At 44.4% G+C, this 72089-nt stretch overlaps 1 protein-coding gene and 2 long non-coding RNA genes across 4 annotated transcripts; all 3 read right to left on the reverse strand.

The window, feature by feature from the left end:
- Positions 1–804: 804 nt before the first annotated feature.
- Positions 805–21619, reverse strand: LOC121587224 (prostaglandin reductase 1). 2 transcript variants are annotated; one of them, XM_041904143.2, is made up of 9 exons: positions 21387–21619; positions 16559–16712; positions 15594–15697; positions 8440–8607; positions 5494–5611; positions 5181–5336; positions 4949–5054; positions 1894–2012; positions 805–1324 (listed from the first exon to the last, which is right to left on the reverse strand). In XM_041904143.2, the coding sequence occupies exons 2-9, from the start codon at positions 16664–16666 to the stop codon at positions 1214–1216; spliced, it is 990 nt and encodes a 329-aa protein (XP_041760077.1). In that variant the 5' UTR covers positions 16667–16712; positions 21387–21619; the 3' UTR covers positions 805–1213. The 2 variants fall into 2 exon arrangements, with proteins under 2 accessions (XP_041760077.1, XP_041760076.1); XM_041904142.2 differs by having other exon boundaries at positions 16559–16745.
- Positions 21620–30986: 9367 nt separating this feature from the next.
- Positions 30987–36405, reverse strand: LOC121587225. Its single transcript, XR_006004012.1, has 3 exons — positions 36304–36405; positions 31669–31793; positions 30987–31478 (listed from the first exon to the last, which is right to left on the reverse strand). It is a non-coding gene; the product is annotated as an uncharacterized LOC121587225 (long non-coding RNA).
- A 1891-nt stretch (positions 36406–38296) lies between these two features.
- Positions 38297–39376, reverse strand: LOC121587226. The gene is made up of 4 exons (XR_006004013.1): positions 39285–39376; positions 38923–39016; positions 38670–38771; positions 38297–38433 (listed from the first exon to the last, which is right to left on the reverse strand). It is a non-coding gene; the product is annotated as an uncharacterized LOC121587226 (long non-coding RNA).
- Positions 39377–72089: the final 32713 nt, after the last annotated feature.

Below are 72089 nucleotides of genomic sequence, written 5' to 3' on the forward strand. Positions count from 1 at the left end.
TTATCAGTTATTCAATGTAATTTTAAACAACTTATTTGGCATGAAGGACTGTGCTATGGTGACCCAAAGGTCATCAGATCCATTGAAGAGCTGGAACAATGTAGGGTGCATTATGAAAATCAACTGTGTCTGTCAGAACCAGACATACATCCATGTTGAACATTAGTTGTAATGATTATGGGTCCATGGTTAAAGAAAGAGAAGTCTGGGATTGTCCAAGTGGCAGGGTGCTGGCCGCTTTGTTGTTTGAATCCCAGATTGCCCCTTTATTAAGTATATTTGATGGAGTTGTGTTGGATATCCATGTGAAGTTTTAAGCAGGTTTAGTGTTGGGTTAAGGTCACTACAGTATAAACTCAGTATAGACCAGGTTATGATGTTGCTAGGTGTTGGGTTAAGGTCACTACAGTATAAACTCAGTATAGACCAGGTTATGAGGTTGCTAGGTGTTGGGTTAAGGTCACTACAGTATAAACTCAGTATAGACCAGGTTATGAGGTTGCGAGGTGTTGGGTTAAGGTCACTACAGTATAAACTCAGAATATACCAGGTTATGAGGTTGCTAGGTGTTGGGTTGAGGTCACTACAGTATTACCTCAGTATAGACCAGGTTATGATGTTGCTAGGTGTTGGGTTAAGGTCACTACAGTATAAACTCAGTATAGACCAGGTTATGGTGTTGCTAGGTGTTGGGTTAAGGTCACTACAGTATAAACTCAGTATAGACCAGGTTATGGGGACTGTCTGGTAATTAGTCAAATCTTATGTTATTGGTATAGAAAAAGTAATGATCAGTAGGCTTGATATATTATAAACATTGTATTGTGAAGACATGTTTATTTAGTTAATAGCATCACACTGGAACAAAGCCTGTCTGTCTGTTGAATTACACTGGACCAAAACCTGTCTAGCTGTCTGTTGAATTACACTGGACCTAAACCTGTCTAGCTGTCTGTTGAATTACACTGGACCAACACCTGTCTAGCTGTCTGTTGAATTACACTGGACCTAAACCTGTCTTGCTGTCTGTTGAACGTGTCTATGGATAAACATGGACCAGAACATTAGAGTGTGGTATTCAGGAAGGATTCTGGAATGTTGAGTACAAACAGATTCCGGATCTAGAACCTGGAGTGTGTATGAAGTTGAGTGTTCTGGAATGCTTTAGCCAGATGTTCTGGAGGAGTGTAATGTTGTTGTGATTGTGACATCTTCACACCTTGACCACAGCCTTGCCGATGTTGTCTCCCTGTAGCATGCCCATGAAGGCAGCAGGCATGTTGTTGAAACCACTGGTGATGTGTTCATTGCATCGCAGCTTGCCCTGAAGGATCAACACAAACATTTTATTCTCTTCCTCGTCATCAGCGTCATCATTACTGTCATCACCATCATCATCCTCGTCATCATCATCATCACCGCCGTCATCACTGTCATATTCTTCCTCATCATCATCATCAGGCTTACACAGTGTTTGGCAACAGTTTTCATGGATTCACATGACTCAACAAAACTACCTTCAGAAGGAATCTTTACTGGATGGGTTTCTATTGTATCCTGAACGTCCATAACACTGGTAATAGAACACTGGTAATAGAACACTGGTAATAGAACACTGGTAATATAACACTGGTAATAGAACACTGGTAATAGAACACTGGTAATAGAACACTGGTAATAGAACATTGGTAGTAGAACACTGGTAATACAACACTGGTAATAGAACACAGGTAATATAACACTGGTAATAGAACACTGGTAATAGAACACTGGTAATAGAACACTGGTAATAGAACACTGGTAATAGAACACTGGTAATAGAACACTGGTAATAGAACCCTGGTAATAGAACAAAAGTAGTAGAACCCTGCTAGTAGAACCCTCTCCCAGTACCTCAGTCATCCAGGCCATCAGCCTCCTCAGTGACTGCTGGTGTTTGTGTTTCCAGCGACCACACAGGAAGCCCTCCATCCTCAGCTGCTTGAAGATCATATGGGAGTGGACATACGGCCCTGTAATAGAAACACATACAGTAGCCTATATATTAACATATACAGATATACGGATCCAGTTACACAGATGCAGATATAGTAAGATCATATGGGAGTGGACATAGGGCCCTGGCTAATAAAAAAATACCTGTCTGTGGTGTGGACAGTATACCTGTCTGTGGTGTGGACAGTATACCTGTCTGTGGTGTGGACAGTATACCTGTCTGTGGTGTAGACAGTATACCTGTCTGTGGTGTGGACAGTATACCTGTCTGTGGTGTGGACAGTATACCTGTCTGTGGTGTGGACAGTATACCTGTCTGTGGTGTGGACAGTATACCTGTCTGTGGTGTGGACAGTATACCTGTCTGTGGTGTGGACAGTGTACCTGTCTGTGGTGTGGACAGTGTACCTGTCTGTGGTGTGGACAGTATACCTGTCTGTGGTGTGGACAGTATACCTGTCTGTGGTGTGGACAGTATACCTGTCTGTGGTGTGGACAGTATACCTGTCTGTGGTGTGGACAGTATACCTGTCTGTGGTGTGGACAGTATACCTGTCTGTGGTGTGGACAGTATACCTGTCTGTGGTGTGGACAGTATACCTGTCTGTGGTGTGGACAGTATACCTGTCTGTGGTGTGGACAGTATACCTGTCTGTGGTGTGGACAGTGTACCTGTCTGTGGTGTGGACAGTGTACCTGTCTGTGGTGTGGACAGTATACCTGTCTGTGGTGTGGACAGTATACCTGTCTGTGGTGTGTACAGTATACCTGTCTGTGGTGTGTACAGTATACCTGTCTGTGGTGTGGACAGTATACCTGTCTGTGGTGTGGACAGTATACCTGTCTGTGGTGTGGACAGTATACCTGTCTGTGGTGTGGACAGTGTACCTGTCTGTGGTGTGGACAGTGTACCTGTCTGTGGTGTGGACAGTGTACCTGTCTGTGGTGTGGACAGTGTACCTGTCTGTGGTGTGGACAGTGTACCTGTCTGTGGTGTGGACAGTGTACCTGTCTGTGGTGTGGACAGTGTACCTGTCTGTGGTGTGGACAGTGTTATATGTCTGTGGTGTGGACAGTGTACCTGACTGTGGTGTGGACAGTGTACCTGTCTGTGGTGTGGACAGTGTACCTGTCTGTGGTGTGGACAGTATACCTGTCTGTGGTGTGGACAGTGTACCTGTCTGTGGTGTGGACAGTGTACCTGTCTGTGGTGTGGACAGTGTACCTGTCTGTGGTGTGGACAGTATACCTGTCTGTGGTGTGGACAGTATACCTGTCTGTGGTGTGGACAGTATACCTGTCTGTGGTGTAGACAGTATACCTGTCTGTGGTGTGGACAGTATACCTGTCTGTGGTGTGGACAGTATACCTGTCTGTGGTGTGGACAGTATACCTGTCTGTGGTGTGGACAGTATACCTGTCTGTGGTGTGGACAGTATACCTGTCTGTGGTGTGGACAGTATACCTGTCTGTGGTGTGGACAGTGTACCTGTCTGTGGTGTGGACAGTGTACCTGTCTGTGGTGTGGACAGTATACCTGTCTGTGGTGTGGACAGTATACCTGTCTGTGGTGTGGACAGTATACCTGTCTGTGGTGTGGACAGTATACCTGTCTGTGGTGTGGACAGTATACCTGTCTGTGGTGTGGACAGTATACCTGTCTGTGGTGTGGACAGTATACCTGTCTGTGGTGTGGACAGTATACCTGTCTGTGGTGTGGACAGTATACCTGTCTGTGGTGTGGACAGTATACCTGTCTGTGGTGTGGACAGTATACCTGTCTGTGGTGTGGACAGTATACCTGTCTGTGGTGTGGACAGTGTACCTGTCTGTGGTGTGGACAGTGTACCTGTCTGTGGTGTGGACAGTATACCTGTCTGTGGTGTGGACAGTATACCTGTCTGTGGTGTGTACAGTATACCTGTCTGTGGTGTGGACAGTATACCTGTCTAAGGTGTGGACAGTATACCTGTCTGTGGTGTGGACAGTATACCTGTCTGTGGTGTGGACAGTATACCTGTCTGTGGTGTGGACAGTGTACCTGTCTGTGGTGTGGACAGTGTACCTGTCTGTGGTGTGGACAGTGTACCTGTCTGTGGTGTGGACAGTGTACCTGTCTGTGGTGTGGACAGTGTACCTGTCTGTGGTGTGGACAGTGTACCTGTCTGTGGTGTGGACAGTGTACCTGACTGTGGTGTGGACAGTGTACCTGTCTGTGGTGTGGACAGTGTACCTGTCTGTGGTGTGGACAGTATACCTGTCTGTGGTGTGGACAGTGTACCTGTCTGTGGTGTGGACAGTGTACCTGTCTGTGGTGTGGACAGTGTACCTGTCTGTGGTGTGGACAGTGTACCTGTCTGTGGTGTGGACAGTATACCTGTCTGTGGTGTGGACAGTATACCTGTCTGTGGTGTGGACAGTATACCTGTCTGTGGTGTGGACAGTATACCTGTCTGTGGTGTGGACAGTATACCTGTCTGTGGTGTGGACAGTATACCTGTCTGTGGTGTGGACAGTATACCTGTCTGTGGTGTGGACAGTATACCTGTCTGTGGTGTGGACAGTATACCTGTCTGTGGTGTGGACAGTATACCTGTCTGTGGTGTAGACAGTATACCTGTCTGTGGTGTGGACAGTATACCTGTCTGTGGTGTGGACAGTATACCTGTCTGTGGTGTGGACAGTACACCTGTCTGTGGTGTGGACAGCATACCTGTATGTGGTGTGGACAGTATACCTGTCTGTGGTGTGGACAGTATACCTGTCTGTGGTGTGGACAGTATACCTGTCTGTGGTGTGGACAGTATACCTGTCTGTGGTGTGGACAGTGTACCTGTCTGTGGTGTGGACAGTATACCTGTCTGTGGTGTAGACAGTATACCTGTCTGTGGTGTGGACAGTATACCTGTCTGTGGTGTGGACAGTATACCTGTCTGTGGTGTGGACAGTATACCTGTCTGTGGTGTGGTGTCGTTGTACATTGAGATGCTTCCACACACAGCTATTCTGCCATACTCTCTCATCTGAGGCATCACTACACTGGAGAACTTCCCACCAACCTGGACAGAGAGAGAGAGAGAGAAAGAGATTGGACTTCGATACACACACGCACACACACGCATGTGCACACACACACACACAGACAAAGAGTGCGTCTGTGTGTGTGAGTGGTGCAGCGGCCTCACGTTCTCAAAGTAGCAGTCGTATCCGTGTGGCGCGGCCTCCCTGAGTGAGTTCTCCAGAGAGGTGACAGTCTTGTAGTTGAAGACCTGGTCAAAACCCAGCTCCTTTAGATAGGACAGCTTGGTATCTGTCCCCGCACAGCCCACCACTGTACAGCCCTGAGGACACACACACACACACACACAGACTCATTATACATTATGAAAGTCACTGATAACTCACAGAGGCACATGGAATATAGAACACAACTTGGAAGTAACTAACACTGTGGAGACGTTGTGGGAACGCTGTGGGAACGTTGGGGGAATGTTGTACCTTGATCTTGGCGATCTGTCCCACCACTGAGCCCACGGCCCCTGCTGCAGCGTTCACCAGAAGAGTCTCCCCCTCCTTTATCTCACACACCTCCTCTAGTCCATACAGAGCTGTCAGACTGTAGAGAGATATCATTACACCTCCTCTAGTCCATACAGAGCTGTCAGACTGTAGAGAGATATCATCACACCTCCTCTAGTCCATACAGAGCTGTCAGACTGTAGAGATATCATCACACCTCCTCTAGTCCATACAGAGCTGTCAGACTGTAGAGAGATATCATCACACCTCCTCTAGTCCATACAGAGCTGTCAGACTGTAGAGAGATATCATCATCACCACACCTCCTCTAGTCCATACAGAGCTGTCAGACTATAGAGAGATATCATCACCACACCTCCTCTAGTCCATACAGAGCTGTCAGACTGTAGAGAGATATCATCACACCTCCTCTAGTCCATACAGAGCTGTCAGACTGTAGAGAGATATCATCACACCTCCTCTAGTCCATACAGAGCTGTCAGACTGTAGAGAGATATCAACACACCTCCTCTAGTCCATACAGAGCTGTCAGACTGTAGAGAGATATCATCACACCTCCTCTAGTCCATACAGAGCTGTCAGACTGTAGAGAGATATCATCACACCTCCTCTAGTCCATACAGAGCTGTCAGACTATAGAGAGATATCACCACACCTCCTCTAGTCCATACAGAGCTGTCAGACTGTAGAGAGATATCATCACCACACCTCCTCTAGTCCATACAGAGCTGTCAGACTGTAGAGAGATATCATCACCACACCTCCTCTAGTCCATACAGAGCTGTCAGACTATAGAGAGATATCACCACACCTCCTCTAGTCCATACAGAGCTGTCAGACTGTAGAGAGATATCATCACACCTCCTCTAGTCCATACAGAGCTGTCAGACTGTAGAGAGATATCATCACCACACCTCCTCTAGTCCATACAGAGCTGTCAGACTGTAGAGAGATATCATCACCACACCTCCTCTAGTCCATACAGAGCTGTCAGACTATAGAGAGATATCATCATCATCAAACCTCCACTAGTCCATACAGAGCTGTCAGACTATAGAGAGATATCATCATCATCAAACCTCCACTAGTCCATACAGAGCTGTCAGACTATATAGAGATATCATCACCACACCTCCTCTAGTCCATACAGAGCTGTCAGACTGTAGAGATATCATCACACCTCCTCTAGTCCATACAGAGCTGTCAGACTATAGAGAGATATCATCACACCTCCTCTAGTCCATACAGGGCTGTCAGACTGTAGAGAGATATCATCACAACTCCTCTAGTCCATACAGAGCTGTCAGACTGTAGAGAGATATCATCACACCTCCTCTAGTCCATACAGAGCTGTCAGACTGTAGAGAGATATCATCACCACACCTCCTCTAGTCCATACAGAGCTGTCAGACTGTAGAGAGATATCATCACCACACCTCCTCTAGTCCATACAGAGCTGTCAGACTGTAGAGAGATATCATTACACCTCCTCTAGTCCATACAGAGCTGTCAGACTGTAGAGAGATATCACCACACCTCCTCTAGCCCATACAGAGCTGTCAGACTGTAGAGAGATATCATCACACCTCCTCTAGCCCATACAGAGCTGTCAGACTATAGAGAGATATCATCACACCTCCTCTAGTCCATACAGAGCTGTCAGACTATAGAGAGATATCATCACACCTCCTCTAGTCCATACAGGGCTGTCAGACTATAGAGAGATATCATCACACCTCCTCTATTCCATACAGAGCTGTCAGACTGTAGAGAGATATCATCACACCTCCTCTAGTCCATACAGGGCTGTCAGACTGTAGAGAGATATCAACACACCTCCTCTAGTCCATACAGAGCTGTCAGACTGTAGAGAGATATCATCACACCTCCTCTAGTCCATACAGAGCTGTCAGACTGTAGAGAGATATCATCACACCTCCTCTAGTCCATACAGAGCTGTCAGACTATAGAGAGATATCATCACACCTCCTCTAGTCCATACAGAGCTGTCAGACTGTAGAGAGATATCATCACACCTCCTCTAGTCCATACAGAGCTGTCAGACTGTAGAGAGATATCATCACACCTCCTCTAGTCCATACAGAGCTGTCAGACTGTAGAGAGATATCATCACACCTCCTCTAGTCCATACAGAGCTGTCAGACTGTAGAGAGATATCATCATCACCACACCTCCTCTAGTCCATACAGAGCTGTCAGACTATAGAGAGATATCATCACCACACCTCCTCTAGTCCATACAGAGCTGTCAGACTGTAGAGAGATATCATCACACCTCCTCTAGTCCATACAGAGCTGTCAGACTGTAGAGAGATATCATCATCACCACACCTCCTCTAGTCCATACAGAGCTGTCAGACTGTAGAGAGATATCATCACACCTCCTCTAGTCCATACAGAGCTGTCAGACTGTAGAGAGATATCATCACACCTCCTCTAGTCCATACAGAGCTGTCAGACTATAGAGAGATATCATCACACCTCCTCTAGTCCATACAGAGCTGTCAGACTGTAGAGAGATATCATCACCACACCTCCTCTAGTCCATACAGAGCTGTCAGACTGTAGAGAGATATCATCACACCTCCTCTAGCCCATACAGAGCTGTCAGACTGTAGAGAGATATCATCATCATCACCATCTTCTTCACCCTCATCACCACTATGTCTCTCACACCTCTCAACCACACACAGAGAGAGAGAGAGAGAGAGAGAGAGAGAGAGAGAGAGAGAGAGAGAGAGAGAGAGAGAGAGAGAGAGAGAGAGAGAGAGAGAGAGAGAGAGAGAGAGAGAGAGAGAGAGAGAGAGAGAGAGAGAGAGAGAGAGAGAGAGAGAGAGAGAGAGAGAGAGAGAGAGAGAGAGAGAGAGAGAGAGTTCCATCCTACCCAGGCATGCCGATGGCCCCCAGGGCCAGGGAGAGGGGGATATCCTGGGGCCAGTCGGGCAGCACAGGGGTCAGCTCTGCCACATCACACACCCAGTGACTCCTCCATCCACAATCACTGACCACATGGCAGCCCACCGGGAAGCTGGGGTTACAGCTCTGGATCACCCTGGAGGGAGGGAGGGAGTGAGGGAGGGATAGAGAGAGAGAGGTGGAGAGAGAGAGACAGAGAGCAAGAGGTGAGTGTGTGAAAGCATGTGTCAGTAAGTCTATAGTATGTCAACATGAGTGTCAGTGAGTCTATAGTGTGTCAACATGAGTGTCAGTGAGTCTATAGTGTGTCAACATGAGTGTCAGTGAGTCTATAGTGTGTCAACATGAGTGTCAGTAAGTCTAGTGTGTCAACATGAGTGTCAGTAAGTCTATAGTGTGGTCCTCTGTAGCTCAGCTGGTAGAGCACGGCGCTTGTAACGCCAAGGTAGTGGGTTCGATCCCCGGGACCACCCATACACAAAAATGTATGCACGCTTGACTGTAAGTCGCTTTGGATAAAAGTGTCTGCTAAATGGCATATTATTATTATTATTAACATGAGTGTCAGTAAGTCTATAGTGTGTCAACATGAGTGTCAGTAAGTCTATAGTGTGTCAACATGAGTGTCAGTGAGTCTATAGTGTGTCAACATGAGTGTCAGTAAGTATATAGTGTGTCAACATGAGTGTCAGTAAGTATATAGTGTGTCAACATGAGTGTCAGTGAGTCTATAGTGTGTCAACATGAGTGTCAGTAAGTCTATAGTGTGTCAACATGAGTGTCAGTGAGTCTATAGTGTGTCAACATGAGTGTCAGTAAGTCTATAGTGTGTCAACATGAGTGTCAGTGAGTCTATAGTGTGTCAACATGAGTGTCAGTAAGTATATAGTTTGTCAACATGAGTGTCAGTAAGTCTATAGTGTGTCAACATGAGTGTCAGTAAGTCTATAGTGTGTCAACATGAGTGTCAGTGACTCTATAGTGTGTCAACATGAGTGTCAGTAAGTCTATAGTGTGTCAACATGAGTGTCAGTAAGTCTATAGTGTGTCAACATGAGTGTCAGTGAGTCTATAGTGTGTCAACATGAGTGTCAGTAAGTCTATAGTGTGTCAACATGAGTGTCAGTAAGTATATAGTGTGTCAACATGAGTGTCAGTGAGTCTATAGTGTGTCAACATGAGTGTCAGTGAGTCTATAGTGTGTCAACATGAGTGTCAGTAAGTCTATAGTGTGTCAACATGAGTGTCAGTGAGACTATAGTGTGTCAACATGAGTGTCAGTAAGTACGAGCTTCAATTCCATACAACACTCCTTCAGTAGCCTCCAACTGCTCTTAAACACTAGTAAAACTAAATGCATGCTCTTCAACCGAACGCTGCTTGCACCCGCCCACCCGACTAGAATCACTACTCTAGACGGGTCTGACCTAGAGTACGTGGACAACTACAAATATCTAGGTGTCTGGTTAGACTGTAAACTCTCCTTCCAGACTCACATTAAGAATCTCCAATCCAAAGTTAAATCTAGAATCGGTTTCCTATTTCGCAACAAAGCCTCCTTCACTCATGCTGCCAAACATGCCCTCGTAAAACTGACTATCCTACCGATCCTTGACTTCGGCGATGTCATTTACAAAATAGCCTCCAACACTCTACTCAGCAAATTGGATGTTGTCTATCACAGTGCCATCCGTTTTGTCTCCAAAGCCCCATATAATACCCACCACTGTGACCTGTACGCTCTTGTTGGCTGGTCCTCACTACATATTCGTCGCCAAACCCACTGGCTCCAGGCCATCTATAAATCACTGCTAGGCAAATCCCTGCCTTATCTTAGCTCATTGGTCACCATAGCAACACCCACCCGTAGTCTGCGCTCCAGCGGGTATATCTCACTGGTCATCCCCAAAGCCAACACCTCCTTTGGCCGCAATTCCTTCCAGTTCTCTGCTGCCAATGACTGGAACAAATTGCAAAAATCTCTGAAGCTGGAGACACTTATCTCCCTCACTAACTTTAAGCATCAGTTGTCAGAGCACCTTACCGATCACTGCACCTGTACACAGCCCATCTGAAATTAGCCCGCCCAACTACCTCATCCCTATATTGTTATTTATTTTGCTCATCTGTACCCCAGTATCTCTATTTGCACATCATCTCTTGCACATCATTCCAGTGTTAATACTAAATTGTAATTATTTTGCACTATAGACTATTTTATTGCCTTACCTCCATAACTTGCTAAATTTGCACACTGTATATTAATTGTATTTCTGTTGTATTTTTTTGATTTTTGTTTTGTTTTACCCCATATGTAACTCTGTGTTGTTGTTTTTATCGCACTGCTTTGCTTTATCTTGGCCAGGTCGCAGTTGTAAATGAGAACTTGTTCTCAACTGGTTTACCTGGTTAAATAAAGGTGAAATAAAAAAAATAAAAAAAATAAAAAAAGTGTGTCAACATGAGTGTCAGTGAGTCTATAGTGTGTCAACATGAGTGTCAGTAAGTCTATAGTGTGTCAACATGAGTGTCAGTGAGTCTATAGTGTGTCAACATGAGTGTCAGTGAGTCTATAGTGTGTCAGCATGAGTGTCAGTAAGTATATAGTCAACATGAGTGTCAGTAAGTATATAGTGTGTCAACATGAGTGTCAGTAAGTCTATAGTGTGTCAACATGAGTGTCAGTGAGTCTATAGTGTGTCAACATGAGTGTCAGTAAGTCTATAGTGTGTCAACATGAGTGTCAGTGAGACTATAGTGTGTCAACATGAGTGTCAGTAAGTCTATAGTGTGTCAACATGAGTGTCAGTAAGTCTATAGTGTGTCAACATGAGTGTCAGTAAGTCTATAGTGTGTCAACATGAGTGTCAGTTAGTATATAGTGTGTCAACATGAGTGTCAGTAAGTCTATAGTGTGTCAACATGAGTGTCAGTAAGTATATAGTGTGTCAACATGAGTGTCAGTAAGTCTATAGTGTGTCAACATGAGTGTCAGTAAGTCTATAGTGTGTCAACATGAGTGTCAGTGAGTCTATAGTGTGTCAACATGAGTGTCAGTGAGTCTATAGTGTGTCAACATGAGTGTCAGTAAGTCTAGTGTGTCAACATGAGTGTCAGTAAGTCTATAGTGTGTCAACATGAGTGTCAGTAAGTCTATAGTGTGTCAACATGAGTGTCAGTAAGTCTATAGTGTGTCAACATGAGTGTCAGTTAGTATATAGTCAACATGAGTGTCAGTAAGTATATAGTGTGTCAACATGAGTGTCAGTAAGTCTATATAGTGTGTCAACATGAGTGTCAGTGAGTCTATAGTGTGTCAACATGAGTGTCAGTAAGTATATAGTCAACATGAGTGTCAGTAAGTCTAGTGTGTCAACATGAGTGTCAGTGAGTCTATAGTGTGTCAACATGAGTGTCAGTAAGTCTATAGTGTGTCAACATGAGTGTCAGTGAGTCTATAGTGTGTCAACATGAGTGTCAGTAAGTCTATAGTGTGTCAACATGAGTGTCAGTGAGACTATAGTGTGTCAACATGAGTGTCAGTAAGTCTATAGTGTGTCAACATGAGTGTCAGTGAGTCTATAGTGTGTCAACATGAGTGTCAGTAAGTCTATAGTGTGTCAACATGAGTGTCAGTGAGTCTATAGCGTGTCAACATGAGTGTCAGTAAGTCTAGTGTGTCAACATGAGTGTCAGTAAGTCTATAGTGTGTCAACATGAGTGTCAGTGAGTCTATAGTGTGTCAACATGAGTGTCAGTAAGTCTATAGTGTGTCAACATGAGTGTCAGTGAGTCTATAGTGTGTCAACATGAGTGTCAGTAAGTCTATAGTGTGTCAACATGAGTGTCAGTAAGTCTAGTGTGTCAACATGAGTGTCAGTAAGTCTATAGTGTGTCAACATGAGTGTCAGTGAGTCTATAGTGTGTCAACATGAGTGTCAGTGAGTCTATAGTGTGTCAACATGAGTGTCAGTAAGTCTATAGTGTGTCAACATGAGTGTCAGTAAGTCTATAGTGTGTCAACATGAGTGTCAGTAAGTCTATAGTGTGTCAACATGAGTGTCAGTAAGTCTATAGTGTGTCAACATGAGTGTCAGTGAGTCTATAGTGTGTCAACATGAGTGTCAGTAAGTCTATAGTGTGTCAACATGAGTGTCAGTAAGTCTATAGTGTGTCAACATGAGTGTCAGTAAGTCTATAGTGTGTCAACATGAGTGTCAGTAAGTCTATAGTGTGTCAACATGAGTGTCAGTGAGTCTATAGTGTGTCAACATGAGTGTCAGTGAGTCTATAGTGTGTCAACATGAGTGTCAGTAAGTCTAGTGTGTCAACATGAGTGTCAGTAAGTCTATAGTGTGTCAACATGAGTGTCAGTAAGTCTATAGTGTGTCAACATGAGTGTCAGTAAGTCTATAGTGTGTCAACATGAGTGTCAGTTAGTATATAGTCAACATGAGTGTCAGTAAGTATATAGTGTGTCAACATGAGTGTCAGTAAGTCTATATAGTGTGTCAACATGAGTGTCAGTTAGTATATAGTCAACATGAGTGTCAGTAAGTATATAGTGTGTCAACATGAGTGTCAGTAAGTCTATAGTGTGTCAACATGAGTGTCAGTAAGTATATAGTCAACATGAGTGTCAGTAAGTCTAGTGTGTCAACATGAGTGTCAGTGAGTCTATAGTGTGTCAACATGAGTGTCAGTGAGTCTATAGTGTGTCAACATGAGTGTCAGTGAGTCTATAGTGTGTCAACATGAGTGTCAGTGAGTCTATAGTGTGTCAACATGAGTGTCAGTAAGTCTATAGTGTGTCAACATGAGTGTCAGTGAGTCTATAGTGTGTCAACATGAGTGTCAGTAAGTCTATAGTGTGTCAACATGAGTGTCAGTGAGTCTATAGTGTGTCAACATGAGTGTCAGTAAGTCTATAGTGTGTCAACATGAGTGTCAGTAAGTCTATAGTGTGTCAACATGAGTGTCAGTGAGTCTATAGTGTGTCAACATGAGTGTCAGTGAGTCTATAGTGTGTCAACATGAGTGTCAGTGAGTCTATAGTGTGTCAACATGAGTGTCAGTAAGTCTATAGTGTGTCAACATGAGTGTCAGTGAGTCTATAGCGTGTCAACATGAGTGTCAGTAAGTCTAGTGTGTCAACATGAGTGTCAGTAAGTCTATAGTGTGTCAACATGAGTGTCAGTGAGTCTATAGTGTGTCAACATGAGTGTCAGTGAGTCTATAGTGTGTCAACATGAGTGTCAGTGAGTCTATAGTGTGTCAACATGAGTGTCAGTAAGTCTATAGTGTGTCAACATGAGTGTCAGTAAGTCTAGTGTGTCAACATGAGTGTCAGTAAGTCTATAGTGTGTCAACATGAGTGTCAGTGAGTCTATAGTGTGTCAACATGAGTGTCAGTGAGTCTATAGTGTGTCAACATGAGTGTCAGTAAGTCTATAGTGTGTCAACATGAGTGTCAGTAAGTCTATAGTGTGTCAACATGAGTGTCAGTAAGTCTATAGTGTGTCAACATGAGTGTCAGTAAGTCTATAGTGTGTCAACATGAGTGTCAGTAAGTCTATAGTGTGTCAACATGAGTGTCAGTGAGTCTATAGTGTGTCAACATGAGTGTCAGTAAGTCTAGTGTGTCAACATGAGTGTCAGTAAGTCTATAGTGTGTCAACATGAGTGTCAGTAAGTCTATAGTGTGTCAACATGAGTGTCAGTAAGTCTATAGTGTGTCAACATGAGTGTCAGTTAGTATATAGTCAACATGAGTGTCAGTAAGTATATAGTGTGTCAACATGAGTGTCAGTAAGTCTATATAGTGTGTCAACATGAGTGTCAGTTAGTATATAGTCAACATGAGTGTCAGTAAGTATATAGTGTGTCAACATGAGTGTCAGTAAGTCTATAGTGTGTCAACATGAGTGTCAGTAAGTATATAGTCAACATGAGTGTCAGTAAGTCTAGTGTGTCAACATGAGTGTCAGTGAGTCTATAGTGTGTCAACATGAGTGTCAGTAAGTCTATAGTGTGTCAACATGAGTGTCAGTGAGTCTATAGTGTGTCAACATGAGTGTCAGTGAGTCTATAGTGTGTCAACATGAGTGTCAGTAAGTCTATAGTGTGTCAACATGAGTGTCAGTGAGTCTATAGTGTGTCAACATGAGTGTCAGTAAGTCTATAGTGTGTCAACATGAGTGTCAGTGAGTCTATAGTGTGTCAACATGAGTGTCAGTAAGTCTATAGTGTGTCAACATGAGTGTCAGTAAGTCTATAGTGTGTCAACATGAGTGTCAGTGAGTCTATAGTGTGTCAACATGAGTGTCAGTGAGTCTATAGTGTGTCAACATGAGTGTCAGTGAGTCTATAGTGTGTCAACATGAGTGTCAGTAAGTCTATAGTGTGTCAACATGAGTGTCAGTGAGTCTATAGCGTGTCAACATGAGTGTCAGTAAGTCTAGTGTGTCAACATGAGTGTCAGTAAGTCTATAGTGTGTCAACATGAGTGTCAGTGAGTCTATAGTGTGTCAACATGAGTGTCAGTAAGTCTATAGTGTGTCAACATGAGTGTCAGTGAGTCTATAGTGTGTCAACATGAGTGTCAGTAAGTCTATAGTGTGTCAACATGAGTGTCAGTAAGTCTAGTGTGTCAACATGAGTGTCAGTAAGTCTATAGTGTGTCAACATGAGTGTCAGTGAGTCTATAGTGTGTCAACATGAGTGTCAGTGAGTCTATAGTGTGTCAACATGAGTGTCAGTAAGTCTATAGTGTGTCAACATGAGTGTCAGTAAGTCTATAGTGTGTCAACATGAGTGTCAGTAAGTCTATAGTGTGTCAACATGAGTGTCAGTAAGTCTATAGTGTGTCAACATGAGTGTCAGTGAGTCTATAGTGTGTCAACATGAGTGTCAGTAAGTCTATAGTGTGTCAACATGAGTGTCAGTAAGTCTATAGTGTGTCAACATGAGTGTCAGTACGTCTAGTGTGTCAACATGAGTGTCAGTAAGTCTATAGTGTGTCAACATGAGTGTCAGTGAGTCTATAGTGTGTCAACATGAGTGTCAGTAAGTCTATAGTGTGTTTGAGTCCACATGCCCTTCTCCCCCATAATGTTTCCTTACTTGGCAACTTGTGACCCAATCATCACGTCTCCCTCCTTCATCTTCGTCTGGCTGTAGGGTCTCATGTAGGGGTCCACACTAAGGAACACAGCCTCCAACAGCACCTAAACAGGGGTCTATTCATTAATGCACAACGTAGCGAAACGTTTTGCAACTGAAAATATTTTTTGACAAAAATGAATAATTGTTCAAGGGTGTATTCATTAGTGATTACCGTTTTGCAAAGAAAACACATTGTTTATATTGGAGAAATTCAGATTAGTCCCTCCCTGTTTCGGCCCAGATAACCAGTTTCTAGTACAAATGTATTAAGCACAGGTTATCAAGTCATTTCACATGCCATGGAACATGTTGGAATTGCAAAAGGGATGTGTTAATTCTGTGTGAAATTTCCGGTAGGGCTATGTGTCCAAGACTATTTTCCCCCTCTGAGACATTAAAGAGTAATTACGCCACTTTTCAACTTCATATTCAATATCTCCAGCATCAATCCAGTGTCTACATATATGAAAAAAGTGTGTGTCTATGATCTGTGCTTAAAAACATAAGAAGGCCCTAAACAAATATTCTCTGTGACATCACAGGGTAGGATTAAAAGTTTAAAAAACGGTGATTTTCAAAACCTGCAAAGAGTTTCCCAGAGGTAAAGAGTTTCCCAGAGGTAAAGAGTTTCCCAGAGGTAAAGAGTTTCCCAGAGGTAAAGAGTTTCCCAGAGGTAAAGAGTTTCCCAGAGGTAAGGTGTTTTCTTGCTCTCCACTTTACTGCGAATCTGTGTTGGAAAACCACTGTTGTTTTTTTTGATGATGTCATCGGGTAGAACTTTGTAATGTTATATATGTTTTCTACAAAACATAGAAATGCACTGTTTCCAAATATGTAGACACTGGTATTGTGCTGCAGATAGTAAAAATAAGATAGAAAAGTAGTGGAATTGCCCTTCAAAGACTATCCTATCCTATCCTCACCTGTCCATTCCTGGGCTGTGGCAGCGTCTCCTCCCTCAGATGGAAGTCACTAGCCTTGGGGAAACCCTGGAAGTGCTGTCGTAACGTCCAGGCCTTGGACACAACCATGGTGCTCTGCTCCTCTGGTCTAAAGCAGTAGATCTGTAGAGACTGGCTGGATGGAAGAGGAGGAGGAGGAGACAGGGGTCTGAGTGTATGAGAGAGAGAGAGAGATATAGAACATGTGTTGTGTGTCTTGGGTGGAAATCACAGTGTAAATATTTGCATTCCTTTGTGCATATCCTAATACATCCTATCACAGCTATGTTTACACAGGGAAGGTCATGAAAACTATTGTTTACCCATGTCTACTCAGGGCAGGTCATGAAAACTATTGTTTACCAATGTTTTCTCAGGGCAGGTCATGAAAACTATTGTTTCCCATGTTTACTCAGGGCAGGTCATGAAAACTATTGATATGACATAAAAACAGATTAAGCTACTTTGGGTTCGGAGCAAATATACATTTTCATTCTCTACTGCAAGATAATGGACAATAAAGTTTTCTTCTTGTACACTACCGCTCAAACGTTTTAGAACACCTACTAATTCAAGGGTTTTTCTTTCTTTTTACTATTTTCTACATTTTAGAATAATAGTGAAAACATCAAAACTATGAAATAACACATATGGAATCATGTAGTAACCAAAATAAAGTGTTAAACAAATTTTATATTTGAGATCCTTCAAATAACCACCCTTTGCTTTGATGACAGCTTTGCACACTCTTGGCATTCTCTCAATCAGCTTCATGAGGTAGTCAATGCATTTCAATTAACTGATGTGCCTTCCTAAAAGTTAATTTGTGGAATTTCTTTCCTTCTTAATGCATTTGAGCCAATCAGTTGTGTTGTGACAAGATAGTGGGGGTATACAGAAGATAGCCTTATTTGGTAAAAGTCCATTTTATGGCAAAAACAGCTCAAATAAGCAAAGAGAAACGACAGTCCATCATTACTTTAAGACATGAAGGTCAGTCAATACGGAAAAAGTGCAGTCACAAAAACCATCAAGCGCTATGATGAAACTGCCTCTCATGAGGACAGCCACAGGAATGGAAGACACAGAGTTACCTCTGCTGCAGAGGATAAGTTCATTAGTGTTACCAGCCTCAGAAATTGCAGTCCAAATAAATTATTCACAGAGTTCAAGTAACTGACACACCTCAACATCAACTGTTCAGAGGAGACTGTGTGAATCAGGCCTTCATGGTCGAATTGCTGCAAAGAAACCACTACTAAAGGACACCAATAACAAGAAGAGACTTGCTTGAGCCAAGAAACTCAAGCAATGGACTTTAGACGAGTGGACATGTGTCCTTTGGTCTGGAGTCCAAATTTGAGATTTTTGGTTCCAACCGCCATGTCTTTGTGAGACGCAGTGTGGGTGAACGGATGATCTCTGCATGTGTATTTCCCACCGTAAAGCATGAAGGAGGAGGTGTTATGGCATGGGGGTGCTTTGCTGGTGACACTGTCTGTGATTTATTTAGAATTTAAGGCACACTTAACCAGCATGGCTACCACAGCATTCTGCAGCGATACGCCATCCCATCTGGTTTGGGCTTAGTGGGACTATCCTTTGTTTTTCAACAGGACAATGACCCAACACACCTCCAGGCTGTGTAAGGGCTATTTTACCAAGAAGGGGCGTGATGGAGTGCTGCATCAGATGACTTAGCCTCCACAATCCCCCGACCTCAACCAAATTGAGATGGTTTGGGATGAGTCGGACCGCAGAGTGAAGGAAAAGCAGCCAACAAGTGCTCAGCATATGTGGGAACTCCTTCAAGACTGTTGGAAAAGCATTCCAGGTGAAGCTGGTTGAGAGAATGCCAAGAGTGTGCAAAGCTGTCATCAAGGCAAAGGGTGGCTATTTGAAGAATCTCAAACATAAAATATATCTTGATTAGTTTAACACTTTTTTGGTTACTACATGATTCCATATGTGTTATTTCATAGTTTTGATGTCTTCACTATTATTCTACAATGTAGAAAATAGTAAATATAAAGAAAAACCCTTGAATGGGTAAGTGTTCTAAAACGTTTGACCGGTAGTGTAATTCAAATGATTCTACTTCTTTACCTGAATATGCTGATTACTGCAGCATAAAACTGAAGAACTATGTCCAGCTATCCTGGGCCTATTCTTCAGGTTTTGAGATCAAATATATGCACTTGTTTGAAGCAGACGACCAAGCTATTCTATGCTAGCCGTTATGCTTAATGCTAAACTGATATCAATATGTGTTGTTAACTCAATGTTTCTCAGGCGTCAACATGCGGAATAGACCTACTTCTGCAACAAACAACAAAAAATACATTCCTTACCTAGCTATATTTCACGGTGTAAAGCTGATGAACTATTGCCATCTATGTTTTCCATTAAAGTATTTGGTAATTGAATGAAATAGACATACAGTGGGGGAAAAAAGTATTTAGTCAGCCACCAATTGTGCAAGTTCTCCCACTTAAAAAGATGAGAGAGGCCTGTAATTTTCATCATAGGTACTTGTCAACTATGACAGACAAAATGAGAAATAAAAATCCAGAAAATCACATTGTGGTATTTTTTATGAATGTATTTGCAAATTATGGTGGAAAATAAGTAAGTGGTCAATAACAAAAGTTCCTCAATACTTTGTTATATACCCTTTGTTGGCAATGACACAGGTCAAACGTTTTCTGTAAGTCTTCACTAGGTTTTCACACACTGTTGCTGGTATTTTGGCCCATTTCTCCATGCAGATCTCCTCTAGAGCAGTGATGTTTTGGGGCTGTCGCTGGGCATCACAGACTTTCAACTCCCTCCAAAGATTTTCTATGGGGTTGAGATCTGGAGACTGGCTAGGCCACTCCAGGACCTTGAAATGCTTCTTACGAAGCCACTCCTTCGTTGCCCGGGCGGTGTGTTTGGGATCATTGTCATGCTGAAAGACCCAGCCACGTTTCATCTTCAATGCTCTTGCTGATGGAAGGAGGTTTTCACTCAAAATCTCACGATACATGGCCCCATTCATTCTTTCCTTTACACGGATCAGTCGTCCTGGTCCCTTTGCAGAAAAACAGCCCCAAAGCATGATGTTTCCACCCCCATGCTTCACAGTATGTATGGTGTTCTTTGGATGCAACTCAGCATTCTTTGTCCTCCAAACACGACGAGTTGAGTTTTTACCAAAAAGTTATATTTTGGTTTCATCTGATCATATGACATTCTCCCAATCCTCTTCTGGATCATCCAAATGCACTCTAGCAAACTTCAGACGGGCCTGGACATGTACTGGCTTAAGCAGGGGGACACATCTGGCACTGCAGGATTTGAGTCCCTGGCGGCGTAGTGTGTTACTGATGGTAGGCTTTGTTACTTTGGTCCCAGCTCTCTGCAGGTCATTCACTAGGTCCCCCCGTGTGGTCCTGAGATTTTTGCTCACCGTTCTTGTGATCATTTTGACCCCACGGGGTGAGATCTTGCGTGGAGCCCCAGATCGAGGGAGATTATCAGTGGTCTTGTATGTCTTCCATTTCCTAATAATTGCTCCCACAGTTGATTTCTTCAAACCAAGCTGCTTACCTATTGCAGATTCAGTCTTCCCAGCCTGGTGCAGGTCTACAATTTTGTTTCTGGTGTCCTTTGACAGCTCTTTGGTCTTGGCCATAGTGGAGTTTGGAGTGTGACTGTTTGAGGTTGTGGACAGGTGTCTTTTATACTGATAACAAGTTCAAACAGGTGCCATTAATACAGGTAACGAGTGGAGGACAGAGGAGCCTCTTAAAGAAGAAGTTACAGGTCTGTGAGAGCCAGAAATCTTGCTTGTTTGTAGGTGACCAAATACTTATTTTCCACCATAATTTGCAAATAAATTCATTAAAAATCCTACAATGTGATTTTCTGGATTTTTTTCCTCAATTTGTCTGTCATAGTTGACGTGTCCCTATGATGAAAATTACAGGCCTCTCTCATCTTTTTAAGTGGGAGAACTTGCACAATTGGTGGCTGACTAAATACTTTTTTTCTCCACTGTATAAGCACTGCCACTGTTGATTTCAGAAAACTTAATTACAGCTACTTTGCAACAGTGTTGCTATGGGTTGCTATATGGGTGGCAGTAACGACTTTGATCTCGAATGCGTCCACTTCATGCAGAGAAATGACACCCCGGCAATGAACTAAAGCAGCCGTTCAGAATGAAATCTAGTTGTGATTAATTGGCTTTTATGGAATGCAATATATGCACTTGTTCAGACAAGATTACAAAACCCAAGGCTGGTCCCAAATCTGTTTGTATGCCTACTGTAGCCTACATACAACCAACTCGTATTCCTATAGTCGGTGTCTGTGGTTGAAGTTTAATTATTGGTTTGAAGCAGACGACCAAGCTACTCTATGATAGGCGTTATGCTTAATGCTAAACTGATATCAATATGTGTTGTTAATTCAATGTTTCTCAGGTGTCAACATGCTGAATATACCTACTTCAGCAACAACAACAAAAATGCGAGGAGCGGAAGAACCCGCCCGTAGGCTACATGCGTGCTGGTAAACATTTCATCCAAGCAGCCAGATAACGGATTGGGACGAGTCCTACTTTTAGCTAAAGCGAATCCTCACTCGTACGAAATCCGTTAGTAAACGCGTATTTACGCAGTGTTCACATTTCCCACCACAAAATCGACTGAATGAGTGTAGGCCTACGTCTCCTAAACGCGGAACTTGTAAATTCGATAAACATTTGGACTAAACAAACACGGAACATTAGGGTAGAAAAGTGTGGAATGTCTGTATACTTTACCTGCTTCAGTGGAGAAAGTTGCCTTGTCGGTGGATCTCAGGATTGGATATAGTAGTCGATCTGTCGCAGTGTCCGGAAAGGAACTGTGGACTTTGTTACTGGAGTGTGAGTTATAACGTTGCCTAACCTTTCACCCGAATATTTCCTCACCGACCGAAAAAGCGGAATCGTTCAACCCGCACGCGCTGCGCCTAATAGTGCGTTTATAACCAAGTAGTAAGGTGGTATTTACCATGTCTCTTGAATGCCCCCCCAACTGGTAATAGAGGGAAACTCGTCTATCATCCCTGAGCTCAGACTTCTCCCACATGCTGACCTCAGACGTCACCTAATAAGGAAATGACCTCCAGAACAGCATTTTCGGCAGTTAAATGCAACAACAAAACATTATTTATAAAAAGCAATCTATTATTATGGTTTTGTAACACTATAATTCGTTTACAAGCATGATATCCATACTTTTACGTATGCCTGGTATGGCAACTGCTCGGCCTCCGTGCGTACTGCCCAGTACATCACTGGGGCCAAGCTTCCTGCCATCCAGGACCTCTATACCAGGCGGTGTCAGAGGAAGGCCCTCAAAATTATCAAAGACTCCAGCCACCCTAGTCATAGACTGTTCTCTCTGCTACCGCCAAGTCTAGGTCCAAAAGGCTTCTCGACAGCTTCTACCCCCAAGCCATAAGACTCCTGAACAGCTAATCATGGCTACCCGGACTATTTGCACCACCACCCCATCTTTTTACCCTGCTGCTACTCTGTTAATTATTTATGGATAGTCACTTTAACTCTACCCACATGTACATATTACCTCAACTACCTCAACTAGCCGGTGCCCCCGCACATTGACTTTGCACCGGTACCCCCCTGTATATAGCCTCCCTACTGTTATTTTATTTTACTTCTGCTCATTCTTTCTCAACACTTTTTTGTTGTTGTTGTTATATTTTACTTTTTTATTAAGAAATAAATGCATTGTTGGTTAAGGGCTGTAAGTAAGCATTTCACGGTAATGTCTACACCTGTTGTATTCGGCGCATGTGGCAAATAAAATTGGATTTGATTTGATTTGGTTGATGCAGCTTGTTGGCTTTTAGCCAATTGCAGTTTCTCAATGAGTTCAAATCATGTGAATGATTCCAACTGGTATTTACGACGTCATAACGGGTACTTACCACCTTCTCACTCTGTTATAAACGCAGCATTACTCCATCAATTTATGCTGCCTTCATAACCAAGTGGGAAGGTGGTAATTACTAGAGGTGTGCCGAGTAGTCGGACAAACGGGTATAGTAACGGATATGGGCAATTTTCTTGATACGATTATGATCAGAGTATTTTTTAAATAATCCGTGATCGGAAAAAAAGTAATTTTTGGGTGCCAGCATGCGTCTTTCTCATGTCAGTCAGTCAAGTGAGGCGCTACATCGTCTAAAAAGCTCAGCTGGCTAGTTTGCCTGTCTTTAAAGAGAAGGGCGGGCTGTATATTGATCCTGCTGCTCTGATTGGATAGAGTGAAGTTGTATTTCTCTGTCCACTCGCTTCATGATTTCACCCGATCACTTTCACTTCTGTTTCGGTCTGATCATTCATGTTAGCCTGCTATTATGATAAATGAAATGTCAAGGACGTTTGCTATCAAGCTATCAATGTGCATAATATCTAACAAACGGGCGAGGATAGGGAAAAAAGATGAAACGCCAACGTGCATTCTGACTGATAGCAAAATTATCTGCCCTCCGCAAATTGAGGACACAGACATAGGTCAGACACACACACCCCTCCGCGGCTCCTAATCTGCAGGTTGTTTGGTCTATAAACGTGCAGGGAGATAGGTATTTGCCAACATCTACTTAGGCATGTTAGAACATTTACGTTTTTTACGATCACGAGTATCATCCGATCCGACTATCAACTGTCAATTTACAGATATGATAACGAATACGAGTATGGCCATGTCGACACACCCCTAGTAATTACCAGTTGTGAAGTCGTAAATACTAGTTGGATGCATTCACATGCTTTGACCTCATTGCGAAATACCGATTAGATAATGGCCAACAAGCTGCCTCAACCATTAACTTAAAGTACAGCCATCATGCTTGTAAACTAATTATAGTGTTCAAAAACCATATTAATAGATCGTTTTTTATAAATAATGTTTTGTTGTTAAATGTAACTGCCGAAAATGCTCTTATCGAGGTCATTTCCTTAGTAGGTGGCATCAGAGGTCAACATGTGGGAGAAGTTGAAGCTCAGGGATTTCCCATTAGTAATTACGAGTTGGAGGGGCATTAAAGTGGATTTTTCCCAGTCATATGTGGCCCTGTGTAGCTCAGTTGGTAGAGCATGGCGCTTGCAACACCAGGGTTGTGGGTTCGATTCCCACGGGGGGCCAGTATGAAAAAAATAATAATGTATGCACTCAATAACTGTAAATCGCTCTGGATAAGAGCGTCTGCTAAATGCCTAAAATGTAAATATATAAATACCACCTTCCACTTGGTTTTGAACGTAGCATAACATTAAACAACATTAGTGTAGCTGTGGTAGCCTTACACATTGAATACCAAATTAATGATATTTACTTCGATTTGGATGTTGTATTTTTTATTTAAATGTTTATTATTAGTATCATAAATTCGCATACTATTTATAGGGATAGTGGCAGAATATTGTAGCACATTTTTCTTTTGATGTAGCAATGTCTTCCACCTCCACGTGAATCGATTATTCACCTTTTTTTTTGTAGCTGATAGCCATAGGCCTAGCTCTGGTCCAGGGCGTTAGTGCGATTTTCACTTCCAAGAGAATATTAATTTGAAGAGGAATACACACTAACGCCCTGGACCAGAGCTATGGAAGGAGGAACTGAAGTGCAAGCTCCAATCTATTTCGCCAGGTGGCGACAATAGTCCAGACAAAGTAACAAGGATTTTCTACACACCCATACACCAAGGCTTTTGCCCTATTCTAATATTACCAGTGTGCATACATGGTCTATACTGACATAATATATTAACAGTACAGCATACATGGTCTATACTGACCTACTATATTACCAGGCTTTTCCAACAGTCTTGAAGGAGTTCCCACATATGCTGAGCACTTGTTGGCTGCTTTTCCTTCACTCTGCGGTCCGACTCATCCCAAACCATCTCAATTTGGCTGAGGTCGGGGGATTGTGGAGGCCAGGTCATCTGATGCAGCACTCCATCACTCTCCTTCTTGGTAAAATAGCCCACACACAGCCTGGAGGTTTTTTGGGTCATTGTCTTGTTGAAAAACAAATGAAAGTCCCACTGAGCCAAACCAGATGGGATCGCATATCGCTGCAGAATGCTTTGAATTCTGAATAAATCACAGACAGTGTCACCAGCAATGCACCGCCACACCATAACACCTCCTCCTCCATGCTTTACGGTGGGAAATATACATGCGGCGAGCATCCGTTCACCCACACTGCGTCTCACAAAGACACAGCGGTTGGAACCCAAAATCTCAAATTTCGACTCCAGACCAAAGGACACATTTCAACCAGTCTAATGTCCATTGCTTGTGTTTCTTGGCCCAAGCAAGTCTCTTTTTCTTATTGGTGTCCTTTAGTAGTGGTTTCTTTGCAGCAATTTGACCATGAAGGCCTGATTCACACAGTCTCCTCTGAATAGTTGATGTTGAGATATGTCTGTGACTTGAACTCTGTGAAGCATTTATTTGGGCTGCACAAATGAACTTATAAGAAATGAACTTACAATAAGGCACATCTGTTAATTGAAATGCATTCCAGGTGACTACCTCATGAAGCTGGTTGAGAGAATGCCAAGAGTGTGCAAAGCTTTCATGAAAGCAAAGGTGTCTATTTCAACAATCTCAAATATATTTTGATTTTTACATATGATTCCATATGTGTTATTTCATAGTTTTGATGTCGTCACTATTATTCTACAATGTAGAAAATAGTAAAAATAAAGATAAACCCTTGAATAAGTAGGTGTTCTAAAACTTTTGACCGGTACTGTATGTGCGAAATCAAACTGTGTTAGCCCACCAAGCTAAGATAAGGGTCATGTTACCTATGTTTTTTTCCCAATTACTTTGGCAAATTTTCATAAGAATGAGCTTAGCACAAAAACAAAAAACAGATCATCAAAATGTCTCGTTTCAAAACTCTAAACACATAATTACAATGTGTACGCCATCTTCTCGCACACCCAGTGGATTTCCGTTGTGCATGGTATGTCATTCCAACTCTTTAGTGGGTCTGATTCCTTATTTGAGAGACGAGCGCAGTCTTCATCCTGATTTGTATTGTTTGGTTCCCCATCCCTCCAATACCTATAAACAAGACACCAAAACAGACGGTAAAAAATAAAAAAGCAATTAAACAGGCTACAGCACAGATAGACGGTAAAAAGTCACATGGAACAACACATGGAAACAGACGGTAAAACGACATCCAACACATACATATGACATTTACATTTTAGTCATTTAGCAGACGCTCTTATCCAGAGCGACATACAGTTAGTGCATACATCTTAAGATAACTAGGTGGGACAACCACATTTCACTGTCATAGCTACTTTATTGAGGAAAAATGCACTTACTATCAGCAAAGTCAGAGCTAGTAAAGGGGGAGAAAAGTCAATCGTGAGTGTTAGTTCAGAAAAGGCTTTTGGGGGTGTGGAGGGAGGTTCTGTGGGATGATTTAAGATACTTTTTGAAGAGGTAGGCTTTCAGATGTTTTCGGAAGATTGGCAGGGACTCTCCTGTCCTAGCTTCAGGTGGAAGAGCTTGGACTGGGCTCCCGTAGGGGTGGGAGGGCCAAGAGACCAGAGGTGGCAGAACTGAGTGCTCGGGTTGGGGTGTAGGGTTCGAGCATAGCTTGAAGGTAGTGAGGGGCAGTTCCTCTTGCTGCTCCGTAGGCAAGTACCATGGTCTTGTAGTGGAGGCGAGCTTAGACTGAAAGCCAGTGGAGTGTGCAGAGGAGCAGGGTGATATGGGAGAACTCTGGAAAGTTGAACACCAGGCGGGCTGCAGTGTTCTGGATAAGTTGCAGGGGTTTGATGGCACAAGTGGGGAGCCTAGCCAACAGCGAGTTGCAGTAGTCCAGACGGGAGATGACAAGTGCCTGGATTAGGACCTGCGCCGCTTCCTGAGTGCGGTAGGGTCGTAGTCTACAAATGTTGTAGAGCATGAACCAGCAGGAGCAAGTCACTGCTTTGATGTTTGCAGAGAACGACAGGGTGGTGTCAAGGGTCCTGCCAAGGTTCTTTGTACTCTGGGAGGGGGACACCGTGGAGTTGTCAACCATGATGGAGAGGTCTTGGAGCTGGCAGGCCTTCCCCGGGAGGAAGAGCAGCTCCATCTTGTCGAGGTTGAGCTTGGGGTGGTGGGCCAACATCCAAGTTGAGATATCTACCAGGCACGCAGAGATGCGTGTCACAACTTGGGTGTCAAAAAGGGGGGGGGGAGGAGAAAAGTAGTTCAGTGTCATCCGCATAGCAATGATAGGAGAGACCATGTGTGGATAAGAAGGAGCCGAGTTACTTGGTGTATAGAGAGAAGAGCAGAGGGTATAGAAACAAGCCCTGGGGGACACCAGTAGTGAGAGTACGTGGTGCAGACACAGATCCTCTCCATGTCACTTGGTAGGAGCGGCCAGGTAGGATGCAATCCAAGAGTGTGCAGATCCTGAGATGCACAGCCCTGAGAGGATGGAGAGGAGATTTCTGATGGTTCACGGTGTCCAAGGCAGCGGATAAATCTAGGAGGATGAGAAAACAGAGGAAGGAGAATCAGCTTTGGCAGTGCGGAGATCCTCTGTGACAAAGAAGAGCAGTCTCGGTTGAATGACCCGTTTTGAAGCCTGACTGGTTAGGGTCAAGAAGATCATTCTGAGAGAGCTAACGAGAGAGTTGGTCAGAGACCGCACGATCAAGTGTTTTGGACAGGAAAGAGAAATAGGATAACGGTCTGTAGTTTGATGTCAGAGGAGTCGAGTGTTGTTTTTTTGAGGAGGGGAGCGAATCAGGCCATTTTGAAGTCAGAGGGGATGCAGCCTGTGGTCAGGGATGAGTTGATGAGGGATGTGAGAAGGTCTCCAGAGATGGTCTGGAGAAGGGAGGAGAGGATGGGGTCAGGTGGGCAGGTTTTCGGGCGGCCAGACCTCAGTCGCTGGAGAGAGAGGGGAGAAAAAGGTCAAGGGGAGTTCTGTGTGAGTGAGACCAGTGGACTCAATAGGCTGAGTGAATGAGTAGCGGATGTCGTCAACCTTCTTTTCAAAGTGGTTGACAAAGTCATCCGCAGAGAGGGAGGAGGGAAGGGGACGGTGTGGAGGATTAAGGAGGGAGGAGAAGGTGGAAAATAGTTTCCTAGGTTTAGAGGCAGAAGCTTGACATTTAGAGTGGTAGAAAGTGGCTTTAGCAGCGGATACAGAGGAAGAGAAAGTAGAGAGGAAGAAGTGAAAGGATGAAAGGTCCTCCGGAAGTTTCGTTTTCTACATTTTTCGCTCAGATGCCCACAGCCCTGTTCTGTAAGCTCGCAATGAGTCACGGGGCAAGAAGGGAGGGCCGAGCCAGCCGGGAGGAAAGGGGACAGTGGGAGTCATAGGATGCGGAAAGGGAGGAGAGTAGGGTCAAAAAGGCAGAATCAGGAGACGGGAGGGAGAAGGATTTAGCAGAAGGGAGAGATGATAGGATAGAAGAGGAGAGAGTAGTGAGAGAGAGCGAACACATTGACCATCAACAGATTGCGACGGCACATGACCATCTGGGTAGGAGCTGAGTGGCTAGGGTTGGAGGAAAGGGAGACAGAAAAGGAAACAAAGTAGTGATCAGAGACCTGGAGGGGGGTTACAGTGAGATTAGTAGGTGAACAGCCTCTAGTAAAGATGAGGTCAAGCGCATTGCCTGCCTTGTGAGTGGGAGGGGACTGGGGAAGGGTGAGGTCAAGAGGCAAGGAGGGAAAATAGAGCGATGGAAAGAAATTAATCGAAGGCGGACAACAAGAGGTGTAAGTCTTCAAGTATAAAGAGCGCTGAGCCATTGTCAGGAAATTAGCTTTAAGGTGTCAGGCTGATTGAGGAACTCTCTAAGTGCACCTGATGGGCGATAGATAACAACAACGTTAAGCTCGAGTGGACAATTGACAGCAAGGAATTCAAATGAGGAGATGGACATATGAGTGAGGGAGAAAATAGAAAATCTCTGCTTAGGAGAAATGAGTAGCCCTGTGCCACCACCGCGACGACCAGATGCTCTCGGACTATGAGAGAAAACGTAGTCAGATGAAGAGAGAGTAGCTGGAGTAGCAGTGTTCTCTGGGGTGATCCATGTCACCGTCAGGGCCAAAAAGTCAAGGGACTGAAGGGCATCATAGGCAGAGATGAACTCTGTGTTCTTGACCGCAGATCGGCATTTCCAAACGCTGCCAGAGACCAAGAATTCCAAATGGGTTGTGCACACAGGGTACATTAAATTAGAAGGGTTGCAGCCAAGGGGTGGGGAGTGTCTGTGAAGCCTACAAAGAGAGGAGCGAACAGGTATAGAACACACACAAATAGTTGCCGAAGCTACAAAAGAGCAAAATTAGATCAGAAAATAACTATGTAAGACACTCAAGTGAGAGAGTGGTGTGACTCCTTCCTTGAACAACTCGGCAGAACCGTCTTTGTTTCAGCGACGGTCTTAGTTGTGTCGACAAGACCACCACTGATATGACCGCTGCTTACAGCTGTCGCTGAGAAAGCAGGGGAGACTGAAGTACTAACACTCATTGCTAATTGCCTTGCAAAGGTGAAGAGCACACCTCCCGGTACTAATTTATAATTGCCTAGGAGAGGAGGACCACTCCCCCTCCAATACAGCCACTGATTACCAAAACAACAACAGTCCCAAATTGCCCCGCCCCTTGATCCTGGTTGATGTGTCAACATGGACGGCTTGTTCAATAGGGCGATATGGGCGACGCACTGCCAAACGGGAAAAGGAAGGGATTTTTTTTCTAATCAATTATATCACGGCAACAGCAGTTATCAGTGTTCACGTCTGATCTGCCAGCCACTAAATGTCAAATCAGGCTAAAGTCGTGCTTCAAATGGCCCCGCCCGTTTTTTGGGCGATTTCAGTCAGGTTGAAAATCGCCCAGAAGTCTCTCATAGCCTGTCATGTAAAATCTATTTTTTTCACATTTCAAAGCTTTCAATACATTCTCTATGGGTGTCTGTGTGCATGCACTTACGCGCTTTCGTCATACGTGACGTAACGTTGAACGTAACTAAGACAATGGCTGCTAGCAGCGTCTATGTTGCGACCTGCAGTGTGGCGTTATTTTATGTTTTTAATTTGTAGACTTAGTTTACAAACATTCTGCAAACATTCTGCTTTGGACTGATCTTCGGTTTTGGACTGATCTTGTTGATCGTGTACATACCCGCTACGAAACGGACTAAATAATGAAAATGCTGCTGGCAGCGGAATCCCAATACAGCTGGGAGACTTGACTGGATGACAGAGTCCCGGACAGAGAGGTGGAGCCGGCCACCTTCACCCTGGTCAGAGCGGACCGCGATCCTGGTAAGAGAGCGACTCTGTACCCCGACATTGAACTGCTTTCTGTGTCATTGAACCTTACTATTGTTGATAAAACAAGTTTACTGGAGAACGGAGAAAAAGTAGAGACTTTTGGACAAGGTGGATAATTGTATAATATAAGGCAGTTTATTCAGAGGTAAAGATATCTGGAATCGCGTGCACGGACCCGTTCGTCAAACTCGTAGGGGAGTTTATCAGAAGAGCCCCTAAACATTGTGTGCTGACATTTTATACAATAAAATGAAGTAGGTTGAATCTAGTAGTTCTGATCTTCTGATTGGTCCTGATGAGTTGGGCGATGTCACCTCCAGGCTAGTGTCACTGTTGCATTGGCTCTGAGTCGGGTTCTCTGTCTTCAGATGTTCAGCCTAAGAGAAGAGGATTTGTGTGTGTGTGTGTGTGTGTTTGTTATCAGTGTGTGTGTGTGTGTGTGTGTTTGTTATCAGTGATGATGTGTGTGTGTGTGTGTGTGTGTGTTTATCAGTGATGATGTGTGTGTGTGTGTGTGTGTGTGTGTGTGTGTGTGTGTGGGTGTGTGTGTGTGTGTCCTCAGGGCAAGAACTCGTGAGTTGGAAGAACTGAGAGACCTATGGCGTGGGTGTTATCCTTAGCCACCTGCTGACAAGGCTGACAAGATAGGACTCTTGTTCATTGTATTGAATACAAAGGCCCAACACAAAATGGGTCATGCACAAGATTTTAGTCAGACCAAGCTATAACATTATATATTTACTACGACAGTACATTCAACCAAAAGCTAATATAACAAAGGCATCAGAGATTATTTATAATCTGTCACAGAAACTGGAATCCATCTCCCCAGATCAGTCAATAAATGCTTCTGGTATTGACTTATATGCTGCCCCTGTCTTCATGTTGTTGCTGGACATATCTTTTTTAAAATGTGTGTAGGTCACCTAAATCATCAGAAAAATTGCCCCTCCTGAGAATTTTTTCAGGAGCCGCCACTGTGTGTCAACAATCATCTGGAAGTTATGAGCAGTCAGCAGTTCACACACCAAGTAGGCTACTGGGAAGACAGGCAGCACTTAAATTAGATGGCCCTAGCTAGCAACAAGACAGTACTAGACAACAACAGATTAAGACAAATTATACTTATCACTCCTGGAGATATCATGAGTCCTCTAGCTATAAAATGAATCACACTGAGATGGAGCCTGAGAAGCTGGTTATATACACTCAAAAAAGAGGTGAAACCACTCCCCCTCCAATTCAGGAGTCCTAACTATAGAATGAAGCACATAGAAACAGACAGCAAAAAGTCATCCAATACAAACACAGATAATCAGACAGTAAAAAGGAATTTGTTACAAATTAGATGGTAAAATATAATCCAGAACAGGTCCACTCACGTAGTTCTAGGAGCTGATGATTGGCCTGATTGGCCATCGTTAATCCACTCCCAAACCCCTTCTGTATTGGTGTCATGGAAACCAAGGTAGATGTCCAGGCATCCAACCCATTCATGGATAAATTCCTATTGTTTTGTCACAAAGAAAAGATCACATAATTTTATCACATACAAACATGCTTTTGTGTCAGGATTATTAATATTTTTTATTTTAGGGGGGATGGGGGAATGGGGGTAGGCAAACAGAGTTGAAATAGTAACAAAATGTTGAAATTATCAAAAATATAATTGACTAACTCTCTCTCCTCCCTCTCACCTGTTCAGCTCTGCTGTTAATGATCACCAGGTGTGCGCCTCTCCCCAGACAGTCCTGCCTGCTCTCAGTCCAGGATTTCTTCTCAGTAGAGCGGAAGTACCAACTGGAACTGAACTTCCTCCATCCTTGGGGACAGGACCGTAGAGGTTATTTAATGACAAACCCATGATAGCGATCACATTTGTCCACATCAGGGACAAAATAGCACCTTATTCCCTATGTAGTGCACTACTTTCGACCAGGACCCAAATGGCATGGTCATTTGGAAACAACAGAGTCCTCTGTGATTTTCAGTGGGAATAGAAGCTTGTCCCTTCTGTTCCCAAAAATATTTAGACCTAGATTCAATCAGATCAAGTGTTAAGGCGATAGCAGACAGCTGTATAGCGGATGTTTTGGTGGTGTTGGAGGTGGAACTGTGTTAGATTCATGAGTAGCTGCTCTTGCGATCAATGTCACGAAGCCACACCCACCCTACTTGTGTTAGAAGTTCAGAACGAGAAAGTGTAAAGAAATAGAAATAATAATGCTCAAATGGAAAAACCATTCATGGAAATAATGAAGATTTCTATCATCCTAATCACAGTCCAGCATTCGAACTTGTAAACAATGCTGCATGGGATCTCTTAATGCGAATCTGTGCAGCCAATGGCAACGTCTGCTTTATGTACACTGAGTGTACATTAGGAACACTTGCTCTTTCCATGATATCGACTGACCAGGTGAATCCAGGTGAAAGCTATGATCCCTTATTGATGTCACCTGTTAAATCCACTTCAATCAGTGTAGATGAAGGGGAGGAGACAGGTTAAAGAAGGATTTTTAAGCCTTGAGACAATTGAGAAGTGGATTGTGTATGTCTGCCATTCAGAGGGTGAATGGGCAAGACAAAAGATTTACAGTGAGGGAATAAAGTATTTCATCCCCTGCTGATTTTGTACATTTGCCCACTGACAAAGAAATGATCAGTCTATAATTTTAATGGTAGGTTTATTTGAACACTGAGAGACAGAATAACAACAAAAAAATCCAGAAATGTTATAAATTGATTTGCATTTTAATGAGGGAAATAAGTATTTGACCCCTCTGCAAAACATGACTTATTACTTGGTGGCAAAACCCTTGTTGGCAATCACAGAGGTCAGACTTTTCTTGTAGTTGGCCACCAGGTTTGCACACATCTCAGGAGGGATTTCGTCCCACTCCTCTTTGCAGATCTTCTCCAAGTCATTAAGGTTTCGAGGCTGACGTTTGGCAACTCGAACCTTCAGCTCCCTCCACAGATTTTCTATGGGATTAAGGTCTGGAGACTGGCTAGGCCACTCCAGGACCTTAAGGTGCTTCTTCTTGAGCCACTCCTTTGTTGCCTTGGCCGTGTGTTTTGGGTCATTGTCATGCTGGAATAACCATCCACGACCCATTTTCAATGCCCTGGCTGAGGGAAGGAGGTTCTCACCCAAGATTTGACGGTACATGGCCATGTCCATTGTCCCTTTGATGCGGTGAAGTTGTCCTGTCCCCTTAGCAGAAAAACACCCCCAAAGCATAATGTTTCCACCTCCATGTTTGACGGTGGGGATGGTGTTCTTGGGGTCATAGGCAGCATTCCTCCTCCTCCAAACACGGCGAGTTGAGTTGATGCCAAAGAGCTACATTTTAGTCTCATCTGACCACAACACTTTCACCCAGTTCTCCTCTGAATCATTCAGATGTTCATTGGCAAACTTCAGATGGGCATGTATATGTGCTTTCTTGAGCAGGGGGACCTTGCGGGCGCTGCAGGATTTCAGTCCTTCACGGCGTAGTGTGTTACCAATTATTTTCTTGGTGACTATGGTCCCAGCTGCCTTGAGATCATTGACAAGATCCTCCCGTGTAGTTCTGGGCTGATTCTTCACCGTTCTCATGATCATTGCAACTCCACAAGGTGAGATCCTGCATGGAGCCCCAGGCCGAGGGAGATTGACAGTTATTTTGTGTTTCTTCCATTTGCGAATAATCGCACCAACTGTTGTCACCTTCTCACCAAGCTGCTTGGCGATGGTTTTGTAGCCCATTCCAGCCTTGTGTAGGTCTACAATCTTGTCCCTGACATCCTTGGAGAGCTCTTTGGTCTTGGCCATGGTGGAGAGTTTGGAATCTGATTGATTGATTGTTTCTGTGGACAGGTGTCTTTTATACAGGTAACAAACTGAGATTAGGAGCACTCCCTTTAAGAGTGTACTCCTAATCTCAGTTCGTTACCTGTATAAAAGACACCTGGGAGCCAGAAATCTTTCTGATTAAGAGGGGGTCAAATAGTTATTTCCCTCATTAAAATGCTAATCAATTTATAACATTTTTGACATGCGTTTTTCTGGATTTTTTTGTTGTTATTCTGTCTCCCACTGTTCAAATAAACCTACCATTAAAATTATAGACTGATCATTTCTTTGTCAGTGGGCATACGTACAAAATCAGCAGGGGATCAAATACTTTTTTTCATCACTGTAAGTGCCTTTGAATGAGGTATGGTAGTAGGTGCCAGGTGCACCGGTTTGAGTGTGTCAAGAACTGCAAAGCTCCTGGGTTTTTCACACTCAACAGTTTTCTGTGTGTATCAAGAATGGTCCACCACCCAAAGGACATCCAGCCAATTTGACACAACTGTGCATTGGAGTCAACATGGCCCTGGCGAGTTGAGGCTGTTCTGAAAGGGGGTGCAACTCAATAATAGGAAGGTGTTCCTAATGTTTTGTACACTCAGTGTATAGTGGCAGGAGCTACTTGTGGATTTGACAGCTCTAACGCAGGTTCACCAAAACAACTGCTATGTGGCTGTCGGCTAAAAAAAGTCTGACCCCCACTTACTGAGAAATTAACCATCATACATTTCATCAGGAACAAAAGGTCATTCTTTATTAATCAACACAGCTCCATCCTGTTTACTTTCCAAACACTGGGAAGACACACATGACAAACAAGATGCCTATTCAGCAGCCTGGTATCAACTGATAAGCGTCCACAGCCAGCTGCCTTCTCAGAATTCTGATATCAACTGATAAGCGACCAGAGCCATCTAAGTACACAAAAAAAATCTGTCTTTGCTGACAGATCTACATGTTTTTGCCAACTCTTTGAATAGTGTACATCAACGGTTCTTAACGTTTTTTAGCTCGAGACCCAAATTAGAAATTGACCTCACTCCTTTTATCTAAATTGTCCTCCAATGACCCAAATGATGATGAAATAGTGTTTAGATGTATTCTCATAACGTGCAACCCACCTCTCATATGCCCAGGGCCCACTTTGGGTCCCGACACATAAACCCTGGTCTACATCCAGAGTATTGCACAATTGATTGTCCAACTAATGAAATTATCAGATTTCTCTTGTATCCGTTACCTGTCAATTTACGTTTAAAAAAAATCTATTTTGTTGGATGGGCAGAGCATACGTTAAAAATAAAACGTCACTCATTTCGAGTAATCCAATGGATTAGATTAAATTCTATTATTATTGTTAAAGATTTTTTTTACCCCCTTTTTCTCCCAACTTTTCGTGATATCCAATTGGTAGTTACAATCTTGTCTCATCGCTGCAACTCCCTAACGGGCTCGGGTGAGGCGAAGTCGAGTCATGCGTCCTCCGAAACATGACCCGCCAAACCACGCTGCTTCTTAACCCAGAACCCAGAAGCCAGCCGCACCAATGTGTCAGAGGAAACACTGTTCAACTGACGACTGAAGTCAGCTTGCAGGTGCCCAGCCCGCCACAAGGAGTCGCTAGAGCGCGATGAGCCAAGAAAAGCCCCCCGGCCAAACCCTCCCCTAAACCGGACGACGCTGGGCCAATTGTAGCCGCCCTATGGGACTCCAGGTCATGATGGGATCTAAATTATATTACTTTTATTGTAATCCATCCAACCCTGATCGGTAAAGTCAAGCACACCTAAAATATTAAAGAAAGAAAACAAATAGGCTACTATTTGGATCTAGCCAGGCCCCCAATGTCCGGTCTGGAGCGTGAAGTCAAGAGCTCTGCTGGTTGGCTACTGCATAGCAACCTAGCGGTGCCCAAAAACAACCTGGTCTGTCCATTACGATCGCCAGAACGGCACCACATTTTTTTTGGATGCCGTTTAGGCCTCTAAAATTAGTTTACTATGATCAAGTTCGATCGCCACAGTGAATTATTTTAAAGTTCTCTACAAATCAGGAAATGTAATTAAATAGTGATACATTCTGACCACTACATTTGTCGTCACACAGGACCACATGCTGACACCAACCAATCACAGGCCGGTAGGCTACGAGGAGTCTCCCGTCCTCAATCATGCTCACTCAGGCAGGATGGAAACAACTACATCGATCATGATCCTTTGCTAGTTACGGCTGATTTCAACATGATCCTTAGCGATTTTTTGGTGCCATTCAGCCACATTCAGCAAAATGGCATGCTTCAAATTAAAATACTTCCGGCTTCATTTGCCATCGGGAGTTTTCCATTGGAAATATGTGGACGACATCAGCGCTATCACTGTGTACTGGTTTTAATGTCTATGGATCTAGCAGGTCTGGAGTACCGTGAAAAAGTCAACTGATCTAGCAGATCTGGAGTACCACAAAACAGTCAAGTCATTTGCCAGTTTCTTACCACTGTTCTGTTTGTTTAGCTCTTCCTTCAAGTGGTCTCTCTCTTTAGTCAGGGTGTTGTAACTGGTCTGTAGCTGGTCTTTCTCTTTAGTCAGGGTGTTGTAACTGGTCTGTAACTGGTCTCTCTCTTTAGTCAGGGTGTTGTAACTGGTCTGTAGCTGGTCTCTCTCTTTAGACAGGGTGTTGTATCTGGTCTGTAGCTGGTCTCTCTCTTTGGTCAATGTGTTGTAACTGGTCTGTAACTGGTCTCTCTCTTTAGACAGGGTGTTGTAACTGGTCTGTAGCTGGCCTCTCTCTTTAGTCAGGGTGTTATAACTGGTCTGTAACTGGTCTCTCTCTTTAGTCAGGTTGTTGTAACTGGTCTGTAGCTGGTCTCTCTCTTTAGACAGGGTGTTGTATCTGGTCTGTAGCTGGTCTCTCTCTTTGGTCAATGTGTTGTAACTGGTCTGTAACTGGTCTCTCTCTTTAGTCAGGGTGTTGTAACTGGTCTGTAGCTGGCCTCTCTCTTTAGTCAGGGTGTTATAACTGGTCTGTATCTGGTCTTTCTCTTTAGTCAGGGTGTTGTAACTGGTCTGTAGCTGGTCTCTCTCTTTAGTCAGTGTGTTATAACTGGTCTGTAGCTGGTCTTTCTCTTTAGTCAGGGTGTTGTAACTGGTCTGTAGCTGACCTCTCTCTTTAGTCAGGGTGTTATAACTGGTCTGTAGCTGGTCTTTCTCTTTAGTCAGGGTGTTGTAACTGGTCTGTAACTGGTCTCTCTCTTTAGTCAGGTTGTTGTAACTGGTCTGTAGCTGGTCTCTCTCTTTAGACAGGGTGTTGTATCTGGTCTGTAGCTGGTCTCTCTCTTTGGTCAATGTGTTGTAACTGGTCTGTAACTGGTCTCTCTCTTTAGTCAGGGTGTTGTAACTGGTCTGTAGCTGGTCTCTCTCTTTAGTCAGGGTGTTATAACTGGTCTGTAGCTGGTCTTTCTCTTTAGTCAGGGTGTTGTAACTGGTCTGTAGCTGGTCTCTCTCTTTAGTCAGGGTGTTGTAACTGGTCTGTAGCTGGTCTTTCTCTTTAGTCAGGGTGTTATAACTGGTCTGTAGCTGGTCTCTCTCTTTAGTCAGGGTGTTACTACTGGTCTGTAGCTGGTCTCTCTCTTTAGTCAGGGTGTTATAACTGGTCTGTAACTGGTCTCTCTCTTTAGTCAGGGTGTTGTAACTGGTCTGTAGCTGGTCTCTCTCTTTAGTCAGGGTGTTGTAACTGGTCTGTAGCTGGTCTCTCTCTTTAGTCAGGGTGTTGTAACTGGTCTGTAGCTGGTCTCTCTCTTTAGTCAGGGTGTTATAACTGGTCTGTAGCTGGTCTTTCTCTTTAGTCAGGGTGTTATAACTGGTCTGTAACTGGTCTCTCTCTTTAGACAGGGTGTTGTAACTGGTCTGTAGCTGGTCTTTCTCTTTGGTCAATGTGTTGTAACAGGTCTGTAACTGGTCTCTCTCTTTAGTCAGGTTGTTGTAACTGGTCTGTAGCTGGTCTCTCTCTTTACTCAGGGTGTTACAGCTGGTCTGTAGCTGGTCTCTCTCTTTAGTCAGGGTGTGGTAACTGGTCTGTAACTGGTTTCTCTCTTTACTCAGGGTGTTACAACTGGTATGTAGCTGGTCTCTCTCTTTAGTCAGGTTATTGTAACTGGTCTGTAGCTGGTCTCTCTCTTTAGTCAGGTTGTTGTAACTGGTCTGTAGCTGGTCTCTCTCTTTAGTCAGGGTGTTGTAACTGGTCTGTAGCTGGTCTCTCTCTTTAGTCAGGGTGTTATAACTGGTCTGTAGTGGGTCTCTCTCTTTAGACAGGGTGTTGTATCTGGTCTGTAGCTGGTCTTTCTCTTTGGTCAATGTGTTGTAACTGGTCTGTAACTGGTCTCTCTCTTTAGTCAGGGTGTTGTATCTGGTCTGTAACTGGTCTCTCTCTTTAGTCAGAGTGTTACTACTGGTCTGTAACTGGTCTCTCTCTTTAGTCAGGGTGTTATAACTGGTCTGTAACTGGTCTCTCTCTTTAGTCAGGGTGTTATAACTGGTCTGTAGCTGGTCTTTCTCCTTAGTCAGGGTGTTATAACTGGACGCCTGGGATCTCTCTGCAGAGTAGTAATGACCAATGACTCGGTTATCTGTCGGAACAGAAACATAGAGATTTTTTTGACAATTTTATAAAACAAAATTCAGCCACACAAGTGGATATAGTATACACATAGTGGATATAGTATACACATAGTGGATATAGTATACACATAGTGGATATAGTATACACAATAATTTCCCTATTGTGGTCCTTTGAACATCTAAGTATTAAACTACTGATGATGAAGAATGTATTAGTGAAAACATCATAAACGTATAAACTTACAGTAGACAGACAGGCCTATGATCCCAGCCAGTAGGAGAACACACAGCAGCCCCAGACACACTGCAGCAACTCCAGAGGGTCTCTTCCACCACTGAAAATTAGCTGAATCACATGGTATTATAAACCCTCTCGGGTAATGTTACATTTTTTAAAATATCATCCAGAATTGTGAGGGGACAAATAGGTACTCCTCTGAGAAAGTGGTTTGTGTGCGTGTGTCTGTTTCTCTGTGTGTCTGTACTTGCAATGATACCTGAAAATGTAACACCAACGTCATCCCTTTTTCTGGGCTTGTTGACATATTTGCCTTTATCAATATCCATGGTCTGCATTGTTGGATTCTCCACCTGTGTTTGTATAGATTTTTCTCTTACATTTTTACACTCAAAATGTGTATCTGTGCCTTATGTATCGTTATATGAAATACTGGAGGTGAGCTTGACTCAGTACAGAGGAAACAATGGGATAGTCCCAAAAATGCAAACTCAATTAGTGACACAATACTCTGCTTAGGTAAAATATTATATTCCTATTTAAAACATAAAGTTGTGTATCTCTAACAGTGCATAACATTAGCATTTATTAATCAGGTGAAATTAAGAAGAAAAATCTTACCACGGTCTTTGAGAGTTGAATAGAAATGCATCCAAATATGTTACATGGGGTTTTTAAAAAGGACCAACGTAACCAGATGTACTGAGTGAGCACGAAATGTAAGATTGGAGTTAAGTGTCCTTGTGTGTTTTTTTGTCCAAACCACTGCACATTTTGTGTCAACATCAGCATTTCCTTTGCCTTATTTGGCCAAACAATTATGAACTAATATACCACTGGACAATAGGTTCAGATATATGCTAGCATGTGGTTAACTTGGGCTTATCCAGAAAACGTGTGAGTGGTTGGAAACAGGCAGTATGTGTAACTAATGTTCACAGTCAACTGAATGTTCAACTTCCAGAATCCTGCACAGAAATGTGGGGTCATTTTGAATATTAAAAAAACATAAGGACACTTAACAATGCTCAATCACTACATTTCGTTACACTTGTCTTGACAACAAACCAATATAGACTATATATATAATATATATTTTCTTCTTGTCATCTGTTATGATTATGTCATAGTTTATGCATTGTCTGATTCTTATGTAATGAGTTAGAAGCTCTGGGGCAATCAAAATACATACAGGACAATGGGTTTACAGATATAGAATTTGTGCTTTAAATATGAATATTTTACCCAATAGGAGCATGTTTTGCTAGTTGGGCAGAGTTTGCACCTTTGGGACTATCCCATTGGTTCCTTTGCACTGGGTAAGCTGAATCGTGCGAACCTCAAGTTTTTGACGTATGCAAACGCAGGTGTAGTTGAAAGCAAAAAATCCAACTAGAGCAATGCAGACCATGGATATTGATGACAGCTATGCTGACAGGCCCATAAAGATGGATGCCGTTAGTGTTACATTTTCAGGTTTCAATGCAAGTACAGACACAGACGCATAGACAGAAACACACACACACTTACACACTACTCATTTCATAAGTAGAATGAACACATGGTCCATATTCAACTGCTGTCATTTAAATATATTGATAACTGTAAAAACGTACAAATGAAAACAGTATGTGGTTAAATAGTTATATCACACCATAATGGTAAATATTGATATTTCAACCACAGCCTATTAGACAACAGTTCCACTCCCAGGGCCTGATGAATGTTGGACAAACTCCACATAGACCTGGTCTCTTTAAAGACATCAAATACATATTTCAATTTAATTACAAATAGAAACAACAACAGCTCAACTCTTAATTGGATTACCAATACAACTCCATTAGACATGGGCTGAAAGCGTGGCACACTATCGGTTTCCTCCAGACGTGATGCTTGGCATTCAGGCCAAAGAGTTCAATCTTGGTTTCATCAGACCAGAGAATCTTGTTTCTCATGGTCTGAGTCTTTACGTGCCTTTTGGCAAACTCCAAGCGGGCTGTCATGTGCCTTTTACTGAGGAGTGGCTTCCGTCTGGCCACTCTACCATAAAGGCCTGATTGTTGGAGTGCTGCAGAGATGGTTGTCTTACTGGAAGGTTATCCCATCTCCACAGAGGAACTCTGGAGCTCTGTCAGAGTGACCATCGGGATCTTGGTCACCTCCCTGACCAAGGCCCTTGCTCAGTTTGGCCGGGCGGCCAGCCATAGGAAGAGTCTTGGTGGTTCCAAACTTCTTCCATTTAAGAATGATGGAGGCCACTGTGTTCTTGGGGACCTTCAATGCTGCAGAAATATTTTAGTACCCTTCCTCAGATCTGTGCCTTGACACAATCCTGTCTCGGAGCTCTACGGACAATTCAACCTCATGGCTTGGTTTTTGCTCTGACATGCACTGTCAACTGTGGGACCTTATATAGACAGGTGTGTGCATTTCCAAATCATGACCAATCAAGTTGTAGAAACATTTCAAGGATGATCAATGGAAACAGGATGCACCTGAGCTCAATTTAGAGTCTCATAGCAAAGGGTCTGAATAATTATGGAAATAAGGTATTTCTGTTTTTAAAAAAAATTTAAATTTGCAAACATTTCTAAAAACCTGTTTTTGCTTTGTCATTATGGGGTATTGTGTGTAGATTGTTGAGGAGAAAAATTAATTTTGTACATTTGAGTCATTTAGCAGACGCTCTTATCCAGAGCGACTTAGAGTTAGTGAGTGCATACATTATCCTTTAATTTTTTCATACTGGCCCCCCGTGGGAATCAAACCCACAACCCTGGCATTGCAAACACCATGCTCTAACAACTGAGCTACATCCCTGCCGGCCATTCCCTCCCCTACCCTGGACCAATTGTGCGCCACCCCATGGGTCTCCCGGTCGCGGCCGGCTACGACAGAGCCTGGATACGAACCAGGATCTCTAGTGGCACAGCTAGTACTGCGATGCAGTGACTTAGACCACTGCGCCACTCGGGAGACATTAATGTAATCCAGTTTAGAATAAGGCTGTAACGTAACAAAATGTGGAAAAAGTCAAGGGGTCTGAATACTTTCTGAATGCACTGTATTATTTATCAAAGTGCAGCTGCTACTACTCTGAAACCTTTGGATGTCATCTACCGTACATTCTTAGAAAAAAGGATTCCAAAAGGCTCTTGGTGGTTGTAGCCTTATCCTCCTTTAACTTTTAATTCCGCTATTTTAATTCCATCTTCCATTGAGTGGAGCATGGGGAGGCCTCTAGCGGAGAAATTATATTTTAAAAAATATGACTAGTATTCTTTTGTATTATTGTACCCAGCTCATGAGGCCCCTTGATGTAATGAGGCCCCTTGATGTAATGAGGCCTGAGGTATTTCCCTCTTCTGCCAAATGGTAAGTCCCCCAGTGGCTGCAACGAAAGGGTTCCGGAAGTGGATTCTCAATCCTTGTATTCTGTGGCGATATTAAATATTAGCGCTATCGATATTACTGTGTAACACAGACGTTACATGTTCTACCGAGATTGCAAAACAATTAGTATGTTGACGTAGTTCCCGTCGGTTTTGAATGTATCAACCTCTGTGATTGAATAGAGCTCACCAGCTTGTAGTCCTAAAAAAATTAAATGAGTTGCCTCTGGTTCATTCAGCCATTCCTATGAGGGAAATGAATGGGGAAAGATTGGGGTTTTGGGATAAATGCCAACCATAAGGTCTGAGGTTAACACAGATTTAGGAGAGGGTTATATATTTAGTTCTATGAGATCATATCAGTCAGTTGACATGACCTTTATGAATTATAAAGCGTTTAAGTGCTTTATGGGCTTGTTTTGATTACATAAATGCTTCGGAATTCACAAAAAGTGAATATTTCCCCATGGGCTCTGGCCAACGAGCCATGGCAGAGTTAGTGCAGTACAATAATTGACCACTAGATGGTTGAGTTGTCATCTGTGGACATGTGAACAGACCAAGGTGCCCGTTCAGCGGGATGCAACGTTTTGGAACGTTCAGATAGAAATAGGCTGTGTAGATCAAACATGCCTCTCTGAAGTGTAGAATAAGGAATCACATCCGCTTTATTGATGCCATTTCCGTCTGCAACGTTCGACCACGTTTGGCCCGAGGCTCTTTCGCAATCGTCTCCTCTCCTTGTCTCCACCCCTACATCTGCACTAATTGGCTTCACAGGTGAACACAATATAGTGGAAGGAAGCTCGTCATTAGACTGGCTTAGCTTTCACCTGGTCACTTTTTTTCTTTCAGATCAGTGAAAGAGAGGAAAGATTTTTAGATGACTGAGAACGAGCCCAAGTGTATGGGGTTAGTGACAGTGTATGGAGTTAGTGTTGTGTTGTTGAATTAACTGAATCAGCTGCGTTATTACTCCGCTGGGCTGGAAAAGAAGCCTTCACGGGCTACAGCTCTTTTGGGCTAGTTGTGGTGAGCGCTGCTGTAGCACATGGTGATGTGTATGTAAAAATAAATAATGTATGCACTCACTAACTGTAAGTCGCTCTGGATAAGAGCGTCTGCTAAATGACTAAAATGTAAATGTGTGAAACTTACTCCTCAGCCTGAAGTGTCCTCACTTGTGCCAGCGAATAGATAGCTTTTCACGTGGCGCCGACTGGTAAGACTCTTCAGGGGGGCGGTCACGTGTGCTAGCAAGGCAGTGGTCCTGAGATCAAGCCTGGTATGGACCGAATCGGGAAGAAGTGGTACTCGTTTAGCAAGCAGCATGACGTCCTTTACACTGACATAGGTTGTCATGCATGGTCACTGAGCATTTACACAGAATGGATGTATATTTTACATTTTAGTCATTTAGCAGACGCTCTTATCCAGAGCGACTTACAGTTAGTGAGTGCATACATTATTTTTACAGGAATCATACCGGGAATCTTATGCATTCTTGGTCACATGCACACGTGCGCCAAGACTCTCTGCAAACATGCTCTAACATGCAGGAAAACAACCATAGTTTATGATCCCTCACAGTGTGTGTGTGTATATTGTAAGTTGGGTTCAGTGTATGTTTCCAACCCCCCGATTTAAAAAAAACATTTTAGTCATTTAGCAGACGCTCTTATCCAGAGTGACTTACAGTTAGTGAGTGCATCGTTTTTTTCATACTGGCCCCCCGTGGGAATCGAACCCACAACCCTGGCGTTGCAAGCGCCATGCTCTACCAACTGAGCTACACGGGACCAGATGTTACAGTATAGTCTTAAAACACAACAGATAGCAACATCTATACATGAACGGGTTCCCTATTCACTATGCTGTGCCCTACTTTTACCAGGGCTAGTGCACTGTTGTAGGGGAGGCCGGTGGGAGAGAGTTTCAGAAGAGCAAACTGCTATTTGGCTTAAAGGTAATTTGAAAAGCAGCATTTATTAAGTGCTGATAGCTCCTGACAAACGACTCTCTCTCTCTCACCCCTCTCCCTCTCTCCTTCCTCTCTCTCTCTCTCTCTAACCGCTCTCTCTCTATCTATGTTTTTTTTTTGTGTGTGTCGTGTGTGCATGCCCGTACGTGCATGTGTTTTTAGCTGAGTCAGAAAGCCTTAAGGTGATGCACCTCTCAACTCCTGCCATCTTCACTCCCGAAATAGGCCTACTACACAATGCCTCCCTCCCTCTGCCCTCTGCCCTCCCTACCTACAAACCGCCCTCCCTTCCCTCACTAAGGGCCCGATCCCGACTTAGGAAATCTATTCCTGTTTTACACACTTCTCAGTAGTTGGTATTCAGACTGATCTTGTTAGTTAGCTTTTATTCAGACTGATCTTGTTAGCTAACTTTTCCATATTCTGTTTGGTATCTTTCTTACCATTATATGGGTATTTTTCGTTTCAATGTGAGTTCAACCATCATTTAGATAGTTTAACCAACACCCATCTATTTTTGTGACTACCTGGACCTAGCATTTGTTTTTTAAGCACTGAAACCAAACCATATGATTTGAATGAATAGTATTTTAATAAACATGAAAAGGTGAATGTAAGAAGCGCTCATCATTTCAAATAGGCTACATGTCTTATTAAACAGCCTATAAACACTCTAAATAGGTCAGGCGCCAGACAGGGAGCCTAAGAAGGCACGAAAATCAATTATTTAGGCTATTTTATTTACATTATTTCAAGGCTATAGCCTACAAAGAAATACATTGTGAAGCATTTGCGAGTGCGACACAATAGGCTGGTAGGGAGTCTGGGACATTAAGCACTCAGCTTTTAAACAACATTTTGTTGTATTAAATCATTATAGTCTATACATTGCACATATAGGCTGTGACTTACTTAGAATTAAATACAAATTATTAGGCTCAGTCTACATTGCCTTTCAATTCATTTTTAGAAACACCAGTTTGGCCAAAGTCTGTGGCTTCAGGCTCATGCGATGCTGCCTGGAGAGCCGGCCAGCAGCTGAGAAAATCCTCTCCGTGCTTGCAGGCCAATGGGGATACTAAACACTCTTTTGGCCACTCTTGTCAGGCTGGGCAGAGATGCTGTTATTTTTTTCAAAGGTTTTTAGGCAAATAACCCAATCAAAACGGAAAGATCCTTAAAAGTGGGAATATGCCAGGCCATTCGCCCAAAATCAATTATGACCTGTTGTATAGATAATAGAACAAAAATGAAGGAAACTTTTAAGAAATCAGATTTTTAGTTTATAAATACTTTGCTACAATTACACACTTAGTTATCTACCCACCTCATTCCTTACTTTTAGCATGTGCACGTAGTAAGTACCCCATCATGCTTTTGGGACATGTGTATTTTCAGATTCCACAATTATTCTTTAGTTGTGGACATTACATCACCACACTCCCTCTCTTGGTCCTCATCTTTGTAAGTCATCTTGATTTAGCACCTGTGTGTTTTTATCAGTTTCTTTACGAAAATATTTAGTGAACTCCATGACAGTAGCTAAAGCAAGGGGCTATAGCAGCACACAAGTAGACGACAAATGCATGCTGGGCCGGCATGCCCTGAGCTGGTGAAGTGAGCGCTACTTGGAGCGCTATTGGCGCGAAAGTGGAGCGCTCGAGAAGGCGGATCCTCCAGCATTTGAGATACTGGTCTGGACAGCAAAAACACTTTAAAGGGCCAATCCCCACTTTAAAAAATAACAACGCCTTACCCCGCCTTTGTTTTGGTAAAAAGTTTGAGGGCTGGGCCTGAATGAATGCAACCACTCTCAAATTCATGGACAGAGCTATGGATGCAAGGACTGACCATCCATGATATCAAATTATAGTTTTAATCATGTTTTGAGGCTATACAGTGTTTGTTTACATTTACATTGTTTTACTCCAATGTTTGTTAAACTATCTTATATTTCTGATGGGGCACGACAGTAGAACTAAGCTCACTAAGCATTTATAAGTTATAGTCTTCTAGAATCAATGGGTATATACTGTATCATTAATTTATAAGTCCAAAATGGATGTAGCAGCTGCAGATTGCCCCTTTGAAGCCATTTTTCTTAGTTTCACTGAGTTATTGCTCTTTGCATTTGTAGGACAGTTCTGTGCTCATGTGGCTGACCTGCTCTTGTCCTCTGCCTCCTGTCCCTCCTATCGCCATGGGTACACCTTCCTGAAAACAATGGCACTGTACTTAGCTTCAACCTCTGACAGTTCATGTCCTTAAAGATTAGAATGTTCCAATGTTGCTAGCCAAAAACATTACAAGATCGCAAAAGGTAACACATCCATCCAGGGTTGCCATCAAACAGATACAATATGTCACATTTCTGGTTGTTTCCTGCTTGTAGCAGGATGCATTTACAGGAATCCTTTTCTCTAACTATAAGTCATGGAGTGTAATGTAAGTAAAGGTGTCCTTGGATGAATGTCAACAAGATGCATGACCAGCATTGTTAAAAGAACTATGTTTTATTTCAGTCTGACCATACTAGTTCACGCCCAAAAAGAAGACAGTGTTCAAATGAAGTCCATGAAGAGTTATTAGTATTATGAACACAGATATTGTCGTCAAGTAGCTGCCCTTCCCCTTAATCCTCCTGTGTCTTGCATCCTACTGTTCACTGATTATTAAACTGTTCATAAACATCCAAAAAAAATTAAATCTCAGTCAAATCCAAAGTAGAAGTGTGAGATGTTTGATGTCCTTTTTCTGCTATTTTCTAATTAGTTTAATGAATAACATGAATAACATTAGGCTGCTGCTTGTGTCACATACAGGAATCTCTTCCCAAGCATCGTGCAGACCCCGTGCACAGAGACATGGCCCCTCTCCATCTCCCCTCTCACTTCCTCTTCAGAGAGGCCACTGTTGAACAGACCTGGAGTGGCCACTACCATCACTCTCCTCCCACCACACAGCTCACTCTCTCTCTCCTCTCACTCTTCAGGGGTCAGTGAAGTTGACACCGGATTCAAACACCTCTCGGCCCAGAACGGTGTTACCTACTGCACTCTTCCCCTGTTCCCTGCTCTGTCCAGGCCAGCCAGGACAAGTCTCAGGTCATGGATCATTCCATCTCCTGAGAGAAAGAGATACACAGGGTTTGTGACCAGTAGAACTGTATACAATGTGTGAGGTAAGACTTTGAAGAAACACTGAAAATTTAAATAATGATTGAATGACATAGCAGGAAGATTAAAGGTGTATAAGCAAGTCCACTCCTCTCTACCAACTTCTAATGTGTGATTGATTTGATTCATCTTGTTATTATGGGTGCACAATTGCTATGATATATTCAAATCAAATCAAATTTTTATTACATCTACTGTACGGATGTAGGATCTTAATTTGATCACTCTTTTGTTGCTAAGAATTTTCCTGTACAGCAGGAAATGCAAACTTTTAGTGTATTCAAGGTATAAAAAAGCTTCTAGAATGTGTCATTTCCACTTTAGAATGTCAGACTTGATTTGCCCTACTGAAAACCCCTACTTTTTTTTTTCCATTAGTTATAATCCACATAATAATTCTCATTTCCTGTTGCTGAAGGATTAATTTCCTGCTGTAACAAACTGGCTCAAATTAAGATCCTTCATCTGTATACTAGAGAGCTGCATTCCTGCGGGATCCCCGTGCCCCGACATGATCAAGGCTGCTTGGTTGGCATTTTTCATGCTGCAGACAGGAACGGGCAGTAAGACAGACTACTTCGGGATGAATATTTTTTTGTTGTCCTGCAGATTATTTAAAGATTGGCTTTCAGTTTTTTATACGTTATCACTGCACGTGCTGCCAACACACCCACCCCACACCCCTCGGCGGGCCCCCAGTCATACACACACACCCCATCCCCACACATAAACCCTGACCCTACACAACCTACCTTGACACAGGCAGTAGTGCTGACACATAACATTGGCAGTACAGGACATGGTCCCCTTCCTCTGGTTAAACCAGTTCATGTTTAAAACAAATACAACATGTAAAAACACCACTGGAGATACAACTCACCACTATAACTGTTCCTCTGTCTGGAGATACAACTCACCACTATAACTGTTCCTCTGTCTGGAGATACAACTCACGACTATAACTGTTCCTCTGTCTGGAGATACAACTCACCACTATAACTGTTCCTCTGTCTGGAGATACAACTCACCACTATAACTGTTCCTCTGTCTGGAGATACAACTCACCACTATAACTGTTCCTCTGTCTGGAGACACAACTCACCACTATAACTGTTCCTCTGTCTGGAGATACAACTCACCACTATAACTGTTCCTCTGTCTGGAGACACAACTCACCACTATAACTGTTCCTCTGTCTGGAGATACAACTCACCACTATAACTGTTCCTCTGTCTGGAGATACAACTCACCACTGTAACTGTTCCTCTGTCTGGAGAAACAACTCACCACTGTAACTGTTCCTCTGTCTGGAGATACAACTCTGACCAATTAAACAGCGCCGGAGAAGATGGCTGCCGTTTTACAGCCCTCTAACCAATTGTACTATTATGTGTGTTTTTCCGCGTTATTTGTAATTTATTTTGTACATAATGTTTATGCCATCGTCTCTTATAACCAAAAAGAGCTTCTGGATATCAGGACAGCGATTACTCACCTCGCATTGGACGAAGACTTTTTCTTCAACGAGTCGGACGCGAAGGATATTCTACAGACACCCGGCAAGGCCCAGATCCCCGTCATTCGCCTGAGGAAGAGACGGAGATATCGTGGACGTAGGTCGGGGTGCCTTGTAAGGATCCGACGGCGAGCGAGTAAACTGCCTCTCCCATCAATACTATTAGCCAACGTTCAATCTTTTGAGAATAAAATTGACGATTTAAGATTACGGTTATCCTACCAACGGGACATTAAAAACTGTAATATCTTATGTTTCACGGAGTCGTGGCTGAACGACAACAATGATACCATTCAGCTAGCAGGCTACACGCTACATCGGCAGGACAGAACGGCTGGCTCCGGTAAGACAAAGGGTGGCGGTCTCTGTATATTTGTAAACAACAGCTGGTGTACAAAATCAAATACTAAGGAAGTCTCGAGGTTTTGCTCGCCTGAGGTAGAGTATCTTATGATAAGCTGTAGACCACACTATTTACCAAGAGAGTTTTCAGCTATATTTTTCATAGCTGTCTATTTACCACCACAAACCAATGCTGGCATTAAGATTGCACTGAATGAGTTGTACAAGGCCATTAATCAACAGGAAAACGCTCATCCAGATGCAGCGCTCCTAGTGGCCGGGGACTTTAATGCAGGGAAACTTAAATCCGTTCTACCTAATTTCTACCAGCATGTCAAATGTGCAACCAGAGGGAAAAAAACTCTAGACCACCTTTACTCCACACACAGAGACGCATACAAAGCTCTCCCTCGCCCTCCATTTGGCAAATCTGACCATAACTCTATCCTCCTGATTCCTGCTTATAAGCAAAAACTGAAGCAGGAAGCACCAGTGATTCGGTTAATAAAAAAGTGGTCAGATGACGCAGATGCCAAGCTACAGGACTGTTTTGCTAGCACAGACTGGAACATGTTCCGGGATTCTTCAGACAGCATTGAGGAGTACACCACATCAGTCACTGGCTTCATCAATAAGTGCATCGATGATGTCGTCCCCCACAGTGACCGTACGTACATACCCCAACCAGAAGCCATGGATTACAGGCAACATCCGCACTGAGCTAAAGGGTAGAGCTGCCGCTTTCAAGGAACGGGACTCTAACCCGGAAGCTTATAAGAAATCCCGCTATGACCTCCGACGAACCATCAAACAGGCAAAGAGTCAATACAGGTCTAAGATTGAATCATACTACACTGGCTCTGACGCTCGTCGGATGTGGCAGGGCTTGAAAACTATTACAGACTACAAAGGGAAGCACAGCCGCGAGCTGCCCAGTGACACAAGCCTACCAGACGAGCTAAACCACTTCTATGCTCGCTTCGAGGCAAGCAACACTGAAGCATGCATGAGAGCACCAGCTGTTCCGGACGACTATGTGATCACGCTCTCCGTAGCCGATGTGAGTAAGACTTTTAAGCAAGTCAACATTCACAAGGCCGCTGGGCCAGACGGATTACCAGGGCGTGTACTCCGAGCATGTGCTGACCAACTGGCAAGTGTCTTCACTGACATTTTCAACATGTCCCTGACCGAGTCTGTAATACCAACATGTTTCAAGCAGACCACCATAGTCCCCGTGCCCAAGAACTCTAAGATAACCTGCCTAAATGACTACCGACCCGTGGCACTGACGTCTGTAGCCATGAAGTGCTTTGAAAGACTGGTCATGGCTCACATCAACAGCATAATCCCAGAAACCCTAGACCCACTCCAATTTGCATACCGCCCCAACAGATCCACAGATGATGCAATCTCTATCGCACTCCACACTGCCCTTTCCCACCTGGACAAGAGGAACACCTACGTGAGAATGCTATTCATTGACTACAGCTCAGCATTCAAATCAAATCAAATCAAATCAAATCAAATCAAATTTTATTGGTCACATGCGCCGAATACAACAAGTGCAGACATTACAGTGAAATGCTTACTTACAGCCCTTAACCAACAGTGCGTTTATTTTAAACAAAAAAAGTAAGAATAAAACAACAACAAAAAAAAGTGTTGAGAAATACAAAGAGCAGAAGTAAAATAAAGTGACAGTAGGGAGGATATATATACAGGGGGGTAACGGTGCAGAGTCAATGTGCGGGGGGCACCGGCTAGTTGAGGTAGTTGAGGTAATATGTACATGTGGGTAGAGTTAAAGTGACTATGCATAAATACTTAACAGAGTAGCAGCAGCGTAAAAAGGATGGGGTGGGGGGCAGTGCAAATAGTCCGGGTAGCCATGATTAGCTGTTCAGGAGTCTTATGGCTTGTGGGTAGAAGCTGTTGAGAAGTCTTTTGGACCTAGACTTGGCACTCCGGTACCGCTTGCCGTGCGGTAGCAGAGAGAACAGTCTATGACTAGGGTGGCTGGAGTCTTTGACAATTTTGAGGGCCTTCCTCTGACACCGCCTGGTATAGAGGTCTTGGATGGCAGGGAGCTTTGCCCCAGTGATGTACTGGGCCGTACGCACTACCCTCTGTAGTGCCTTGCGGTCAGAGGCCAAGCAGTTGCCATACCAGGCGGTGATGCAACCAGTCAGGATGCTCTCGATGGTGCAGCTGTAGAATTTTTTGAGGATCTGAGGACCCATGCCAAATCTTTTTAGTCTCCTGAGGGGGGAATAGGCTTTGTCGTGCCCTCTTCACGACTGTCTTGGTGTGCTTGGACCATGATAGTTCGTTGGTGATGTGGACACCAAGGAACTTGAAGCTCTCAACCTGTTCCACTACAGCCCCGTCGATGAGAATGGGGGCGTGCTCAGTCCTCTTTTTTTCCTGTAGTCCACAATCATCTCCTTTGTCTTGGTCACGTTGAGGGAGAGGTTGTTGTCCTGGCACCACACGGCCAGATCTCTGACCTCCTCCCTATAGGCTGTCTCATCGTTGTCGGTGATCAGGCCTACCACTGTTGTGTCGTCGGCAAACTTAATGATGGTGTTGGAGTCGTGCCTGGCCATGCAGTCATGGGTGAACAGAGAGTACAGGAGGGGACTGAGCACGCACCCCTGAGGCCCCCGTGTTGAGGATCAGTGTGGCAGATGTGTTGTTACCTACCCTTACCACCTGGGGGCGGCCCGTCAGGAAGTCCAGGATCCAGTTGCAGAGGGAGGTGTTTAGTCCCAGGATCCTTAGCTTAGTGATGAGCTTAGAGGGCACTATGGTGTTGAATGCTGAGCTGTAGTCAATGAATAGCATTCTCACGTAGGTGTTCCTCTTGTCCAGGTGGGAAAGGGCAGTGTGGAGTGCGATAGAGATTGCATCATCTGTGGATCTGTTGGGGCGGTATGCAAATTGGAGTGGGTCTAGGGTTTCTGGGATTATGCTGTTGATGTGAGCCGTGACCAGTCTTTCAAAGCACTTCATGGCTACAGACGTCAGTGCCACGGGTCGGTAGTCATTTAGGCAGGTTATCTTAGAGTTCTTGGGCACGGGGACTATGGTGGTCTGCTTGAAACATGTTGGTATTACAGACTCGGTCAGGGACATGTTGAAAATGTCAGTGAAGACACTTGCCAGTTGGTCAGCACATGCTCGGAGTACACGCCCTGGTAATCCGTCTGGCCCAGCGGCCTTGTGAATGTTGACTTGCTTAAAAGTCTTACTCACATCGGCTACGGAGAGCGTGATCACATAGTCGTCCGGAACAGCTGGTGCTCTCATGCATGCTTCAGTGTTGCTTGCCTCGAAGCGAGCATAGAAGTGGTTTAGCTCGTCTGGTAGGCTTGTGTCACTGGGCAGCTCGCGGCTGTGCTTCCCTTTGTAGTCTGTAATAGTTTTCAAGCCCTGCCACATCCGACGAGCGTCAGAGCCAGTGTAGTATGATTCAATCTTAGACCTGTATTGACTCTTTGCCTGTTTGATGGTTCGTCGGAGGTCATAGCGGGATTTCTTATAAGCTTCCGGGTTAGAGTCCCGTTCCTTGAAAGCGGCAGCTCTACCCTTTAGCTCAGTGCGGATGTTGCCTGTAATCCATGGCTTCTGGTTGGGGTATGTACGTACGGTCACTGTGGGGGACGACATCATCGATGCACTTATTGATGAAGCCAGTGACTGATGTGGTGTACTCCTCAATGCTGTCTGAAGAATCCCGGAACATGTTCCAGTCTGTGCTGGCAAAACAGTCCTGTAGCTTGGCATCTGCGTCATCTGACCACTTTTTTATTAACCGAATCACTGGTGCTTCCTGCTTCAGTTTTTGCTTATAAGCAGGAATCAGGAGGATAGAGTTATGGTCAGATTTGCCAAATGGAGGGCGAGGGAGAGCTTTGTATGCGTCTCTGTGTGTGGAGTAAAGGTGGTCTAGAGTTTTTTTCCCTCTGGTTGCACATTTGACATGCTGGTAGAAATTAGGTAGAACGGATTTAAGTTTCCCTGCATTAAAGTCCCCGGCCACTAGGAGCGCTGCATCTGGATGAGCGTTTTCCTGTTGATTAATGGCCTTGTACAACTCGTTCAGTGCAATCTTAATGCCAGCATTGGTTTGTGGTGGTAAATAGACAGCTATGAAAAATATAGCTGAAAACTCTCTTGGTAAATAGTGTGGTCTACAGCTTATCATAAGATACTCTACCTCAGGCGAGCAAAACCTCGAGACTTCCTTAGTATTTGATTTTGTACACCAGCTGTTGTTTACAAATATACAGAGACCGCCACCCTTTGTCTTACCGGAGCCAGCCGTTCTGTCCTGCCGATGTAGCGTGTAGCCTGCTAGCTGAATGGTATCATTGTTGTCGTTCAGCCACGACTCCGTGAAACATAAGATATTACAGTTTTTAATGTCCCGTTGGTAGGATAACCGTAATCTTAAATCGTCAATTTTATTCTCAAAAGATTGAACGTTGGCTAATAGTATTGATGGGAGAGGCAGTTTACTCGCTCGCCGTCGGATCCTTACAAGGCACCCCGACCTACGTCCACGATATCTCCGTCTCTTCCTCAGGCGAATGACGGGGATCTGGGCCTTGCCGGGTGTCTGTAGAATATCCTTCGCGTCCGACTCGTTGAAGAAAAAGTCTTCGTCCAATGCGAGGTGAGTAATCGCTGTCCTGATATCCAGAAGCTCTTTTTGGTTATAAGAGACGATGGCATAAACATTATGTACAAAATAAATTACAAATAACGCGGAAAAACACACATAATAGTACAATTGGTTAGAGGGCTGTAAAACGGCAGCCATCTTCTCCGGCGCTGTTGACGAATGCTATCAACACCATAGTGCCCTCTAAGCTCATCACTAAGCTAAGGATCCTGGGACTAAACACCTCCCTCTGCAACTGGATCCTGGACTTCCTGACGGGCCGCCCCCAGGTGGTAAGGGTAGGTAACAACACATCTGCCACACTGATCCTCAACACGGGGGCCCCTCAGGGGTGCGTGCTCAGTCCCCTCCTGTACTCTCTGTTCACCCATGACTGCATGGCCAGGCACGACTCCAACACCATCATTAAGTTTGCCGACGACACAACAGTGGTAGGCCTGATCACCGACAACGATGAGACAGCCTATAGGGAGGAGGTCAGAGATCTGGCCGTGTGGTGCCAGGACAACAACCTCTCCCTCAACGTGACCAAGACAAAGGAGATGATTGTGGACTACAGGAAAAAAAAGAGGACTGAGCACGCCCCCATTCTCATCGACGGGGCTGTAGTGGAACAGGTTGAGAGCTTCAAGTTCCTTGGTGTCCACATCACCAACGAACTATCATGGTCCAAGCACACCAAGACAGTCGTGAAGAGGGCACGACAAAGCCTATTCCCCCTCAGGAGACTAAAAAGATTTGGCATGGGTCCTCAGATCCTCAAAAAATTCTACAGCTGCACCATCGAGAGCATCCTGACTGGTTGCATCACCGCCTGGTATGGCAACTGCTTGGCCTCTGACCGCAAGGCACTACAGAGGGTAGTGCGTACGGCCCAGTACATCACTAGGGCAAAGCTCCCTGCCATCCAAGACCTCTATACCAGGCGGTGTCAGAGGAAGGCCCTCAAAATTGTCAAAGACTCCAGCCACCCTAGTCATAGACTGTTCTCTCTGCTACCGCACGGCAAGCGGTACCGGAGTGCCAAGTCTAGGTCCAAAAGACTTCTCAACAGCTTCTACCCACAAGCCATAAGACTCCTGAACAGCTAATCATGGCTACCCGGACTATTTGCACTGCCCCCCACCCCATCCTTTTTACGCTGCTGCTACTCTGTTAAGTATTTATGCATAGTCACTTTAACTCTACCCACATGTACATATTACCTCAACTACCTCAACTAGCCGGTGCCCCCGCACATTGACTCTGCACCGTTACCCCCCTGTATATATAGCCTCCCTACTGTCACTTTATTTTACTTCTGCTCTTTGTTTTTCTCAACACTTTTTTTTTTTGTTGTTGTTTTATTCTTACTTTTTTTGTTTAAAATAAACGCACTGTTGGTTAAGGGCTGTAAGTAAGCATTTCACTGTAATGTCTGCACTTGTTGTATTCGGCGCATGTGACCAATAAAATTTGATTTGATTTGATTTGATTTGTTGCATTGTGCATAAGAACAGCCCTTAGCCGCGGTATATTGGCCACATACCACATCTCCTCAGGCCTTATTGCTTAAGTAACTGTAGCAAAAGCTCACATTTCTTCTTCTTCAACTTTTTAGTTAAATGTTCCTTTAATTGCACTTTTTTTGTTAATTGTCCCTTTAACTGCCGGCACCTCTGAGCCATAGAGATATATAGAGATCACAACTTATCAGTCCTCAAGGGTGCTGCCCATGTAATACAAGCTTTTGAGTACTAGAGACCTCTATACATCTCTATGCTCTGAGCGATCCCGCAACCAATCTAATTTGTTAAATCTCTGAGTTCCTTTGTCTTTCAGTTCAGTGCCAAACAATCCAAGTAGTAGTAAAAAACCTCTCTAGCATTTATCCTTTTATTTCTGTAATCTGTGCGTCCAATGCCCAAACGTAAGTAACCCGCAATATTGTTTACATTGTAACTTTCTTTTCAGGTTTAAATTGATGGGCATTTAAATACATACTGTTGTTTATTAGCGGTAGGCTGTTGAGTTGTTGTGTCTCATATTGATAGGAATGTTTTCATATTGAAAGGATCTACACCTTCGTAATGAATATATTTTGTAACGGTTTTGGAGAAATTATGATAATTATGGTTGGGCTACTGGCTCTCTGATATTGTGTTACAATGTGTATGACAAGGAATATTATGTTCTTGATGCAAATTTGTTTGTGTTTATTTATTTTTGCATAAATCAATGTAAATTAAGATTGGATTATATTTGATTGGAGAGAATAAACGGAACCTCAAGTCTCTCTCCGTGTCCTTGTCCTCTAACCAGGATACCTGCATCAGCTCCTACTTTACCAGTGCATTCAAAATGGGCAACCTGCCTTAAAGTGGAACTGACAGCATTTTAGCAACGTGAAATCTTATTAAGAATATGACACTTTTTATTTTTGACAAGCAAGCACTTAGATATGGTCATTTTCACAAATTAATAGACAGTTTGGGAATGATGTATAGTAAGGCATTTATGAAAAATTCTATAGCAATATAGAGTGGTAAAGCTGCCGTGCATTTGGACAATTAATAGACACTGCAGTAAATAAAAATGTCTGTCCTGTCCAGGACAGGAGTCTAGGAAGACCGGTGCACCATAGCCAATCAGAGCTACAGTAGGCCTATATGCAAATAAGCCATTTGCCACACGGCCTGCCATCATTCACTTTGAACTGGACTGTGTGTTTACAGGCAGGAGCAACACCATGACTTTAGATTATTAGAACGCAGTCGCCAAAAGCCACAAAATACACCTGAATGGATTTCTACAAATATGTAAATACCACAGGAGTCCTCTTACATTTGGGAACTTCACAATCCTATTGATCAAACAACCATGAAAAGGTAGGCTATTTTTCCCACAGTTGCCTAAGCACATCAATAACTAATGCTAGCCAGAGCGAGATGAGCTCAAATCTAACAGAACTTTAGATAAACCCTAAACTTTTTTCAGCTAGTTGGCCGTCAAAATTGCACTGATAAACGATGGGGTCCATCTGCAGCTTGCCTGCCAATGCATGCTTGTCCCAACCCACATTTTGACAACTGAATGGGAACTTGCCTGACCGCCCATTTGATTGATGCCAAATACATTTGATTGACAACTAAGAGATATGATAACTGTGGATAAGTCATTCAAGTTCGGCGGCAGGTAGCTTAGTGGTTAAGAGCGTTGTGCCAGTAACCGAAAGGTCGCTGGTTCTAATCCCCAAGCCAACTAGGTGAAAAATCTGTCGATGTGCCCTTGAGCAAGGCACTTAACCCTAATTGCTCATGTAAGTCGCTCTGGATAAGAGCGTCTGCTAAATGACTAAAAAAAAAAAAAGTTCAGCATAGCTAGCTAGCAAAGCAATTCACATTTCTTGCTAGTTAGCCAAATGACACCTGCAGCATCTCTAGCCTTAACCAATGAAAAACGATATGAGGGGAAAAAGTCGGTCACTCACCCACTCCTGCAATGACATGACATCATCCCAGCAGCTAGCTAGCTAACTTTGGGCTCCGTGTTTTTTAGCATTCTAAATAAATAGCTAGTCACATAGATTCGCTAGCCCATGGATGTCAAACTCAATCAGCACACGGGGCCATGTTGAAAAAAAACAACGAATTCGCGGGCCAGACATAGCCTATTTGTTTTTACAAAGAAACATGTAACTGCGACCCAAACTGGTTAGAAAAAATGTCCCTTTTTTATAATGTCCACTTATGTACATGGGATGCTGTATATAGCATTTTAACATATTAAAACAAAATAGATAAATAACATTTGTCCAGCCTTTGCTGCTATGCTTGCAGATGTGCATAATGCTGTGACCCTAATCAAAAAGTATTTAACAACTCCAAATAACAAAAACGTAGCTATAGGTTCTAACATTTTAAACTTAAAATATGTTTTTCAACCGGTGCAGTTGAATGCAGCATTGCTGTATGGTGAACTCAATGTATTGTAGTGGAGTAGCCAGCCTATGCTACTGCTTAAATGTTGCTGTAATAGGCCTGCATGTTTCACTTTTGCATGGTGTTGAGTTTTTTTGGTTATTCATTGTCTGAAGCCAGACTGCAACATTGTAGTAGCCTAGCTAGGACTGTGGCTGCGCGTGATAAACCGGACACACGAAAGCAGCGCAATTGAGGAGCACATCGGGCTGTAATTTCATAAAGTAGATGACTCAACTGTTGACTCATTTATACTCTCTTGTGTGTCCTATTCGGCCCGCGGTCCTTGTGTTTGACACGTGCGCTAGCCTATTAGCCACGTTATGACTGACTTGTGATCATTTCCCTTGCTAGTTTGATTGTATTGACATTCTCAGCCTTAGTTAGTCATCCGTCTTTGTTCAAAATATTGAGTCATTGAAACTGAAACGGTGCATTCCGAATGGGTGGCGGCAGCAAACAATATACCAGGCCAGCTGTGATTTACAACCTGGTAGCAAAATTGGTGAATTATATTAATCATGCATTGAACTGCATCCATTTATTCTGCGAACAATACCTTACTGTACGTCATGGAATTTTGAGCCAAATGGAACCTATTTTCAAAACCCCTTTATGAATTTGCTTTTGAATCATAAACTGGGAATTTTATATTTTTTCCTGATATTATGATTGTCTGTTTGTTTCATATGTGCAAAGTAGTTAAAACGCTGTCAGTTCCAACACCTGAAGTTGAAACTCAAAACAAATTAACCAGATCGCTAACTTTTATATAATACCCACTGCTAATATCCATGTATTCATCAACAGTAAACTCAATGTCCTAAAACAACTTCGCAGTTGTAGTCTACGTGGCTGCCTGGCGCCATGAGGTAGCCTAGGCAGAGAGCTCTGTAAATATTGTATATATTTTTATTTTGTCAATTTGAGGGTTTGGCTGCTCTACAGTTTGATCACTATGTCCTGACTCTTCGACTTTTCATCACGATCCTGCAACTATCTTTTGGTTTTCTAGCTAGCTAGCTAACTGGCTGTTCTGATTCAAATAATCTGTTTGGACTGCATGCTGTGTACAGAGGAAGTTCAGGGAATGTTCCTAACCACTGCCAGGATGTGGTGGCTTTTCAGCAGCTGTGGCATCACCCAGTTTGGTGCTACATTCCTGGAGATGGAGGACCAGTACCAGAGAAGCAGCTCCAATGGAGTGACTGAACATTCAGAGAAGCGGCTCCAATGGAGTGACTGAACATTCAGAGAAGCGGCTCCAATGGAGTGACTGACCATACAGAGAAGCGGCTCCAATGGAGTGACTGACCATTCAGAGAAGCGGCTCCAATGGAGTGACTGACCATTCAGAGAAGCGGCTCCAATGGAGTGACTGACCATTCAGAGAAGCAGGCATGGTGCGCTGCTGAAGAGCTCGATCCCCCTCCACTGAATTTATACTGCCTTTCCAGACCAAACTGCCTCAACTTTATCCCAAGCCGACAGACTTTCAGTCTCCATTTAAAAAATGTATTACTTTTTATTTGCTTTGAAATTCTTTGAAAAGCGCAATAAAAGTTAAAAAATGTATTATTATTATTATATATGTAACTCAAGTATGCCTAGTAGGTTAGGCCTACCATGTTTGTAAACATTTGAGAGGACCACAATGGAAATACGTTTTCCAACTTTTTTGCATCATCCTCTGTTTTTAAATGCATTTTCCACATGTGGTTGTATTGTCTTAAATGATCAAATAAATCTATCTATACCCATGAAACCTATAGGCCTATCGCATTTCGTATGTGCGCTGTTCCATATCTCAAAGCCACATCAAATATCTTGGTCGTAAAATATTGAGCTGAATGTTGAGAGTTGAAAAATAAGTATACAGTTGAAGTCGGAAGTTTACATACACCTTAGCCAAATACATTTAAACTCAGTTTTTCACAATTCCTGACATTTAATCCTAGTAAAAATTCCCTGTCTTAGGTCAGTTAGGATCACCACTTTTTATTTTAAGAATTAGTAGAGAGAATTATTTATTTCAGCTTTTATTTATTTCATCACATTCCAAGTGGGTTAGAAGTTTACATACACTCAATTAGTATTTGGAAGCATTGCCTTTAAATTGTTTAACTTGGGTCAAACGTGTTGGGTAGCCTTCCACAAGCTTCCCACAAAAGGTTGGGTGAATTTTGTCCCACTCCTCCTGACAGCCTGACAGAGCTGGTGTAACTGAGTCAGGTTTGTAGGCCTCCTTGCTCGCACACGCTTTTTCAGTTCTGCCCATAAATGTTCTATAGGATTGAGGTCAGGGCTTTGTGATGGCCACTCCAATACCTTGACTTTGTTGTCCTTAAGCCATTTTGCCACAACTTTGGAAGTATGCTTGGGGCATTGTCCATTTGGAAGACCCATTTGCGACCAAGCTTTAACTTCCTGACTGATGTCTTGAGATGTTGCTTCAATATATCCACATAATTTTCCTTCCTCATGATGCCATCTATTTTGTGATGTGCATCAGTCCCTCCTGCAGCAAAGCACCCCCACAGCATGATGCTGCCACTCCTGTGCTTCACGGTTAGGATGGTGTTCTTCGACTTGCAAGCGACCCCCTTTTCCTGCAAAAATAACGATGGTCATTATGGCCAAACAGTTCTATCTTTGTTTCATCAGACCAGAGGACATTTCTCCAAAAAGTACGATCTTTGTCCCCATGTGAAGTTGCAAACCGTAGTCTGGCTTTTTTATGGCGGTATTGGAGCAGTGGCTTCTTCCTTGCTGAGCGGCCTTTCAGGTTATGTTGATATAGGACTTGTTTTACTGTGAATATAGATACTTTTGTACCTGTTTCCTCCAGCATCTTCACAAGGTCCTTTGATGTTGTTCTGGGATTGATTTGCACTTTTCGCACCAAAGTACGTTCATCTCTAGGAGACAGAACGTGTCTCCTTCCTGAGCGGAATGACGTTTGCGTGGTCCCATGGTGTTTATACTTGCGTACTATTGTTTTTACAGATAGACGTGGTACCTTCAGGCGTTTGGAAATTGCTCCCAAGGATGAACCAGACTTGTGGAGGTCTACAATTCTTTTTCTGAGGTCTTGGCTGAATTCTTTAGATTTTCCCATGATGTCAAGCAAAGAGGCACTGAGTTTGAAGGTAGGCCTTGAAATACATTGACAGGTACACCTCAAATGATGTCAATTAGCCTATCAGAAGCTTCTAAAGCCATGAAATCATTTTCTGGAATTTTCCAAGCTGTTTAAAGCCACAGTCAACTTAGTGTATGTAAACTTCTGACCCACTGGAATTGTGATACAGTGAATTACTTTTGACTAAAGCCCTATGGGACTAGGTTGAACATATTGCAGCAAGGTGCACCAGTCACCAGTCAAATAGACAATATGAATAGGCTATATTTAAAACCCGGGGTAAGATATAACTTTGCGAATAAATAAAAAAAAGTATATAAAAATGACTGACTATTTAGTGGAACCTGAAAATTAGTCAACTATTTGTACTGTATTTCCGGCAGGGGCCCAACTTTGGTTTTAGAAGTGGTTTTAATTTTTTTTCAGTCAGACAAACACTAAAAACAGCCTACCCAATCGCTCGGAGTCGTCCGCATGGTCCTAAAGCACACCGGCGCCTCTTTTTGTATCACATTCCAATGATAAAACTGGGGGTGACAAAAATGCAATTTCAGTGAAAGTTGAGCCCCTGATTTCTCCCACTACTTCAGCTTATGTTCCTCCTGCTCTGACTAATGTCTTGTCTATGAAACACGTCACTAGGAGATGTAGTAAGACTATAACACCACCATGGGGCGCAGATAGAGAGCGAGAGGGCAGTGCCAATGGCATAGCCAGATCAAAGAAACTCAATGATACACAGATAGCATAGAGGAGCAATAGGTTTTGTCCCAAATGGCGCCCTATTCCCTCTGTAGTGCACTACTTTGGACCAGGACCTATGGGCCCTCCTCAAAGTAGTGCACTACATTGTGCACTTTAAAGGGAATAGGGTGCGGTTTGAGACGCAGCCCTATAATCTAGGATGACTCCTCGCTGGGCGGACATCTTGAGATGGATCTGTCAGAGAGCATCATGGGACGTGGCCAAACCAGAAGGAGCCAAAACACACACACGCTGAGTGGTGGATCATACACACACACACCACACACTGGTGGATCAGTTAGAATCCATTTACACAGAGACAATGTTCACTGGCATCTTCTCCCCTAAAGACATGATGAGAGGGAAGAGTAAGTACACAGATATATAGATAAACTAGTTGAGAGAGAGAGAGAGACAATATAAATGTGGAGGGGCGAAGGGAAGAGACCATCTGGTAATTGTCCATAGTGACGTTGTTGAGTCACAGAGACGACAGATTGAACCTGAGGATGGAGAGGGATAGTGGATGGAGGGGGGCAGAGAGAAGAGGGGGGGAAAGGGAGATGTTATGATTAGAACAGGACATCTTGCGTCTGAGAATAGAGAGATTGAGAGAGAGGGAGGGAGGGGGATGGGAGAGAAAGGGTGGAGAGAGAGAGGGGGGGGGTACAGAGAGAAAGAGAGATGTTATGACTAGAAATTTGACAGCATGTGTCTGAGAATAGAGATGAGCGAGAGACAAGAGGGGGAACAGTGAGCGAAGGGGCAGATAAAGTAAGGTGGAGGGGTACAGAGAGAGAGGGAAATGTAGATGGTATGACTAGAAACCTGACAGCCTGTGGCTGAGAATAGAGGGATGGAGAGAGAGAGAAAGACAGGGAGAGAAACAGGGGGAAGTGAAGGAGAGAAAAAGAGGCAGGTAGATAGATGGAAGCAGGTGACGTTATAATAAAACACGTGGCTCCCTATATAGTGCACTTCTTTAGAACAGAGCCCGTAGTGCACTATATAGGGAATAGGGTGCCATTTGGGACGGATCATAGAAGAATCCCTAGAAGTAGACAGAAAGACAGAAGGAGGAGGGGAAACAGACAGACAGACAGACAGACAGACAGAGAGAGAGACAGACAGACAAACAGAAGGAAGAGGAGAGACAGCTGTTGGCTTGTCATTCATATCTGTTCATTCTTACCCACACATGGAAAAGCTGTCAGACTTCACTGCTGTCAAACGACGTCAACTTAGAATAACGTGGGTGTTTGGATGAACGCATCGTTTGATCAGCCAATGACATGACTGCGCTCGGATTGACGCATCAGAGCGCCATCACTCTCTCCTCTCCCCCTTTCTCTACTCTCCTCACCTCCTTCAACCTCCCCCTTCTCCACTCCCCTCTCCTCATTCAACCTCCCCCTTCTCTACTCTCCTCACCTCCTTCAACCTCCCCCTTCTCCACTCCCCTCTCCTCTCATCCTTCAACCTCCCCCTTCTCTACTCCCCTTTTCTCTCCTCCTACAACCTCCCCCTGCTCTACTCTCCTCACCTTCTTTAACCTCCCCCTTCTCTACTCCCCTCTCCATTCCTTCAACCTCCCCCTTCTCTACTCTCCTCACCTCCTTCAACCTCCCCCTTCTCTACTCCCCTCTCCTCTCCTACTTCAACCTCCCCCTTCTCTACTCTCCTCAACTCCTTCAACCTCCCCCTTCTCTTCTCTACTCCCCTCTCCACTCCTTCAACCTCCCCCTTCTCTACTCTCCTCACCTCCTTCAACCTCCCCCTTCTCTACTCCCTTCTCCTCCTTCAACCTCCCCCTTCTCTACTCTCCTCACCTCCTTTAACCTCCCCCTTCTCTACTCCCCTCTCCACTCCTTCAACCTCCCCCTTCTCTACTCTCCTCACCTACTTCAACCTCCCCCTTCTCTACTCCCCTCTCCTCCTTCAACCTCCCCCTTCTCTACTCTCCTCACCTCCTTTAACCTCCCCCTTCTCTACTCCCCTCTCCACTCCTTCAACCTCCCCCTTCTCTACTCCCCTCTCCTCTCCTCCTTCAACCCCCCCCTTCTCTACTCTCCTCAACTCCTTTAACCTCCCCCTTCTCTTCTCTCCTCTCCTCTCCTCTCCTCTGTCTTCTCTGCCTGCCATCCTCACTCCATTTACCCTTTACTCACCTCCTTTCAACCTCTCTCTCTCTCCATCCCTCTCTCTCTCCCTCCAGTCAGTCTGTGTTTGGTGTTACCAGTAGCTCGTCACAGCTCTGAGACACCCCCCCCCAGATAGATGACAGCACCCCTACCTACACCCCGTTTGGTCCCTACCTCATTATAGAGATGACTCTAGCTATGTCCCAAACAGCACCCTATTTCCTATTTTACATCAGGGCACATAGGGTGTGAATTTGGGACGCAGCCTCTCCAGGGTGGAGAAGGCCTATATCAAATTGTAATGGCGCCGGAGGGGATGGCTGCCGTTTTACGGGCTCCTAACCAACTGTGCTATTTTGTTAGTTTTTTCGCGTTGTTTGTAACTTATTTCTTAAAACGTATTGTGTTCATAATGTTGCTGCTACCGTCTCTTATGACCGAAAATAACTTCTGCACATCAGAACAGCAAATACTCACCTCGAACTGGACCAATATTTTTTCTTTAACGAGTCCGAGGCGAAGGATATACTGCTTTCTCGGGAACGGGCCCAAATCCCGGTCGTTTGTATGAAGAAAAGACGGAGAAAAAGGGTGCGGAGGTCGGGCTGCATTCTGAGAATTCGTAGGCGAGAGACTAAACCTCCACTACCATCTATTCTATTGGCCAACGTGCAATCATTGGAAAACAAAATGGATGATCTACAATCAAGAATATCCTACCAACGGGACATTAAAAACTGTAATATCTTATGTTTCACCGAGTCGTGGCTGAACGACGACACGGATAATATAGAGCTGGTGGGATTTTCCATGCATCGGCAGGACAGAGAAGCTATGTCTGGTAAGACGAGGGGCGGGGGTGTCTGTCTATTTGTCAATAACAGCTGGTGCGCGATGTCTGACTCCTGAGTGGCGCAGTGGTCTAAGGCACTGCATCGCAGTGCTAACTGTGCCACTAGAGATCCTGGTTCGAATCCAGGCTCTGTCGCAGCCGGCCGCGACCGGGAGACTCATGGGCGGCGCACAATTGGCCCAGCGTCGTCCAGGGTAGGGGAGGGAATGGCCGGCAGGGATGTAGCTCAGTTGATAGAGCATGGCGTTTGCAACGCCAGGGTTGTGGGTTCGATTCCCATGGGGGGCCAGTATAAAGAATAAAAAACAAAAACAAAAAAAAGATATATAATGTATTCACTAAATGTAAGTCGCTCTGGATAAGAGCGTCTGCTAAATGACTAAAATGTAAAAAAAAATGTCAAATGTAATATTAAAGAAGTCTCGAGGTGTTGCTCGCCTGAGGTAGAGTACCTTATGATACGCTGTAGACCACACTATCTACCAAGAGAGTTCTCATCTATATTATTTGTAGCCGTCTATTTACCACCACAAACCGATGCTGGCACTAAGACCGCACTGTTATGATGAATTTCTCGGGTATCAAGTAATTCATGATGCAAGAAGATATTTAACACTTAGATGGTGAGTTGATACAAATATTTAATAGACACGGTACCGTGGTTTGTCTAACAAACGGCACATGCTTTGCCTCTTGTCATCCAAACTACTAGACAAAGAAAATCTCTCAGTTTATATACTTCATGCTACACGTTTCTTCAACAACATCTGTTAACCATCAGTGGGCACTCCCTTCTTTGATGTTATTACCTTGTACCCCAAGTCAGTATATTACATCTATCAATCATTCTAAGATAAACCTCAGTAAGCTCCCTCGACATACTGGAATCCAGACTCTGTGGCACCAAGAGTCACTTATCTAATACATTTAACCTTGTTCCCACAACACCATGAAAATACATTATAACACGCACTCAACGAGCTATATAAGGCCATAAGCAAACAAGAAAATGCTCATCCAGAAGTGGTGCTCCTAGTGGCCAGGGACTTTAATGCAGGCAAATGTAAATACATTTAACCTAATTTCTACCAGCATGTCACATGTGCAAACAGAGAAAAAAAAACTCTAGACCACCTTTACTCCACACACAGAGACACATACAAAGCTCTCCCTCGCCCTCCATTAGGCAAATCTGACCATAATTATATCCTCCTGATACCTGCTTACAAGCAAAAACTAAAGCAGGAAGTATTAGTGACTCGCTCAATACGGAAGAGGTCAGATGACACGGATGCTATGCTACAGGACTGTTTTGCTAGCACAGACTGTAATATGTTCTGGGATTCATCCAATGGCATTGAGGAGTATACCACCTCAGTCATCGGCTTCATCAATAAGTGCATCGACGACGTCGTCCCCACAGTGACCGTACGTACATATCCCAACCAGACGCCATGGATTACAGGCAACATCCGCATCGAGCTAAATGCTAGAGCTGCCGCTTTCAAGGAGCGGGACACTAATCCGGACGCTTATAAGAAATCCCGCTACGCCCTCAGACGAACCATCAAACAGGCAAAGCGTCAATACAGGATTAAGATTGAATCCTAATACACCGGCTCTGACACACGTCAGATGTGCCAGGGCTTGAAAACTATTACGGACTACAAAGGAAAACCCAGCTGCGAGCTGCCCAGTGACGCGAGCCTACCAGACGAGCTAAATGCCTTTTATGCTTGCTTCGAGGCAAGCAACACTGAAGCATGCATGAGAGCACCAGCTGTTCCGGACGACTGTGTGATAACGCACTCGGTAGTGAGCAAGAACTTTAAACAGGTCAACATTCACAAAGCCGCGGGGCCAGACGGATTACCAGGACGTGTACTCAAAGCATGCGCGGACCAACTGGCAAGTGTCTTCACTGTCATTTTCAACCTCTCCCTGACCGAGTCTGTAATACCTACATGTTTCAAGCAGACCACCATAGTCCCTGTGCCCAAGGAAGCAAAGGTAACATGCCTAAATGACTACCGCCCTGTAGCACTCACGTCGGTAGCCATGAAGTGCTTTGAAAGGCTGGTCATGGTTCACATCAACAGCATCATTCCAGATACCCTAGACCCACTCCAATTCTCATACCGCCCCAACAGATCCACAGATGACGCAATCTCAATCGCACCCCACACTGCCCTTTCCCACCTGGACAAAAGGAACACCTATGTAAGAATGCTGTTCATTGACTACAGCTCAGCGTTCAACACTATAGTGCCACAAAGCTCATCACTAAGCTAAGGACCCTGGGACTCAACAGCTCCCTCTGCAACTGTATCCTGGACTTTCTGACGGGCCGCCCCCAGGTGGTAAGGGCAGGCAACAACACATCTGCCACGCTGATCCTCAATACTGGGGCCCCTCAGGGGTGCGTGCTTAGTCCCCTTCTGTACTCCCTGTTCACCTACGACTGTGTGGCCAAACACGACTCCAACACCATCATTAAGTTTTATGACGACACAACCGTGGTAGGCCTGATCACCGACAATGATGAGACAGCCTATAGGGAGGAGGTCAGAGACCTGGCAGTGTGGTGCCAGGACAACAACCTCTCCCTCAACGTGATCAAGACAACGGAGATGATTGTAGACTACAGGAAACGGAGGGCCGAGCATGCCCCCATTAACATCGACAGGGCTGTAGTGGAGTGGGTCGAGTGTTTCAAGTTCCTTGGTGTCCACATCACCAATGAACTATCATGGTTCAAACACACCAAGACAGTCGTGAAGAGGGCACAACAACACCTTTTCCCCCTCAGGAGACTGAAAAGATTTGGCATGGGTCCCCAGATCCTCAAAAAGTTTGGTTGCATCACCGCCTTGTATGGCAACTGCTCAGCATCTGACCATAAGGCACTACAGAGGGTTGTGCGGACAGCCCAGTACATCACAGGGGCCAAGCTTCCTGCCATCCAGGACCTATATACTAGGCGGTTTTAAATTATCAATGACTCCAGTCACCCAAGTCATAGACTGTTCTCTCTGCTACTGCACGGCAAGCGGTACCGGAGCGCCAAGTCTAGGACCAAAAGGCTCCATAACAGCTTCTGCTGTAAAAATAACTAACCAAAAATATATTTTTAGAGGGTGATGGTGATGCTGCTGTGAACAATCACAAGTATATCTTTGTTGATGACGCAGGCTTCAACCTGGCCAAAACTCGGCGCCGTGGGCTTCCGCCAACGGGTGACCGTCCAAGTGCCTGGACAACGTGGGGGAAACATCTCCATGTGCACAGCTACCTCTGAAGATGCTGTGGTAGGACATAGGCCATTACTTGGATCCTACAATGCTGCACACCTCATTGTGTTTCTCAATGACATTGAGCCTGTCAAGGTGAAGGGGTCACCTACGTCATTGTGTGGGACAATGTCATGTTCAGGCAATGTTTCAGGCCCATCCCCAATTCCTGACCCTATACCTGCCCCATACTCTCCTTTCCTCAACCCTGTTGAGGATTATTATTATTTTTCAGCATGGAGGTGGAAGATCGCCATCCCCATGAGCGTGCCACCCTCCTTCTGGCCATGGATGACGCATGCGACGCCATCAATGCAGACCAATGGTAGTTAAAACGACTAAATTGAAAATATATCTTTATGTTCTGTTTTGGTGATTAAACCAATGTTGTCAATACATTTCACAATACACTTATATTTTGAATCAATGGTTGTGTGGTGAGAGATGTTTACAATCCAAATGAACGCACAATGACAAGTTTGGCATGAAAGACTGGCTGCGTTACAAGTGTGACCAGTTTGGAGTTTTGTGCTAAGAGTTGTGAAAATGTACCACATACATACAAATGTACCAAATACCTGTCCAGGCATTGTGAGATCTGTCAGGCGTCAGCACCGTCTGAGCAGGAGAACAAGACCAGTGTGTCAACATGGTCTTGGCCCAGTACATACAGTACCAGTCAAAAGTTTGGACACACCTACTCATTGAAGTGGTTTTCTTTATTTTTTACTATTTTCTACATTGTAGAATAATAGTGAAGACATAAAAACCATGAAATAACACATATGGAATCATGTAGTAACCAAGAAAGTGAATCGAAATGTATTTTATATTTCAGATTCTTCAAAGTAGCCACCCTTTGCCTTGATGACAGCTTTGCACACTCTTGGCATTCTCTCAACCAGCTTCACCTGGAATGCTTTTCCAACAGTCTTGAAGGATTGAGGTCGGGGGATTGTGGAGGCCAGATAATCTGATGCAGCACTCCATCACTCTCCTTCTTGGTAAAATAGCCCTTACACAGCCTGGAGGTGTGTTTTTGGGTCATTGTCCTGTTGAAAAACATCAACACTGTCACGAGTTACAAAGCCAGAACCCAGAAGCAGACCAGGACAAGGTAAGTTGAAACGAAGGTGAGTGTTTATTTACAAATTCAAGAGTGATGCTGAATAATCCAGGGAACAGAGCGGGCGGCGTTGATTAGTTGTTGGGGGTGCAGTGGTTGATCCCATCATGGCTCGGCAGCCGCCGACCACCAGGCAGAGGTTGGATGAAGGTCCCGGATGAGTGACTGCAGATGGAACAAAACGGAGGTAAGTAAACAACAAACCAACAAGGTGCAAAACAACAAAACTAACGCTAGACGCTCTAAGACTGATACTCTGGTAAACCTACTGTTCATGGCTAACGATCCGGCAGGGAATGGATGTTAGGCCAGAGCCTAAGAAGGGTGATGATCAGGACCAGGTGTGCAGATTGCTGATGGGATGCAGGTGCGGAAATCAAGAGAGCTCCCCGGAGCGTTCCAGAACCCTCGGGAAACTGGAGATCACGAGCAGGAAAAACTAGTCCACAGACAGGACCCGACTCAGACTGCCGGGATCGTTACAGTACCCCCCCTCCGACGAACGCCACCGGGCGGACTCCCCGGAGCGCCAGGATGGAGGCGGTAGAAGTCACGGATGAGGTCAGCATCTAGGATCTGTCGCCGCGGAATCCAACTCCTCTCTTCAGGACCATACCCCTCCCAGTCCACGAGATACTGGAAACCCCGGCCCCGCCGTCTGGAATCCATGATGCGCCGCACCGTGTAGGCAGGACCGCCTCCGATCATCCGAGGAGGAGGAGGAGGAGGCGGAGGAGGCAACAGAGGACTGAGGAAAACAGGCTTGAGGCAGGAGACATGAAAGGTGGGATGGACTCTGAGCGTCCTCGGGAGTTTGAGTCGAACTGCCACCGGATTGATCACCTTCTCCACCACAAACGGACCAATGAACTTCGGTAACAACTTCCTAGACTCAGTCCGTAAAGGAAGATCCCGTGTGGCCAACCAGACCCTATCTCCGATGGTGTAGGTGGGAGCGGGGATCCGGCGACGATTCGCCTGGAGCTGATACCGGTCCGAAACTCTAAGGAGTGCCCTTCTGGCCCGATGCCAGGTCCGGTGGCAACGACGAATATGGGCCTGAACAGAAGGCACTGAGAGCTCCTTCTCCTGAGAAGGGAACAAGGGAGGTTGGTAGCCATACAGGCACTGGAAGGGAGACATCCCAGTGGCAGATGTAGGGAGAGTATTGTGGGCATACTCAACCCAAGGCAACTGAGAGACCCAGGAGGTGGGGTTGGAAGAGGCCAGGCAGCGTAGCGTGGATTCCATCTTCTGGTTGGCTCTCTCCGCCTGACCATTAGATTGGGGGTGAAACCCAGATGTGAGACTGACTGTAGCTCCAATGGCCAAACAGAAGGACTTCCAGACAGCAGAGGTAAACTGAGGGCCACGGTCGGAAACGATATCACTGGGCAACCCATGGACCCTGAAAACCTCCCTAACCAGGATCTCGGACGTCTCCGAGGCAGAGGGAAGCTTGGCAATTGGCACAAAGTGGGCGAACTTGCTGAATCTGTCCACGATAGTCAGAACGACCGTGTTCCCCTCAGAAGCGGGCAACCCAGTGACAAAGTCCAGGGCCAGATGCGACCATGGTCGCGGGGAATAGGAAGGGGGTGAAGTAGTCCAGAGCTGGGCCGATTGGTACTCTTATTCTGCGCACACACTGGACAGGCAGCAACATAACCCCGAGTATCCTCGGCCATGGCAGGCCACCAAAAACGTCTGCGAAGAAACGCCATCGTCCGAGCCACGCCAGGGTGACAAGCCATCTTGCTGGCGTGGGACCATTTGAGGACCGCAGGACGAACCGACTCAGGCACAAACAACCGACCGGGTGGACCGTTACCGGGACCGGGCTGCGTCCGAAGAGCCGCCATCACCTCCTCCTCAATCTTCCACCTAACAGCTCCCACGACGCAGTTCCGGGGGAGAATTGTCTCGGTCTTGGACCCACTCTCCTCCGTCTTGGAGAACATCCGAGACAAGGCGTCCGCCTTGCCGTTCTTAGATCCAGGTCGGAACGTCAGGGAAAAAATTGAATCGTCCGAAAAACAACGACCACCTGGCCTGACGGGAGTTGAGACGTCTAGCCGATTGCACGTAAGCAAGGTTCTTGTGGTCAGTCCAGACAATAAACGGCTGCTCCGCCCCCTCCAACCAGTGGCGCCACTCCTCCAAGGCAAGTTTCACCGCGAGAAGCTCCCGATTACCCACATCGTAATTCCTCTCCGCAGGCGAAAGGCGACGAGAGTAGTAGGCGCAGGGATGGAGTTTACTGTCCGTGGAGCATCGCTGCGACAGGATGGCGCCAACTCCCACATCAGACGCGGCCCACTTCAACGACGAACTGACGGGCCGTGTCCGGTTGAGAGAGAATCGGTGCGTTGGTGAATCGCCTCTTCAAATCCAGAAACGCTCGATCCGCCTCCGGATTCCACTTGAAGCTCCTGATACTGGAAGTCAAGGCCGTCAACGGAGCGGCCACACGGCTGTAATCCCGGATGAATCTGCGGTAGAAATTCGCAAACCCCAAAAATCTCTGGAGCTGCAATCTCGTACCGGGCTGGGCCCATTCCAGAACCGCTCTAACCTTCTCCTGGTCCATCCTAATCTCTCCCCTGGAGATGATGTACCCGAGAAAGGATGTCGTGTGGGCGTGAAACTCGCACTTCTCGGCCTTCACGAACAGGCGATTCTCCAACAATCGCTGCAGAACCTGCCGGACATGCTGGACGTGGTCGGAAGGTTCCTTCGAGAAGATCAGAATGTCATCCAGGTAAACAAACACAAAGAGACCGATCATATCTCTCAGGACGTCGTTCACCATACTCTGGAATACCGCTGGAGCATTGGTCAGTCCAAACGGCATCACCTGATACTCGAAGTGACCCATCGGTGTATTGAAACCCGTCAACCACTCGTCTCCCTCTCTGATCCGGACCATGTGATACGCATTGCGTAGGTCTAGCTTGGTGAACACCGTAGCACCCTGTAAGGAGTCGAAGGCAGAACTCATCAAGGGCAGGGGATACTTGTTCTTGATCGTGATGTCATTCAAACCCCGATAATCAATACACGGTCGAAGA

Source organism: Coregonus clupeaformis, chromosome 18 (assembly GCF_020615455.1).
Source record: "Coregonus clupeaformis isolate EN_2021a chromosome 18, ASM2061545v1, whole genome shotgun sequence".
In the NCBI taxonomy this organism is placed as follows: domain Eukaryota; kingdom Metazoa; phylum Chordata; class Actinopteri; order Salmoniformes; family Salmonidae; genus Coregonus; species Coregonus clupeaformis.

Bases quoted from the DNA above. Each gene is read 5' to 3' on its own strand.
- LOC121587224 (XM_041904143.2), bottom strand. From the start codon at position 16,666: ATGGTTGTGTCCAAGGCCTGGACGTTACGACAGCACTTCCAGGGTTTC. The intron at 15,698-16,558 runs GTGAGGATAGGA...ACCCCTGTTTAG, and splicing joins CACAGCCCAGGAATGGACAG to GTGCTGTTGGAGGCTGTGTT. The intron at 1,325-1,893 runs GTACTGGGAGAG...TTGATCCTTCAG, and splicing joins TGATGGCCTGGATGACTGAG to GGCAAGCTGCGATGCAATGA.